This window comes from Terrapene carolina, unplaced genomic scaffold (genome assembly GCF_002925995.2).
Source record: "Terrapene carolina triunguis isolate 2854851 unplaced genomic scaffold, T_m_triunguis-2.0 Scaffold234, whole genome shotgun sequence".
NCBI lineage: Eukaryota > Metazoa > Chordata > Testudines > Emydidae > Terrapene > Terrapene triunguis.
Window position 1 is genome coordinate 3,711,799 of NW_020664585.1, and position 72,089 is coordinate 3,783,887.

Sequence of the window (72,089 nt, forward strand, 5' to 3'; positions counted from 1 at the left end):
TTTCTATAAACACCACCTTTCCCCAGCCCTTTTTAATCAGACTAAAAGGTGGCATTTCCCCCTCCTAAAGAGCTGTTCAGTTATACTAACACAGCTCAAGCAAAGGAGCAGGGTTTTTTAAAAGCTATGTTAGTCAGAAGGAAGGATTGAGTTACTGTGACAGCAGTTCAGTACATTCTTGGTTTAGCTCTCTAATTGCCTTAGTTATGCAATACAAGTGTACCATTGTCTTGTCTGTTAGAAAATAATGTGCAGTGTGTGATCTGATCCGACTGTAGTTATGGATGGGACCACAACTCATTGCCTGTATGGAGGCCATGACCTCAGAGGGCCTCCCTCATGCAGCAGCAGGGAACAAAGCATCCTCTATAGTACAAAGATTATTAAATAGGGTAGAAGTTTCAACAAAGCCTTAATTATGCTGCAGAATATTAAAACCACCAGCCAGGGCCTGAAGACCAGCAGAAAGGTGGCTTTTAGATTGTATTGGAAGCCTTGAATACAACCCCTTAGCTGTTAGCACACAGCTTTCATCTGCATACTTTACAGACACTGGCAAGTCAATCTTAGTGCAAGCCTCACTGTGCTTTAAAATAGATCTCCCCTGACACAACAGCTGGCTTGGGATCCTTTCACTAACTTACAGGCTTTCAATACCATCCTAAGAGTACCATTTTCTTTTCAAGGGTGAGCTGTTCTTTGAGCAGCAGCAGCAAGGCCAAGAGATCATCTAGAAAACCTTTGCCTCTACAACTTTCATGAGATGAAAAGAGATGCAGTGTTTATGCAACTAAGGTCACCCCCAGTTGGTAACAAGCAATATCTTATCAACCAGCAGCTGTGAGAGATCAAGTCGAAGTGCATAACTGTTTCAGGCTCTTGCCCATGTGTCATGGTTTCCAGCATGCACTACAAGCAGTAATACTGACAACGCAGAGTGCAGCTGATCAAGTTTATTCATGGAAATATCTTGTCCTTTAAGGTAAAGCAGCAAAGCTCAAAGCTGCCCCTTGTTTAAGGCTTGGTTCACTGAGTGTTCTCCACGCCCTGGGTGACACTGAACGTGTGGCACTAGTAAGCTCGTCTGCTTTGTACAGTCACCAACTTTAGCTATGCACAAAAAGCTTAAGCTGGATTCCTACGTATGGTTGTGTATGCAGTATGTACTATATTTTGGTTTGATTATATGCAAAATAAATTAGAAATGTTTCATATTTACATCCCTATTGATTGTTGTTTCTCTTTAAAACCATCCCTCGTCTTATCCGGCTGGCTCCCATAGCAAGTGCTTTTTTAGGGGAAGCTAAAAATCACATTCTAGTCTCCCCCTAGGTTGATTGTTTTACCTTCCGAGATGGATTGTAGCTGAATAGCTGGTTAATCCAGACTCTTCCCCCTTCATCAGTACAGTAGCAGGATTTAGAGGCAGCAAGTCAAGGATATGCAGTCTGTGGCTTCAGCCCATCCCAAGCAGATCTTGGCATTCTCTGCTTTGATGGAGCAAGTGGAGGACTACCTGCCTCATACTTTGCAGCATAGGGAGCGCTGAGCTAGCAAGAACTATCTTTAATACATCTGCAGAGCCTGGGGAAGAGGGAAAGGAAGAAAAATACTTTGCCCCCACCCCCATAGCTGCCACCACACACATACCTGAGCTAGAAGAGGGGCCAATCAGCATCTGCATTCATTCCCTCTAGAACAGTGTTCAACTTGTTTTCATTTATGGACCCCTAAACATTTTTCAAATTGAGGTATAGACCCTTTTGGAAATCTTAATCTGCTGTGCCCCCCACCCCCCAGGCGTCTGCAGACAACTGGATGCAACCCACTGCTCTACCAGATTCACTTTCTAAGCAGCTAGAGAAGGTAGTTTTGTCTCAGTGAGAGGAGACAGTTGAAGACTCTGCAAGTCAAGAGATTGCGCTTTGTTCAGAAACCGATTGGAATTGGAAAAGGTTCAGAAAAGGGCAACAGAACTGATTAGGGGCATGGAACGGCTTCTGTATGAGGAGAGATTAATAAGACTGGGACTTTTCAGCCTAGAAAAAGAGATGACTAAGGGGGGGGGATATGATATGATAGAGGTCTATAAAAACATCACTGGTGTGGAGAAAGTAAATAAAGTGTTATTTACTCTCTCATAACAAGAGCTAGGGATCACCAAATAAAATTAAGAGGCAGCAGGTTTAAAACAAAAGGAAGTATTTTTCCCCACACATCACACAGTCAACCTGTGGAACTCCTTGCCAGAGGATGTTGTGAAGACTAACAGTTAAAAAAAAACAAACAAACCACCAGCTAAGTTCATGGAGGATAGGTCCATCAATGGCTATTAGCCAGGATGGGCAGGGATGGTGTCCCTAGCCTCTGTTTGCCAGAAGTTGGGAATGGGCAACAGAAGATGGATCACTGATTCCCTGTTCTGTTCATTCCCTCTGGGGCACCTGGCATTGGCCACTGTGGGAAGACCGGATACTGGGCTAGATGGACCTTTGGTCTGACCCAGTACGGCCATTCTTACATTCTATTGTTTCAGCTCAATTAAATTTAAAGTCAAAGAATGTTTTTCCCCCCATCTTTTATTTTCATTTCATTACTATTTTCAGTGCCTTGTACTCATACAGTGCACTGTGTATAGCCATCAATATACCAAACATGAAGAATGACTCGAAGACTTCTGTCTACTATAGGCACTAACTGGCCAGAAAGAAAGCTGGGTGAATGAGGTTTCCAGCTAAGCAACCTCATCTAGTACTATGTTGAGTCAAGTAAAGAGAATGTTCAGAGCGCACACTCACTCTGCCCACTTAGTCTCTGGTGCATCAGGGTGAAGTCTAGGCTGTCTCTCATGGGGGCAGAGATGGTTCCAGATCATACTGCCACATTTGCCTGCAGTTTGTGAATTACTCCTGGTTAGTGCCATGAATTGCTCATTGATCCCTACTCAACCCCTTTTGTTTTTGCTCAAAGTCTTTCCTGGATGGGTTAAGATCTTAACTTTACTTACCCAGTAAGTTAAGACAGCTACTTTGCATATCAGAGAATTTCATCGTTTGGGTTAAACAGATTTATGAAATTTAGTAACTAGAATCTACATCAATTGGAATGTTACAGCAACATAATGGAATCTAGAATATTAACTTTAGTTTAAAAAAACCCCCAAAGAGCTGAAATGATGCAGGTGAACTCAAATCACAACAGTCTTATGGCAGCAGAAAGCTTTCAGCTGGAAGATGTCAGTGCTGATCTCATCCAGTGGGTTCCTTTCTGTTATGAGCAAAGATAGTGATAAGCAAAGCAGGAATTCCTGTTCACCATCAGGACTTTGTTCTGGTTGACACCTGTGATAAAAGGAAGGCGTTATTAGCTATTTTATTCCAGTGCAGACATTCCAGCTTTGGGGAGAATGGTGTGGAAGAACTACTCCAGTGCCAGGAAGCACATTATGCTACATGCACCTCTGGGTATCAGCAAGGACAGCAAAGTGATGCACCCAGGTGCTTTAGTTATGGCTAAAAACCCATTGGTACCCAGAGACAGTGGAGAAAAGACATGGACATACCAACTGCCAGCTTTAAATTAAGTTGAAGTGTTCCTTAACATGCTGGCATAGTTGCCTGTGAAACAGCTTCTGAGAGACACTCCTACCTTTCACTATATGGTGTTAATTTGCTACCTGGTGCCCATGAGACATTTGGGCTGGTGGAGGAAGAGTTCCCTTTACTCTGGCTTGTTAGTCAGTCTTCCTGCTCTTCTCTACCCAAATGCTAGCAAGAGGGTAGAAGCAAGTCCCTAGTACCAGACAGAGTGAGGCAGGATTTATCCACCAGTCTCTAGAGACTTGATAGTGCCTTAAAGACATGGTTGTGCTCTGGAAAGTAACTGCCAATGGAACTGTGAGGTTCTTGCTTTCTCAGGGAAAGCATGTAAAGTTTGCTTATTTCTTCCTAACCACCAAACTCTGCCCGGGACCTGAAAGTCCAGCTGTGTTTGTAGGCTCACACATTGCCACCATAGAGGAAGATTCTGCAGTTGAGTCTGATGAACAAGTCTGTTGCTGCAGAAGCCAGAAGAGAATCTAGCTCCCCCTCCATTGCCAGGCTGGCTCTGCAGGGCTAACAGGAGGAAGCAACCGTAAGAATGTGTAACTGAGGCCTGGTCTACACTACGACTTTAATTCGGATTTAGCTGCGTTAATCCGAATTAATCCTTAACCCGTCCACACAACGGAGCCAGTTACTTCGAATTAAAGGGTGCTTAAAATCGATTTCTGTACTCCACCCCGACGAGCGGAGTAGCACCAAAATCGATTTTGTAAATTCGAATTAGGGGTAGTGTGGCCGCACACCACCGAATTAATGTGGTTAAAAACCGAATTAATGTGCTTAGTGTGGCCGCGCACAATCGAATTTATACAATCTGTTTCCCAAATTCGAATTATCTAAATTCGAATTAATCTCGTAGTGTAGACGTACCCTAAGGTGAGTAGGCAGGACTCAGGATACACAGAGTGGAGATCTATTGAGTAAGATGAAGCATAGTCATTTATCTGACCCCAACACTGTAATGCACAGACAACGAGAGGAAGTGATCGGTCCCGTTTTCTAAATGAACAGAGCAGTCTCTGCTCACTTACGTCACCCACGTGAAGAGCGTTCGTGTCAGATGTAACTTAGAATTCTAGTTCTTAAATCAGGTCTTACCACTGTTAGGCGTCCATTTTTGGCTTTATAGATCTGAGGCTCCTGCCCAGTTGTGAAAGCTATCATCCCTTCTTTCCCAGAACTGATGTGAAACTGGAGGCTGCAAGTACACAAATGTATATTACTTGTTACGTGCTTTCCTTACTTTACTCTAAGGCTTTACTCTAAGATCCTCTTTGGTTCTGTTCCCCAGGCAGATCTCATTAAGTTAAAGTTCAAAACTCCTCAGACAGATAAATTCTCTAAACAATTGCACACGTGCAACCAAGCCAGAACAGCCGTTTGATTACTAGAACACACTAATGAAGGGGGGGGGGGAAATAAGCAAGCTAAATTAGGCAGCATGCCTGGCCTGGCCGGACTGAACAAGCGTAAATGCTGTATTACAGTAACCGAATCAGAAGGAAGATAAAGAGCAGGAAAACGTATCTTTTGCAGTCCATGTGTATCGATCCTAGACTGAAACCAATCACCTCCCTGTCTCCTGAAAGCCCACAAGGCCTAAATACATACTGCGCTGGTAGCGTTAGTCAGATGTTATCTGCAAGAAACTGCCTCTTCTCAGTGTTTAGTGTCTCCAGACCCTGCTCCTCTCTAGTTGAGAGCAGCATTTTTCTGGAGTGATCTGGCTGGCATCCTGTCTATCCATTGGGTCAGCACAGCTCAGTTTAAAGAAAACCCAACCATTAAGCTGCTGGCAGTTTAAGGCTCCTCCATGATCTTGTCTTTGCAGTATGTTCAATCAAAATGAACAGGGTATCACCCAGATGACTACACGACAGTCAAATAATTCAGACTTGTTCCCATTGCAGGAAGCAGTTGTTTGAAAAATATTGCATTTAAAAAGTTATGCAATTAAAAGCTCTTTTATAAGTAAAACTGACACAGCTGATTATCCAGCTACACAGACATGCTGGAACCCATATTTACTACGGAGCCATATCATTCACACCAGCACTAATACACTATAGTCCACTTGTTGAACAGATGCAGCACTATACCTGGTTCACCTACATTAACTAAGCCTGCAAAGAAGTCACTACCACAGCTGCTGCTGGGGAAATGTTCTGTGAAACAATTACCTGAAAACTACCTCCAAGCTCCGGATTACTCTCCTAATGAGCTTAAGGGCCAAATCCTGCCCTTTGACCACGTAAGGACATTGCATTATTAGGTAGGTGTGGACTGCTGGGTCAAAAGATTTTTGGCTGACTAAATGGGAGAGCTCAGTGCCACATAATCCCTTTATAAGATGTAGCATGAATGGCAACACAGGTGCTTACCTTCCCTGAACAACTTGGACAGTGTTTTGCTTATTGGCCAGCATGCTGAGCTTTGTGACGGTCTCAAAGATGTGCTCGCACTGAAGGATCACGTCTCCCTAAAAGCAGAAATGGCGACAAAAATAATTCAACATTCTTAGGCACAAGGGCAAAGAGCTTTTCGTCTCAGACCAGCAGTTAAGCTAGACAACGTTTGTAAATGTAGGGAAATACTTTCACAATGGCCTAGCAGTGGCATCAGAGAAATGTCCGACACATTTTCTAATGATAGGTAACAGTTTATGGTTATTTTTTCCCCCTCTCAAACCAGTGATCCTGTATAAGGAGGTTTGTAAAATGCTGCCCCTAGTGTATTTGGTATTTATAGTGACTTGGTTGTTTCATGTGAAGATGTTCCACATTCGTCTGGCTCACTAGGAGCTTTCTGGTAGTTTACCTTCTGTTTGTTGTCCTCAGGAACATGGATGACCAAGAGCCCATCACTCAGATTGCTGGTAGAAATACCTTAAAAAAGAACCCAAAAATTAGAGCAAGAGAAACAGCCACTTTCAGAGATAACCGTAAAACGCAATCCTCATCCTGGGTGAAGGTTGGTGGTTTTGTTTACAATATCAGGGCCCTCAAGCTGTGGCTTGTGTGGAGAAAAGGATAGTACACTGAATTTGTACCTTTTCAAGTATGAGGAAAAGGTTCTCTCCTGCTTACCAGCTCCCAGAAACCTTTGCTCCAACAGCAGCTGAGAAACAAGCATCAATGCCAATTCCTGGGCATTATTCTTACATTGCTTCCTATTTTTTTCCCCTATTTTAAATTCCTAACATATTGAAACAGCTAATTTTGAAAATATTCTGTTATCTAGCGATAATCAAGGATTTTTTGATGTGTAACCCTCATCCCCTCCAACAAGTTCTACTATCTTGCCAGAATGGGGTATTTAAAAAAAAAAAAAAGCGCACACACTTTGAATGTGCAGCCATGCCTTTCCAAATTATGCCAGTTTCATGGACATGTGCATAAACTGCTCTTTAGTGATGTTTGGAAATTCTTATTTCCTCTGAAGAATCTAGTACGCTAATCCCTTTTGCCTTGTGTACTGTTTGCTGTAACAAACAGAGATATAGTTCCCCAACCTTGAATAAAAATGTGCATGCAGCACATATATGGGTACAGACTACTACTCTACTACAGAGATTAGTGGTTTTTATAAATAGAAAGGATCTGTGCAATCAGTGGAGTGACCTGACATTTGTTCCCCAGATGAGGTCTGGTTTCTCAGGTCATTTAATAAGATTCCTCTCCAAGAGATGCTTGTTAGTTACAGTAATGGAGAATCAAGGGTGTTCTCTCAAACAAGAGTAGCGATATATAGTTACTAACCCCCCTGAGTAATTCAGCCCAGAACTGAATGAACCCTTTAGACAATAGTAAGACTTAAAGGAAAAATACCTGTAGAGTAGGGTTGTTTAGAAAAGTGTCTAGTTTCTGATACTCAGGCACATGGTCACATGCGGTCACACTGCATTAGCTGATGAATTGTGGTCATCCTTCAGCGAGTCAGCAGGAAACAAGTGAAGCAATAACCCTCCGTGCTTGAGAACATCTTTTTACAAACCACCAAGAAGTGTAAAGGATTTAATCACTAAGCTAAATAGCAGGTGAGGGGGTTGGAAACCTGGAGGGGAGGAGGAATTAGCAAGGGGGTAAGCCCTCTTTCTCTTCACATTCTGCCCCTTTGCCAAGACCTTGATGACCTCTGCAAGAGAAGAAGAACTAGCACTGACTTACACGGTTACCTTTCAGAGTCGCATAGTCTATTTTCTGTTTGATCTTGGCCATTTCCACCACATAAGCTGCGGACTGGGTCAGAAGAAGTTGCCGTTCTCGTGCTTTAAACCCGTTCCTGTCGTATTTTACAACTGGCGTCACATACTGAAACAACATGTGAATGTTAGCAGCTCCCACTGAGGTTAGGTTCCGATGGAGACAACTCAGGAAGCAGGCAACATTGGCCTGAAATTCTGGGAACTATAGCATAAGACAAGATTTAGGGTGTTATTGCCTTCTCCTGCTTAGAATTCACTTGAAATAGATAGTACTGGTTTTGTTAAGCTATGAAATTGGGGGTGGGAGGTTTTGCTGTGAGTGGGGGCAGATCACAGTCAGTTATGTGCTGGCAGAGGCACAACAATAATGGGGCATTAAGTTGTTGGGTTTCCATCCTTCAGCCGTCCCAGAAAAGGAAAGCAGCACTGAATTCCCTACCAACCACTCACTCCATCTACAGGATTCTCAAAACAGAATCAATCAGAGCCTGAAGATGCTGTTAATGTGTTAGGTCAATACGCCCCATAAGAACTCCCCAGACACATGATCAGATCAATGAACTCTCTCCCCCCCCCCCCCGCCCCAATGAAGGCTTAAAAAGAACCTTTACACTATAAATAATTTCATGTTTCATCAGCTTCCTAGGTACATACTTACTCAAAAGCAGCACCAGGATGAACTTTAAAGTTAACTCCTATAACCCAGAGATAGGTCTGGCCAGTGTGGAAATATTTGGCTACATTGGTTATTGGATTGCATAGACCATCCTTTAGAACTGGCTGTGATTTTGAAGTCACAAGGTTAACCTTGGCACATTTACAAGTCTTGGCAGTGACCTGGTTAAGAGGGAGGGTGACGACAGTGAGATGTTGCTGATAAGCTGTTCAATCGCAGATTTCTCCTCCTTACCTTGACCTTCTCACCACGAATTAGTTGCAGTACTTTGGGGTTTATTTCTTTCTCACCTAAGGAGCAAACCAGAAACACGTACCACACGGTATGTAAGTGTGTGCAGTGCCACCATGTCCATCAGAATTGATCCAGCCTCTGCAGTCACTGTTTTAATCTCATTAAGCTTCATCCACCTTCTAACGCTGAACATTCCATGATTTTATGGCCTCACTTAGAGGGACCCCTGAAAGGGTTCCTGTGAAATATTTGTCCCACAATGTTAAGATTCATTTACTGAGTAAGGACATTTTATAGTAATCTACCTGTCTCTTGCCCCATTGATCTCATAGGGGTACAGCCTCAGCTTGGACTGGACTAGCTCCCACGGATACTTCTTCAGTAACCAGCTCTCCTTTCTCGACAGAGATCTAGGGGGGCTCCTTCTCAGAAAGCATCCCACCATTCATCCAAACCTTCGTCTCCCAACGCAACCGAAACACACTACAACTGTGTGTATTTGAAAGGTCTCCTCTAACAGATGGTCTTTAGGCGTCAGTCCATAATAAGCAACAGGACGCTGGAATCCAGAGCTGAGTCAGCAGAAACCACCACTACCACTTCCTACAGGAAGTAACTGGATAGCCCTCACTCAGGCAAAACTTCCACAGACCGGAGGATCTGTTGCCCAGTATATTAAATGGGACCACATTGAGTAAGGCGCACAGGAGTGAAGTGGTTTGTTGTATACTCACTTAGCCTGGTGTCTGCAAAGGGCTGGCTTACGCTCTGCAGGTAGCCATCCTTCTTCCCTCTGAAAAGGGCACTCGCTACTACTTTTTGCTGCAACTATTAAAAAGAAACAAAAAAAAACAAACCAACAAACCAACCACCTGTTTCTATTCCCAGTCGAGTTTCCCACTAGCCAGACTAGAGCCTGAGCGAAGGACATCACTCTTAGTGCAGGGTTCCTGCGACTTGCTGCGTTTCTCCCACCCAGTTTACTTTATTCCTGTGCTGCTACTGCAAGGATTTAGTAAACAACCAGCCTGACTTTTTTATTAAAACAAAAAACACCACACACTGTTCCTCTGAAAAGTGATGGGCAATAGTCCCATTCCTATTACACAGGTCTCCGCTCAGGCAATGGGGAAGAACAGTACTGTGTATTTAAAATACCCCACAACGGAAGGTCAGGGCCATCACCCTCAAAGAAAAGCACGAATATTTATTTTCCTACTGCAAAGGGGAGAAGGCATCATTGTTTGGGCTAGCATAAAATGTAAAGTTAATTACCTTTTATAGCTTTTGCTTTGTACCACTCGCTAAAGAAAAGGACTTATCTGATGGAATGTCCTCTACCACGTCCCTTCATGAGCACACACATACTCCATATATTACCTGGGCCTTCTTCTCAGCTGTAATCCCTTGACAATATTGTCGCACGAGGTTCCTCATGCAGATTTTCTTCAGCATCTCAGAGGTCTACCGAAAATAATAGAATGTATTTCCAATGTAAACATGCACCAGGTGTCCAGACGTAACTGGTGTGGAGCTAAACAGGCAGCATGGACTGAATTTGTGAAATTTAGTCTCAGCTCGGACACCAATTCCATGTCTGACTTTGGTACAAGTCAACCTGTCCCTCAGGTTCCCTCCCCTCCCCCCCCCCCCGCCCAATAAAATGGGTTTACTCTAGGGAGAGATGGTTCGTGTTTGTGCAGTGCTTTGAAGATGCAGTACATTAGGTGAATGCAGAGTTGTATTTCTGAAGCTGAAGTGATCAAGGAAATGGGAGTTTCATACAAGAACAGATGCGGTTTCTGTAAAAATGACAGTTCAGAATCCCAGACAGATGGTTCAAGAATCTGATGTATTCTGACATCCCTGTACCAAGGATTAGAAGGCCAATAAAAAGGTAAACAACTGTTTTAAATTTAGTATTCTCTTGGGGATCATCTGAACTGTTCATCCAGTTCTTACACCAAGCGAGGCCATACCTCTCAGCCTGCCAAGCCCCAGCTGTGGGATATAATGTGTGACAGAGATCCAAGAGGACACACAAATTATTCATGCTGCAAGTTTAAAATGCTGTGGGGTTCGTTCTTCTACTGCAACATAGGGTTGCCAACAGTCCCTTATTACATCTCTCTACAACAAGATCAGATTTGCTGAGTGCTACAAAAAAAGAAATACCCCTGGCAAATGTAGGTGTATAGTGCTTAGTATTAATAATGTCAGGAGGGGGTGGATGCGGGTCCTAAGAAATGTCCCTTATTTTTGTAATACATCGTTGGCAACCCTAAGTAAGTAACTGATCTCAGTGTAATGAGTGTGAATTTCTGATGTTAATTTTCCACAATAAAATTAGTGGGGACGGCGGCAACACTGGAAGCGAAGTGAGCAGCTTCTCTCGGGACACTTGAGCGCGATTCGCTGCAGGCTGAGCGCAGAGCTGGAGGGAGTCACTTCACTGGGTTATAAGGGAAGTTTACACAAACAAGCAGTGCCTTGAAACTGTATCACTATCTCGCAAACCCTGTCCTCACCTCTTCCAAGATAGCAGGAGGCTTGAGCCAGTTCTTGTCCAAGACATTTTTGGGAACGTGGTCTCTGAGCTTCGTGAGATAGGTGTACTGCACAAAGCTTATAAACTCATTGTTTTCTGGGCAAAGAGGATTTTTTCGATTGATGAAGCCTTTTATAAACCTACAGGAAAGATCCTAATCAGAACTCTTGCTTACAAATGGAATTCAGAAAGTAATGGGAGCAGAAGGTAAGTCAAGTTAGAAAATTCATGCCAACCATTGCTTAGTACAAGTCAGAGAAAGCATTGCAACCAATCTCCTTAGCAGAGAACCTCAAGTTTACAATATGCTAAACACAAAGTACTATTTCACTCAATACCCAAACCCCATTTTATGGAAGCCATTAATTTTTAATGCACTAATAAATTGTGCTTGCAAGTTTAAGAGAAGATCTATTTCTATTACCTTCTGCTCTTAGATTCCAAAGCACTATTTTAAAAGGTCAGGCAAGAGTCAGGTTTAAAGACATGGAGAGTGGGCAACTTCTAGAGATTTGGTTTGAGGATCACCCATGAAGTCTGGACACTCATTCAAAACACAAGAATCTACCTGGGCTGTGAAAGCGGACCACAAAGTTCATGAGAAGGGGCTTGAGATTTCTGGTCAAGCCAGAAATAACCATGTGAAGATGGTCCAGGTAAGAGCAACATTTTCAAAGGGGTAACGAGTGGCAGATGAGAAACGGACATGAAGTAGGTATTCTGCCATAGGCACCTACAGGCTGGACAAGCGTAGACTTATACTTGCTAGGTACCACTCTGGGATCACCCCACCTGTGCCCCAGTACGTACGTACGCGCACACACACACACACACACACACACACACTCCCCCTCCCTCCCTCCCTCCCCCTCACCTTTTACCTTCCCATGGTTAAACCTACCTTTTGATGGTCTCAACAGCCCAAATTCTTCTCTTGGCCTCTTTGCGTGCCAGCGCCCCTCTCCAGCAGGCCTCGAGCTTAATAGCTGCAAGAGTCAGCCATACGGATAGGTTACACTTAGAAATATTTATAGTCCCTTTGCTGTCGAATCCTGCTAATCCCCTGCTGATTTGGAAGCCAGGAAGAGTTTCCTTAGTAAAGGGCATGAATGCTTCAGGCCTCTCCTAGAGTACCATACATCTCCCTGGATCCAGCACTGTGTGTTACAGTGGCTCTGTTGAAGAGGATGTGGGGATATTGGGGTCCTAAACTTCAGAGCAACACCAGGCCCAATGTCCTCAATGACAATAAGGCCAGCATGATGCTTGATGTATGCAGTTAAACCAATGTTTAGACCTGCTCTTATTGTTAGTGTCCTTTGGAGAGTACAGCTGTCCTTTTAACATACTTGGATAGAAACAGGACAAGCCAGCGAGCTAGTTAGAACAGAGCTGCTTGGTTTGACTAACAAACCAAGCAAAAACTTCTCTCCTGAAGCATTCAGACATTCCCAGTGCTGTAGCATCCAGTTACGATCCCTCCATAGAGCAGAGGGTACTACACTTACGCAGCATTGATCGCCTCTCCGGTACTGGGATGGGACGCGCACGCACACACACACACACACACACACACACACACACACACACACACACAGTAGGAAACAGGGTCACACAAGCTAGTGGAGTAACAAAGCAACTGGCTGACTCTCTCTAACGCTGCTGTCAGCCATGGTTATTTGGCAGCTAAAGACAAGTCACACATCCCTAGCTGGGGTGAGTATAGTGCAGGTGCAGTTGCTGGCAGGGAAGTCGTATCCTCAACCTCCAGACTTACAAACTCCTGTTGGGAAACTCAGCACTAAGGAATGATCAAAACTTACCTGCTTCCTTCTGTTTCTTGTATTCTCTCTTCCCTAAGCAGCCTTTGTATCTGGCCTGTATTCTCGTAACTGAAAATAAAACACATGTCTTGGTACTATGGAGTCTCAGCCGTTGGAGAGATGCCCTTCCAATTTCACAAGGAAAAGGCATCCAATTCAAATCAGCCTTAAAATATCCTGTGATAGGGTCACTCTAAGAAGGAATGGGTGGGGAGTTTATCTGAGAACAATTAAAGCATGCAGGTTCTGCACAGGGCACAAGGTCATTGGCAAAAAGAGGAACACAAGAACAGCCATGTCGGAAGAAGTGGGGTCCACCTACTCCATTAACCGGTCTCCAACAGCAGCTAGTACCAGATGTCTCACAGGCAGGTGCAAGAAACCCTATAACTGCCAATTAAGAGATAACCTACCTAGAAGGGAAGTTGTTTCTTGCCCTCAGGCAGATAGTGCTTGGCACAGACGGATGTCTCCCCAGCATCCCCATGGGGTGCAACTCCTCCAGGAGAGGGGGTGAAGCATCCACAGGTGCTCTGAGTGAATTCCACAGGGCTGATGTAACAGAACGCATGTAATGTGAATTTTGTTCTGACCCTGCAGTGTCTGCTTATTTCTAGTCTTCTTCAACAATCTCTTCAACCCCCACAGGGCCCTGCAGACTACGAATCTCACCTCACCTCTTGGACTATAGCTTCAGGTAACAGATGCACCAATAACTGTTCCTATCTATGCAGGCTTGGTCTGCTCTTTGTTCGGTCCATCTCCGAATGCTTTGTTATACGCCATTGCCGTGCATGGTAAGCTTCCTTTAAATGACTGGTTCTTGTAGGTGGCACTATTCAGAAGTGTTAGTGTGTGCTTGTGAACGGTTGCATTTCAGTGCCGGCAAAGCAATTCCCATTATGCATTTAAGATCTTCCTGGATGAACATTCCATGTAAATGACATTAGACTGGGTCCTTTTTATACGTGTATTAGAGCACTGCACTAATCATGACAAATCTTCGTTTTGTGGCACTCTCCAGAAGTTGGAAGTAGTAAGCCATGTTTAAGCAGCAGAGGTTTCCCAGCACATGCATTTTAGCATCTACATTTACACAGACAGTTAACCCAGCTGTTAGTCACAGTTGTGGTGCTGCACCCACAGAAGCTAAAGAGGTGCCCAACTAGCTATTTGTGTGTGCAAACTCAGTATTGTATGTGCAATCATGGTACCTGCACACACAAATACCAAAGACCTCAAGCTTCCCTGGAATCAGTCAGACCTGAAGTCCTTACCCCGTTCCTGTAACTTCCATCTCCCGAAAGCCCAGTAATTGCCTCCGGGGATGTTGTGTTTCTGGCATCTATTATTTTCTCACAAATGACTGAAGAATGCTCATAAAGGACAGACATTTTTCTTTTCATTATTCAGATGAAAAAGGGCTATTAGGCTCTGCATGATAAAAAGGCAATTGGAACTGTACCTAGCAGGTGTTTGCTGTATTCAAATGCATCTTCTGTGGCAAACAGAGTCCTTGGGAAACGAATGAATATTTTCGTTCTAAGAGAGAACACAGCCTATTAATCAAGATCCTCCATTGCAACAGTTTTAAAAGGAGCAGTATCCTGACCTGATTATCTGGTGTAACACACTGTGGCAAGAGAAAAGAGCATTTACCTTCCTAGTTTGTATTCTTCAGGTTTGTACCCAATGTGCTTTATGAGCCTCTCCACACCATCAGCTGCTGGTCCATGCCAATGAGGCCAAGTAGCCGGGCACAGGGACTTGTACCTAGAAAGCACATCAACAAGACTAGACTTAGTTTGAAAGAAAGAGCAAAGAGGCCAACAAGTAGATTAAAGTGGATGCAGATGATTACAGCAGATGAAGATTAGACATGTTCAGCACAACAGCAGTGGCTAAAACAGCTTCCTTCTTGCACTGATACCGCCTTAAATTCTGTAAATCCAAGACATTGAGCTAAAGTTTTTAGGTCTAGTCACCTAAATCCATACTGAGGGTCGCAAGAAGAATAGCCTAATTCTGAGGTGCTGAGCACAGCAGCATCTGAAAGCCCTTACACACAGAAAACGACCAGCAGTCTGCTGGCACCTGGGCATCCCTGCACACAGGAGACCTGAGCTTTATGTGACATTGGACTCCAAGAAACCTGACCTCACTGAGCCTTCACATTGTTAGGAGTAGCAACCTTTCGCGGGAACTCTGTTTACCTTTGCAAGAAGAGTTCATACTTTCGCCGGTATGCAAAGCCAGCTCGCCTCACTCGCAAGTGCTCCATCAACCCCAAGTACTTCACCTGGTGTCTTATCAGGACGTCATCAAACTTTCCTGCAGTGATTACAGAGTGAACAGGAATCACTTGTAAGTTCTCTCAGTGGCGCCACTCACTCACTATTCCATATACCACGAAAGGCAGCACTTCAGCAGGCAGGTGAAGTGTGATCACAGCATGGTAAGCTCCACTGAGTGTCTGCTGAACAAGTCAGTCTGTGTTTTACAGCCCCCATTACTATTTACTCTGAGCGGCTCGCAAGCTTTCACTGTAGTTCTGCTCACAACCCCCTTGTGTGACAGGCTGTGACTCCCCCACTTTGCAGATTGTGAGCTGAAGCAGAGAGGCCAAGGGTAAAATTTTCATCAGTGCTTAAGTCACACTTTCAAAGGTGATTTGGAATAAAATTGTAAAATGCACCTAAGTGAGCTGTCCAAGATCACACAGGAAGTCTGTGGAGAATGAAGGAAGTGAACCCTGCCCTTAGCTACCACCCTAACCACTGAACAATCCTCTCTGATCCTTGCACTCTGGCACCAGCCTGGCCCTGTGTGCTCCCTCCTCAGCAGCAAGCCTTTGTTCTGGGCCCCACTACCATTGCTACCCACCTTTCATTCAGCTGCGTGCACTTGGCAGCCCATGCTCCATGGTAGGCTAGTGACATGCTTCTCAGGGTACCCAGGACTGGGAATCACCTTGTTACCCCTCACCCCACCTCCAGCAATAAGGAGACTTGCTTGGGCTTACCTGGGTGTCAGCTCCCTGATACCACCAGCCTGTTAGCCACCCAAACCATCTCCTCAGGCCCCCTTTAACCCTGCAGGTTAATAGGTGCACCCCACTCCTTGAGCCCCTTTGAAGCATTCCCCAGTAATATTTAGCTCCTTGTCCACTGACCACTCACAGAAATACCAGGTTTGCTATCCCCAAGGGGACAGTGCACACACCAACCCATAGGATCAAATTCAGGATCAGCTCCTGGTAGAATACTACAGCACCGAGTTATATTAATAGTGAAAACAGCTGTAAGTTTGTCAACACAAAATTAAGATTTAAGAGACAGTGAATAAGGAGAACAGAAACAGCAAGGTGACGTACAAAACAAAATCAGAAATTGATGCTCTAGAAAGCATGTTAAGACAGGAGGTTGATCTCCAAGGAAGCCTGTCTAACTCAGATGTCCCTTACAGTGCCTCCAACCACAGTAGGTAGGGATCCTGTTTTCATGAATGGAAATCGCACTGCCTGATTACTTCCTCAGGTGCAGGAGAACCTACTCCTTATATTCCCCAAAGTTCGTCTGCCCCCAGAGACAGGGCAACCCGCTGTAGCTCATTCTCCAGTGTGCCCCTTTCTGGCTGACTCAGGATGTAAATGGGGCTTCCATTATGTTGCCTTACAACGCTTAAATTTACATTTCGACAGATGCCCATCTTACCTCCCGCCTTCTTTGATTGGAACGGACTTTAAAAACATATTTTTGGTACATATAAACAACTCCTTAAATATTGTCTGCACACACATTTCAAATGGATATTAATAACCAGCATGACTCACATGGATTTTAATAACCAGCAGCCCTCACATGATAGTCTTTATGGATAAAGACCATGAAAGCGGTGTGCTAGGTGTAAGGAGCTTGTCAGGGGCTGCTGTTACAGAGAAGTCGACCCCTTGGCAGCTGGCACCAGTGGGCCTCTGTGTCAACTAGTCATTAGACCAGGGCTTGAAACAAGGACACACAGTTGAACATGGAGGTGGTGGATGGGCCCTGGCTTGTACAGGCAAGGTCTTAGTCTGGTAAACTGGTACAGCTGCCCGAAGCGTTTGAGAAGCACCAGATGTGCTACAGTCTATTACTTCAAGTGAAGGTGCTTCAGCAGGGAGTGCTGGCTTTTTGAAACATTAAGTGGATAATGAATGGTCTTCCCCTCACACAACTTCAAGAATATTTGCTTTCTCTTGCCGTGTAAGAGTTTCATGCTGTAGCTCTTTGCACTTCTCCAAAGTGCCTAAATGTTAATTAAGCCTCACTATACTAGTGTGAGATAAGCGTGTCCATTTTGTAGGTCAGGAAGCAGGCACACAAAGTGACTTAGCTCAAAGCTATGTCATGGAGGGTGGGACCAAGACTAGAAGCAGAAATCATGACTCCCATTGCCCCATCACCACACCACCTCCCCTCCAAAAGCTAGAGCCTGACTCCAGGTCTCCCGCTCTAACCAGTGGCACACCCCCCCCCTCCTGCTCGCTGCTGGTTAGAAATTAGGCAGATTGATAAATGTACCATGTCAAGGCATTAAGCAGACCAGGAAGCAGCTATGGCCTGAAAGCGTTGAGGAGAATGGGTCTATTCGGAGAGGTGCAGTATATGGGTGATGGGGTTTTCTGCTAGTAAGAAGCACAAATGTTCTCCTGCATTCCCTGTCACCAGGAAAGAGGGTTCTTGCAGTATGCTGGGGGTACTTAAACCATGTTTGAAGATCAGTCTACAAAGTGCTGGCTGCATAGGGGTGACTGCCCGGCAACCCGCATGGCATGCCTTGAGGAATTCTAAGGGCTGTCTAGCACAGTAGTCTCCAAAGTGGGGTGTGCGCACCCCAGGGAGTGTGCAAGAGGATCCTTGGGGGTGTGCGGCAGGAGGAGCGCTTTTGGGGGGGGCGCGCTTCGGCAGTTCGGGCGGGAGTCTGAGCGGGTTTGGGTTTTTTTGGCGCGCTTTGGCACGGCAGGGGTGCATGCTCAAAAAAATTTTTACTGATAGGGGTGCGCGATCAAAAAAGTTTGGAGATCACTGCTCTAGCAGAAGAAAAAGCACAAACTAAGTAGCAGCTGTGTGTGATATAGGAAGTACGTGTAGCTAGGTAGTGTATAAGCAGCGCTAAAGTTCAGCGGCCAGACCCAGGGGGACCCACTTTCATTGAAGTTTGGCCTTTCATTGTGAAGTGTTCCAGGGCTGCTCCCTTACTGCATCTGGCCAGGTGTTGGACTTTGTGGGTTTTTTAAGGAGTTACACCATAGCTGAGGGTCTGCCTCTTCACCCCACTAATACCATGATAACAAAGACATCCCTTACCAGGCTCTTTGCCCTCGTTGGGTTTAATACACCGGATGTAAGAAGGCTCCTTGGACATCAGGATTTCGATTAGGCTAGCCAGGCTGTTTTTGAACTGGGTTGCAACCTGTACCAAAAACGAAGATCTCTATTAATGATACAGCTAAGACAGTGCAGTTACTGAAGTCAACAGTGAAGCCCTACTCCAGTCCTTGAGTTGTAGGTTGAATTAAAACACGTGTTTCCAAAATCCTTCAGTGAGGTGGGAAAACATTTGAATATGAAAATTCTGGAGGGTTTTGCTTAAACCAACCACCCTCAGAATCTGCCAAGCAGAGAGGTGTGTCAGGCAACCCTTAGGAATTGAAGGATCTTTATTTACCATGGAAAGCATCCAGCACAGTTTCAGGTGCTGAATAAATAATCAGTACCACTGAGGAGATGTATCACACTCCTTACTGAGATCTAAGCAGCAGTATTGGATTTTTTCCCTCCCCTTCAAGACTGCCTCAGTGTTGCTCAATTGAGGAATTCCACTGAAGTCAAGAATAAGCTCAGGAAGAGGGATTAGGCCTCCGGAAGCCAAGTTATTTTGGAAGTTAGTTTGCTCCTCCTTATAGGTTTGTATGTAAGGGATGAAACTCACAGTCTCAGGCCGTCTCCTGTTGTCTAGCTCAGATGGAAGAAAGCATTCTTTAATTATGGCATTTTTAGACTTGCACAGTACCTGAAACAGAGGAGTGCAAGGGTAAAGTAAATGGGCACAATACTCCTACAGGCTGCTGCTGAAGCGAACAAATGAGGCTGCATAGACAAGAGCTTTCCAGAACACCACGACCTGTAATGGCCATTGAAATGCTTGAAACTGTGTAAAAGCCTCTCAGATACTTAACCAAACTAAAGATCAATCACAAAAAATCCTTCTGAAAAGCCAATTCCGGTGATTCAATAGCCTCTTACCTCTTTTAGGTTTCTGTACAGGAGATCGTTATTCTTCTCTAGGAATCCTGAAAAGAAAGTTTTAAGAAACAATGTTGTTTTGAAGAAAATTAAAGGAGAATGATTAGGAGGTTCTTCATGAATTTGCTGCTTTTGCCACTCACACATTACATCTTAAGAGAGCTGCTCAGAACATTTTCAGCAAAATTTCATTTCAAAGCCAAAGACGGAGGCACACTCTATAGCCTGCTGGTTGGGGTACCTGCCTGCGATGCGGAAGACCCTAAATTCAAGTCCCAGCTCTGCCTGATCCAGAGTGATCTGGGATGAAAAACTCTGCTCTGAATCAACCAGAGCAAGGCCTTGGACCTACATGTCCCACCTCCCAGACCACTGCCCTAACCAGCAGGTTGTAAAGTGAAAGTCTCTCACCCACCACATCCCCAAGCTCAGGTATGGATCCAAAGTGAACCAATGTGTGCTAAAATGTCCAAAGGGTTTTGTTTTAGTGAAGAACGAAAAATGTTGACGCTTCGGAAGTTGCCACAAAATAGAACGGTCATCCTCCAGATGCTCTAAATCCAAATGGTCACTACCCAAATCAGCCATGAGCAGGGAAGTCTTCATCTTGCAAGGACAGTTCAACTTATTAGGCATTACCAAGGCAGACCAGCCAAGCTAAGTGGCTATTTGACGAGATACGATCTTTGCCCGCAACTGTTACGCAGCTGTGTGCTACATGTAAATCTGAAATAAAGTATTCATTCTTTGATCTGACCCTTCTGTGTGAAAGTCTCACTGCTCATTGTAACCAGGAGCAGAAAAAGACCACCACCTTTAAGAACTGGTCTTTAGAACAGACATTTGATCCATAGATTGTAACATTCACTGCGCATGGGAACCAACATATGGAAGTGCCACTGCAACCATTAGTGATGCAAGATTCTACATGAGGAACAAGCATTGTGCTCAAGTTAAAGAAACCCAGAGTGCACACAGAGGCCAGTGAAAGCTATTTGTATTGTTTAGAAGATGCAATTGTCTGAAGCAGCTTAGTGACTGAAGCTCTAGAACTATAATTTCGCTGTACTCAGACCTTGCAGCTGAACCAGAAGATAGGACAGATTCTCAGCTGTTGTGATTGGTTTCAAGAGCTGTCTCATTTACATCAGCTAAGAATCTGGCCCAGAATATTCACCCAACAATTTCCTATTAGCAACTAGCAATCAAGGCCCTGATCTTACGAATACCTATGCAGACAGCTTTGTTTGCATGAGTAATCCTATTGGCTTATGTGTGAGTGAAGTTACTCATGTGTGAAAGTGAAATTACTCACACAGCTTGACCCAAAGCGTTCAATTTAGCCTCTCCCTGGATATGCTTTCATGTCAGCAGAGCTGTCCCAGGGGTGGGGCGAATCGGGGTGACCGTTCCGGGCCCTGCGCTTTGGGGGGCCCCATGCTTGGACATCACAGGGTCAGATGCAATACTTCGCATGCACCCATCACAGCACGCGTGTGTTGCTCCGGAGGGTTCAGGGATCCCGGGAGCTGACCAGGGCTGGAGGATCCCGGTGGCGATCTGTGGGAGGATCCTGGCAGCGGTTCTTGGGTATGCCCCGCCGTGCTGGAGGCAGCAACAATTATCCCTGCGCAGGTCCCGTGCAGGCATTCCACAGGCCGGGACCTCCCAGCCCCATCTAGCAGGGGTCAGTGCTGCCCTCCCGGGGTCCCCAGCCCAGCCTGCTGGCAGCAGGGTCATGGGAAGGCCCTGGGAGCCTGTGAGAGGCCCCTTAGCGGCCCTGGCCCATGAGCTCCCTGTGGTGGGTGCAGAGCGGCTCAGAGACTGGCCCCCAGCTAGAGGGTCCATGCACAGGTCAGTTCTGGGGCAGGGCTGCCTCACGGTGAGTTTTTTTTTTTTAATTATATGAACTTCATTATAATTGTACACAAGAATGACAATATAATAACTACCTTTTAATTATACAGCTGGGTGCTATCAATATTTAACATGCAGCTGCCCTTGAAGTTCACTGTAACCAGATTTCACCTGTATAAAAAAAAAATGCTACGGGGGGGGGGGGAGAGGCATACAGGCTGATTTGTCCCCGGCCCCGCGCCTCCCTAGGGACAGCCCTGCATGTCAGTTTCGACCATATCTATATAGATTTTCCCATATTTTTGAAAAGTGAGTTGCATGAATTAAATCTTCAAACAACTGAATTTTTCTATCAAAAATTTAGACTTGGGGATTTGAGATAGTCCAAAGAAGGAAAGGCAGAGTGCCCCTGAAGGGCAAGTCTATTTCAGAATCGTTTTCTAATCAGGTGCTGGAGGTGGAGGATTTGCCACCACCCGCTTAAGTGCTGCAAGTTAAAGCACATGTCACAGGGAGACCCGTTAGAATGTCCTTCAAGAATGCAGGCTTGTCTAGTCCACACTCACCTACTACGCAGTAAGTGACCTCCCCTGCATAGTGAAGGAGACGGAAATCCACCCAGTCAATTGATTTTCGTGTCTTTTGATCTGCAAGCTTGCGGCTACAGAAAGAAAGAAACCAGAGAGAAAAGCAAGAAGCCAAATAGTTTCTTCAGCTCATGGGAATGGTGGAATCAACCATACTAAGAACAGTTTTTTGCAAAATCAGAAACAGACATCAAGTTAGGCTCTTATTAGCATGAATCTGATTGTAGGGTTGGGGCCCATATAGACATTTCTTTGATAAGTTCCTTCTGAAAGAGATTTTGCAAATTGGTCAGAAGCCATCTAATAACGAAGAGCCTATTTCAACAGAAATGGTTCATGTACTGTCCTGGTAGTTCCCATAATCTTATGTGGCCTGCTATATGCTAGTTAGAAAAAGCCATTCATTCAGGATACACTTTACACCTTGCAGAAGACATTTAAATGTTCAGACATTTTTATTAGCTTTGTCTATGTGGCCGGGATAAGGATGGCAGCTTGCTTCTGCCTGATTTCAGTTTGAAAAGACATCCCCAAATTTTACACTAAACAGGCAAAAAACACAGTTAATGGTGTTTCATGAATAGCAGATACCTAATGCAAAGAGGACACCACTGAAACTTTGAAACAGTGAATGCTTAGTATTTCTGGGAACTACTGTAATAAACATTTACTAATGGCAAGATTCCATTTGTGACTGAACTGCGTTCACACTGATGTTGCCCTCCAACATGTATTGCCTTTTTTTTAAAAATGGAGTAGTTCTAGCAATTATCTCTGAAGATCTTTGTCTGAAAGAGAGTAGGATATTAAGGAACAGATAGGTAGCGGGCAGACTGGTTACTGACTCTCCACAAGGAATTGTCCGGAGCGTCACACAGCCAGAAGTAACATTTCAGAATCTTGATTCTGTGAACTGCTGGCTACTCGTTGGTTTTTAGTTAGCCTTCTCTTATGGACACCCAGGTAGGGACCCTGTCTTCACCTGCATTTGTACAGCACCTACCACACAGAGCCCTGGCACTAGGCACTGCAGCAATAGGAATAATTTACTGAAGTGGTACTTGTTGGGAAGAATCTAGCAGGGGCACACACATCTCCTGGAGATGGCCTCTTTGGAGAAGTTTGTATCTGGCTCCAAAGCCAAGCTCTGCAGGCTCGGCTCATCACCAGGGCTCAGTTCTGCCTAGTGCCGAGTACCTTCAACTCTCACGGACTTCAATGCAAGTTGAAGCTATTTGTCACCTCACAGGATTGGTCCCTGATTTGGATATAAAATACACATAGAAGGATGGATAAACTGGGGCCCGACTTAAATATTGGCAAGCTAATGATACAGGGAAGACAGGAATTTCCCCCTCCCCCCCTCACATACCACAGATTATATTCTAACAACGTCGTTTATCATAGTGGTAGATTGCAGGCAGCCTGCTAGAATGGAACTTTTCTTTGGTATAAAACAGGACCTCGGAACAGAACACTGGAAACCCTAGGGAAAGTTTCCTCTACAGTAGGTTACAGAGCGTAAGTGCATACGTCAGGAAGTGGGCATGATCTCCTACTTTCTCTTCCAACTTTTCCAGGAAGCTTAAATCAGTTGCTTCACCAGGCCGTAAACATTCTTCATCCTTAAAGAAGAAACATTGCAGCATCTTAATCTGACCTTACTCCCTGCTGATGGCAGATTTGAACATGATTTACTGACCCAAGATTTGCCAAAATCATTTTCTGTAATCTGTATAAAGTGTATAAGTCCCCTCAGAGACCACAACACTGTTTAGAGAGTGGTCATTTGGGATTTGGGGTTACCTACTGATTTTAGGGTTTTCTAATAGCATCCATCACTGTAGTTACCTGAGTGCTGCTGCATAGAGAAGCTGGCCTAGTTTTCAGAAGTTTTATGAACCCACAATCCCATTAATTTCAACGAAAGTGGCAGATTCTCAGCCCCTAGGAGCATTCTCAGCATATAATATCAAAGTATAGAGAAACATTTGCAACAAAATGCTTTGTTTCAGCAAGGTAAGTCTGGGGAGGTGGGGTGTATTAAAAATGTGTTTCTCTCTATCATGATTTAATTAAATGTACCATATTAATGCACATTTAACTTTGAATGCCACTAAAATCTGGGCAGTGGACACACCTACCCTTGTTCAAATAAAAGTGCAGCTGTTAAAGAAATGCCAAGTAACTTTTTTCAGAACACAAACTGTCATCTCATGACTGTAACTTAGTACAGTCTGGTTACAAGATAACATGTCATAGTAATTACTTGCAACTTAACTACAGCATTACCATGAGAAACTATAATTAAGGTTTTCAGTTTATAAACTATTCAGTTTCAGACAAAACACCTATATGCTTCCTTGTAAAATTCATAACTCAGTTTTACAAGACTATTGTTATGCACAGAATTTTACATTCTCTGCAAGTGTATGCCTCTCTCCTGGTCTGTCTCCGTGCTTATAGTCAGTTTCACATGAAGATGGCAGGGTGGAAGAAGTTGATATCACTAGGCACGGAGACCCAGGAATACATAGATAAAGGCTAGAGATTCTTGGTCAACATTGATTACAGTTTCTAAGAGTCCAAAAGCCTCCAAACCTACTGGATTCTCATCTTTTCTACCCGAGAACCACCCCCCGACCCACACAATTATGATATGTACAGAAGAGTTCTCCTTGCACATGTACTTAATGCTAGTATTCCTATTCTAATTAAGCTTCAATACTCATGATACTCCTGCCCTGGGTTTCAGTGCATTAGTCACCCGGCTTCTGTATCCATGTGATAAACTCTCCACTCCTCAGTCTACAAGTCAGCAAGCCATGGGGGTCAAAGCACAACGCATCACTGTTGAATTACATGCATCTTTACAGAAAGAATCTCTATAAATCTTACCTTTCTTGTTTTTTGCATTTAAGAACCGATTGCCGTACAGTAATTGTATTACCAAGTTTAAAGCAATTTGATTTTCTCGTAGGGCTCCCACCCCATTTATCCCAAAGGAGGAGGAGAAGGCTGCTCTGCACTCTAGGAGTCCTCTTGCAGACAGTGCCCTTCCAACATCACTAAGGCTAAAAAGCTTCATTCAAGCAGCCCCTGCATACAATGCAGGATGGTGACGGCTGTAATTTGGGGCTTTTGAGGATAGAGACAAGTAAACAGGAGAAAATCTCAGAGCACAGCTCAGAAAAAAGTACAAGTTGCTCAAACTTTACTTTGGTGTTCTGTGGTGTCTTCAGACTCTGTAACCTAGTATTCTACCCAACCCTTTTCATAGGGGAACTTGAGCATCCATATATTTACATCCTGGGTACCGTCGAGTTCTTAACATATTGAGAGAGTAATAATAGTATGGGATTACTGCACAATAAGGCACAAATTTTGTTCTTACCAGGATGGAGATTATTCCTTTGTGTTTCTCTTCAACCAAGTCACAGATGATCTTGTTGTTGAAATATGGAATTGGCTCCCACTGGGATTAGAAAGGAAAAAAGTGATTTTTAAAGATTTCAGAGAACTTTACCTACTCCAATCTGAAATAATTCCAAGTTAGGATTTAAGGTTTTATTGGAGAGGTTATTGACCCAGCCACTCCTCAATATCTTCCCCCTTTAAGCAGCATGGGCAGAATTATCTTAATCTCTACATTACTACACTGCAATCCTTCAGTCTCTTCCATTGAAAGACACTCAGCTGCATCTTTTGTTGTTAGTATGTCTTTATCCAATGCACAGTTAACCTGTGGAATTTGTTGCCAGAGGATGTTGTGAAGGCCAAAAGTATAACTGGGCTTAAAAAAAAAAAAAAAAAAAGTTTAGAGGATAGGTCCTTCAATGGCTATTAGCCAACATGGTCAGGGATGCAACCCATGCCCCATGTGTCCCTAATCCTCTGACTACCAGAAGCTGGGACTGGGTGACAGGGAACAGATCACTTGATAATTGTTCTGTTCATTCCCTCTGAAGCATCTGGTGCCTGACACTGTTGGAATACAGTACACCAGACTAGATGGACCAATGGTTGGACCCTGCATGGCCATTCTTATCTTACAAGGATCTTCTTGATTTCTACAAAGGCATTTCATTGCAGAGTCTGTGTTTCTAGCCAAGAGTCCTAATTCTGCCACATTCTCCTTCAAAGCATACAAATTAACTCAACCAGAACGACTGAACGCGATAGGAAGGGTACAACTAGGAGTAGTGGGATCAAAGTAGGGAAAGGGAAAAGTTAGGCCAAGTACAGCGAGAGCTTCCTGTGAGTTCTATTACATAGCACAGGGGTTCTCAACTGGAAGCTGGGGGTCAGACAGGCATTCGGGGGTCATGACTATCCCACACATCCCATGTTACCAAATGGGAGGAGGGTCTGTGGGAGAGAGCCCCCAGGACAAAAGAGGTTGGAGACTGTGCTCTCTATAGCTCTCAAAGGGAAGCATTCTTTAAAAAAAGATGACAATATGAAAATATACCATCAATGATAATCCTGCACTAACTGAAGGGAACGGAATGGGTGGGACCACTATGCCTTTTCCATCTCAAATGTCAAGGGTATTCCAACTGTAATTGAAAGTTTTAAAAAGCACTATTAATGCCTTGGTGAATAAGAATAAGTTTGCTGTGCAGTGATGTTCCCAAGAGAACAAGACAGGGAAAAGCAATGAGAGTTACCTCTATGCCTTCCATCTCATATTCCTCCTGCTCTGCCTTCAGAGTCATTTCGATTAACAGCTGCTGGAGCTTTTCGTTGCAGTAATTAATGCAGAACTGTTCAAAACTTTTGAAAAATCAAATAAGCAAGAATAATGATATGCATTAAAGGAAAACTTTCTAGCTGCCTTCTTGGTTTGTAGGGAAACAAGTGTAAAAAGAGAATTCCTATTATAACCCTTCTCCCCATGACAGAAGATGAGCCCATGAAATAGCTGAGACAGCTGTAGTTTTGCTTTCCCACTAGAACTATATTTGAATAGAAAAAGCCCATATCCCATTTCAAGAGTGGCTACCTACCAGTGTAGATGTTGAATAAGAACTGGAGAATCAGTCCGGATAAAATATGCCACTCCTCCCTCCCCACCCACCGCCCCTAAAACTTCTGCTTGAAATTCAAACCAAATTAGAGAGCTTTGATAAAGTTCAGCTAACTCCACCCTCTACCTTCCCCAAACAAATATGCACACTGTCATCGGAGCTGCAATTCCAGAAGGAAGTACCAACATTCTTCCCAGAAGGGCTGTTTTTGAGAGACTCCCGGCCCATTTTTGCTGACACAGCAAGCTCAGAGCAGCAGACTAACAGTTGAATGTTTCTGAACTAAACTGCCACATTGTCACCCATCACTAACTTCCTTCCCAACAGCCTTATAATTGAACATATGATGACAGAATAAGTGTTACAGGGCAATGAGTTTTGTTTGGCTAGAAGAAGGTAGTGGTCACATCCTTCTGTCTCTCTAGAGGCTTTGAAAGCTGCCCCACACAAGAAGATGGCCCACTCCAATATTACATGCACAAGTTCTTCCATATGATTCTGGATTTTTAACGCAATCAGCCAACTAGAGCAAAGAAATGAGTCGAGACCTTCACTGTGCTTCACTTAGCCAGTTACGCCTACATACTGCAACACATGTCACAGATTAGGTACAGCTCAAAGCTGATGAAGAGAGCTGGGACTCAACTTCCTTGCCTTTCTGGGGTAAGCCAAAGCCTGAGCCCTAATGGCCATGCATTGCTTTGGAAGCAGACCCACATTAGTGCACGCACAGTTTGAGCCAGCTTCAGTGGCACTTACCTGTTTGTATCAAACACTTCAAACCCATAGATGTCAAGCAGCCCAATCACCGTTTTCCTGGTGAGGTCCTGCCAAAGATACCATTAAATGCTCCATGAGGAAAAGATGATTTCTGTAACTGATGCGATTGCTCTGTATCATTGATGTGGTTCCCTTCACCTAGATTTTAATCTCTCTCATTTGTTCCCACTCTGCCACTGACCAGGGAGACTCATTACAGGGACAGTGTCATTAACGCATGGGTCCCTCTAGCAGGCAATTCTGCAGCTGAACTGACCAGATATTTTGGTGAGCAAGCCAAGATAGGTCTAAATATTCTTTGTGGAGGTTGGGCGTAGAGGTAGGAGAGACTGTGGAATAAATCCCCTTTATCTTCCAATGGCTTCACCCTCTTATAGACACTGGCAGGATGGCCGTCACATATATTTGTTCCAGACAACCATTGCCTTCTATATTTGGGTATGACACAGGATCCCAAGCTGGGGACTCCTGGTTGTTCCTAGCTCTGTGAATGTTTGTAGTCTCTCCAACTCAAAGCCTAATGTTAACTCTCAGACCTGGGTTTCTTAGCTGATAGTACAACACACATCCTGGTGCACAGCTATTAAATCATTAACGGGGGAAATCTAGCCAACTCCCATTTTCCATCTTTCAAAACTACGTATCTGGGATAATAAAAACGGCTCCATGCATGGCTGCCTGGTGGCTTACCAACCCAAAAGCAAAGACCTCCTTCAACTAGTCTGGAAGGTCACTTCTCTCTCCTAAGCACAGATATCAAGGCTACTTCCCATACAAGTTTTGTCACCATTTGGAAAATATTTTTCTTGTCTTCTAGAAAGCTTAGTTTTATGCTAAACTCCCCTTGTTTTTGCACCAGCATTACAGACCAGCAAATAGCATGTTAGTTTGCTGCCACATGTCCAACAGGAGAAGCACATACCATAGTTTGGATGAGTCCTACAAAAGCAGTGATTTTTTTTTCTTATCAGCTATAAAGTGATCATGTATAGATCTGTATTTACTTCCAATCAGGATGGACAATTTTAAAGCAGGTCATGCATTAGCCAAACTACTTGACAATGTATCTTTAGTATTCGATACCAAAAAACATCAAGCAGAACATGAATCTCCAGCTCACAGTGGTTTGAATCCCTGAACTCAACTAGCAGACTTGAGACGTCTGGTGGAAACCACCACATTACTGACTCATTCTGGAAGTGCTGTCCATTCACTGAATGAGACAGTACTTGTTTGTAGAGCACAGTATTAGCTAGAAGGGAACCAACCTTGTTGGCTAAAGATCCATTAATTTTGTTGACTAGCCAAGTAAAAGTCCGTCCATAAATTGCCTTAGCTGCTGCATCCCGAGCACAGAATGCCAAGTCTATGTTCAGGGGACTTAGGACCTGAAAGAAAAAAAAAAGGGCCGGTAAAAATACTCAAGGATAGTAACTAAGGTAACTCAAAGTCAGTAATTTCTAACTCATTTCATGCTCATGGATTAGAGAGCAGGCTACCATCTGACAGTCTCCATTTCACACTGAAGCATGAGCAAGCATTCTGCCTTCAGATCAAAACTGAAGCCAACCACAGCTCCAGGTACCGGTCCATAGCTAGCACCTCAGGCTGGTGTGACTACTGCTCTAGCGCCCCAGCTAGGAGACCGCATGTTGGGTCCTAGTGCCCTACTTCCACACATCTCCCACCCAGCTGCACACATTCTAACCTGTAGCAGAGTTTAGACTGGTCCAGTCTCACAATGAGGAGATGGATTTGAAGTCAAAGAGGTTTTGGATCACGGTTTTGAAATAAAGTGAGATATTCCATATATCATCTTTTTGGTCAGAAGGTGCAAGACAATAGCTACGAATCTCCTAGCATTAACATTCAGGCTACAGGAGAGGAGTCACTGACAGCGAAGTAGATGAATAAAAATAAGGATTGAACCCCATTTTACTCCCTAATTTGGGGGCAAACATTCATCTATATAAGAGCTAAATGATGTACGCCAGATATAAGGGGGAAATGGGTATACACTATCAGTATTGATTAGGAGGCTGCATTTTGGGACTGCCAAATTTCAAGGGATTCTGCAATTCTGATGGCTTTCAAACACCACAAAATGTTACAAGCAGACATTTTATACAAATACTCTCATCTGCATATGAAGCCAAATTTCTCAAGAAGCACTTTACAGACTACACAAAGGAAGATAATTTGGCTCAGACGTGTGGCTGCGTGTAAACCTTCGTCGCTCCTGGCTTTTTTCAATCACTTGTGTCACTCAGCAGGAAGGCAGCCTCACACCAAACACTTCTCAGCTTAATATCTCAGAAATTTACAAAGGAAGGTAACTATTCTTACCACAATTATTTTACAGATGGGAAAAGAGTCAGAGATTCAGTAAACTTGGTGAAGTTTCCTTAGAGAATCTGTGAGTGTGTCAAGAACAAAACACAGGGTATCCTGGCTCCTTATCCCAGGGTTTTACCACTAGACTGCGTTGACTTAATAGACTATGAGGAATCGGACACTGGCTTAATTTATACCTCTTCTGATCTGGCTTCTATCTTTCTGTGCGTAAGAGCTTCCTGTAGAATGGATAAGTGAACGCCCAATAACTGCCAAAGAAGAGAGCCACAGTTAGAGTACAAAGGGGAATTTCATGAATACAGTCAATTTGGAGTGAAATGTCCAGGCTGTTGCCTTTTACTGTTAATTACTCTTGAAAACCCAAAATGTAACGGGGCAATCAACATTTGCATTTCTCTGCGCCCACAGATAAGTAGTGGAATCCATGATATTAAGATTTAAAGGAAAAGGAACCAGACACCTTTGCTATCTCAGTTATCTCTGGTCATATTGGGATTTTAACTACAGCATTTTTCTTACTTGCAGTGGTTTAACATGATTGCCATGATTAGAGGTCGGTCAAGAATTTTCTCCCATAGTGTATTGGCAGACTGCACAGGCACCTTGTAGGGGTTTGCTCCCTTGTGGAGTACTGAGCTGCTGCTTCTCTATTAGGCTGTAGCCCACACAACCCATTTCTGGTTGTTAGGGGGTGGCAGTATTGGCAGATTAAGTCACTCAGATCTCCTTTGTTATATTTAAAACAACGTTAAGCAGTTGATTTCTACTGACAACAGGAAATTCCAAATGGATGCTGCTGCCACTCCAGTCTGAACATGCAGCTTGACCCTTTTGTGCATTGGATTGAAGGAGCCACATAAGCCAAAACATTACGTGCCACCACAGCGACAACTGTGCCCCCCTGTCAGCAGCCACCCTGCAAGCAATGCAAAGTCACTTATGCAGGTCTGGGAAGTGACCATGTGTATCTTTATGCCAACTGGGGACAAAAACACTATTAAAAACAATGAGAGAGGATATTCTAGTAATGCCTTAATACACCACACCCATAATGAAAAGCATGGATCAGTTACACAGGAAGCATAATGTACTGTAAATACCCTTGATGGCTAAAGTTGAATTAAAATGCTAAGGAGCCTATTCTACATTACAGATTTCAACTTTTCCATCTTTATGCTGACAGCAAGAGTTGTTTAAAACTTTTAAACTTCAGAATTCTGCATCTGGCAGCTCAGTACAGAGTTCACAGGGGTGCTATAAAGAGGACAGTGGAGAATAATTGATCTAGTCCACTGAATGCAGGACAAGAAGTAATGGGCTTAATCTGCGGCAAAGTTAGATATTAGGAAAAACTAAGGGTAGTTAAGCTCTGGAATAGGCTCCTGAGGGAGGTTGTGGAGTCCCCATCACTGGAGGTTTTTAAAAACAGGTTGGACAAACCTCTGGAAGGGATGGGCTAGATTTTTTGGTCCTGCCTCAGTGCAGGGGGCTTGACTAGTTGACTTCTCAAAGTCCCTTCCAGTCCTACATTTCTAGGATCCCGATTAGCACAGGGACGGTTTGAGCCGGACTCGACGCACAGAGCCAAGGTGAGCCCCTCAGAGCAGAGGCTGTCCTTCTAGAGAATTTGGACGCTTCCTAGGACAGTACGTGCTACCATCCACAAGTCAAAAACATAGCAAGGAAGGGAAGCAGCCCCTCAAACCTAGTGCCTTGGGCCCCTGCTTCCAAATCTGTATGGAAGCTTCCTGTCTCCCCATAGATGATACCTTTGAGATCCATTTGATCTGGCTGCCGTTGGTGATGATGGCATGACCGTTACTATCTTCTTCATACTGAATATTCCCCAGGTGCAGGACACTGGCAATGACCCCAAAGAGATGCTGAGGCCAAAGTGACAAAGACTGTTAAAAGCCAAGTTCATATGGTTACATGGTCATTACTCTTAAGCAGAATATGCTCTTGTTTGGCTCAGTGGTAGTGCAATCTGTTGATCTGAAAATCAACTACTGCTGAGAAAGACAGAGAGAGATTATCAGCTATTTCTCTAGACCTGGTACAGAAGGACACTCCAACCTGGCCACCTCCTTCCAGTCTGACTCCCTGGGATATGCACATCATCGGACACTTCAAAATTAAGCCAGCTGCTCAACCTTAGAAGTAGATGGATGGTGGGAATCACCAAAGTCCACGGGAGAGGCAAAGACGAGGTCACCAGGCATGCATATAACAGGGCCTGTATCTCAGGCCATCTTGGTGCTGGGACCATCACTTTTATAGACCCTTCTTCCCAGGGCCGGTGCAAGGAAGTTTCACGCCCTAGGCAAAACTTCCACCTTGCGCCCTCCCCCCCAGCCCTGCGGCAGCTCCCCACCCCCCCTCCGCCCTGAGGCGCCCCCCCTCCCTGCGGCAACTTCCCCCCTAGGGAGCCGTGCAGCAGCTCCCCACCCCAGCTCACCTCTGCTCCGCCTCCTCCCTGAGCACACCACCCCCGCTCTAGTTCTCCTCCCCTCCCAGCCTTGCGGCGCCAAACAGGTGATTGGCGCCGCAAGCCTGGGAGGTGGAAGAAGTGGAGAGCCTGCTGCGCTGGGAGAGGGAGTCTGAGCCACACGTGTCAGCACGCCACCGGCAGCCCAGCCCAGGAATGCTGTAAAAAAATAAATATTGGGGGCACCGCTTTTTGGCACCCCCAAATCTTGGCACCCTAGGCAACCGCCTAGTTTGCCTTAATGGTAGCACTGGCCCTGCTTCTTCCCTTACTCCTGAGAAGTTCACAAAAACACAGGCAGCAGAAAAAGGGCACTTGACTATATGATGCAGTTAAGACAAAAGCAATCCTTGCATTTGCAAAATGGAGTTAGAGAGCCATTTCAGAGAGGCATAGATGATACTCCAATGAACTCTGGACCCAACTTACTTAAGTGATATAAAAAAAAAAAAAATCAACAGTTAGGAACTGCAGAGAGGGAGAATGTTTTAATTTGTACCATGAAAGAGAATTGGTCATTTGACAAAGCCACAACCATATCCCCCAAACTCCTAATTCTGCGTCCTGTATTATATAGGAGATCAAATTAATTCCCTTCTGGTTTTTTTTTTAATTTATTAAATCTATCAAGCAAATGTTTAATGATATGAAGAGTAATAACAGCCCCTGGTTTTTATAGGTGACATGAAGTTCTGATACCAATCTCTACCTATATACACATGACATTTTTCGCTAGAGTGGTAGCAATATAGACTTCCTTTAGCAACACACTTCGGACCAGAAAACACAGGGTGGGGAGGGGATCAGAAAGTTTGCCACTGGCCCAGTAATACTGTTTGTAAAGCATTTTCCTCCTGGTGGGTACAGGCATTAGTTATTGCATCCCATTTTTCTATCCATTATGGAATATCAGAAGCCAGTAAGGTATTCAGACAATTCCTGCTCTCAGGTTATCTTGTCCACGTCTTAGTCAGTGCAAGATTGTTCCCCACAACATATACTTCAGCACTGTATCCAGTCCAGTTTTAGGTGTCACAAGGGAAGAGACTTCCACCACTTCCTTAGAAAGAGCAGTACAGCCCTTATTTGGAAATTTCCCCAGATATCCATCCTGAACCAGGATGGAATCAGCAGTTACCCCCTTTCATAAACGCACATCACTTCTCTTGCCTCTATACCTCAATATCTGTTTCAGTGAAGTCAATGACAGAGAAGGCTTTGCGGACTGTTTTCCAGTCACTCTTGTCATTAATGGAAGACACTTTGGCACATCGACCCTATTGAGGAGAAGAAAGAGCATGAAAACTTTGCATCCATCACTACAGTTCTATGATCAGGTGATCTGTGTACCACTAGCCAATCACACCTGGGCTTGGCATTTTTGATTCCCAGTTCTCTCAGCTCTTTACCACCTTGTTTGTAGATATACACACACAGAAGGTTATTCCACTCTTGTCCATTCAGCCCATGGCTCTACTGGTCAGTCCTTTCTGTAACTGTTACTTAAGAGCATGATGTGTGTTGAGTTTGGGTACTAGGTACTCAGTGCATTTATGGTGAAGTTTGGGCTCTAGCCATCTATTATGTTTATAGTAACGTAGCCTTTGTTACTCAATGGTGTCTATACCGGGAGAAGGGCAAATTGTCTGCATATTATACTCCATCAAAAACAGCAGTTTGCGCACATGATTCTGCATTTTATGAACAAGCGTAGGGAACACTTTTCTTCATATTATATATAACAGCTGCTTAAGTCCTCAAGCTTACTTATTTTACGCCAAATTAATAAAGAAAGCCTTAAAGAGAGACCTTTACACCAAGTGTAACTTGCAGATAATAATCATTTTACTAGTTAATAGTTTAGGCCATGCTTTCCAGTGAACCAAAGGGGTATTTTTATACACCACCAGCCAGCTCTTCCACCTAGTGACATCTGCCATTAAGTCACAATGCTTCCTCTACGATATAGCACTCATTTGCCTGGCAACAGTTTAATGTTTATCACAGTCTATCACAGACAGATTAAGAACTTCACTGTCATGGACTGGGCAAAAGCTCTGAAGTGGAATAAGCTGTTACCCATGCACAAATATCCTCACTAAGAGCACGGAGAATACAAAGTGATTGTATTGTTAAATTCCTTATGGAATAAGATTTCTCGTTTCAGTTTGCTTCATTGTGAAATCCATCTCTAAATTAATGGAGGAGAGGCAAGGATAGGTTGGATTCATAACTAGAGGGTAGAAACTAATTCAGGACCAAGTTTTAGTCTGGTACTCTCATGCAGCTTCTAGTGATTTCACAGCCTAAGAGCAGAATTTGGGCAAGCCATAGTGTTGTCTCATTCTAATGTGCTTTATCCATTAATACTGCAGAAGTTAGTGTCTCAACTTCCTTTTTTTCTCATATTGCTGCAGCTCTGGACCCAGGGCAAATCAGTGTCAAAAGGTGAAACAAGGGTAGAAAACCATACACCGACAGCTGTTCTACAGTATTATAATCACTTAGAAAATCATTAGATATAGTCATGACTTCTACCATAATGGAGTACATGAATGGTGAAGAAAACCCATCAAGTCATAGGTGATCATAATACATAACCTTTACAGAACAAGGTAACAGGTACTGCAGATCTATGCTGCCAAATGCAGCCTATGGAACCCCACAGGTCGTTCCATGCTGGGGGCCTAGTTATCCCAACCTGTATAAGATACATGTACTTCTGCGGGTTGCGCTCCAGTCCTAGCCAGCGAAGCAGGTCATCTTCCCCGCACTCCAGCATCTGGTAGAAGATATGGAAATTCCGTTCCCCATTGTTTTGATGAACGACTCGGGATTTCTCAATCAGGTAACTGAGGATATGCCCTCCTACTGGAGCTCCCTGGGGAGGAGTGGGAGGGGAACAAAACAAAAAGCCACATGAGCTTAAACTGCTAAGCCTTCAACACCCAACAGCCCAAGTGACAGGAAGCCAGCAGAAGTGTTGTGACTGCTGTATTCTTATTAACACACACACATACTGTGACAAGTAACGATGACACCAGAAGCCTATCTGCTCTTCTTACACTTCATTAGTTTCTCTATTAAAATATCACTTACAAGTAGACACGTACTGTCTGAGGAGTAACGGTCTTTTCAACTAGCTCCTGCCCTGTAGTGAAATATTGCCTTTTCCACTGGGCAGTTGGCTGTGTTGCCAATAATGCTGGAAACTTCCAAGATACAAGACTTCAGACACCTCAGTCAAAAAACGCAAGAGCTATAAAAATGAGGTCAGAAGGTAGCCTGCGAGGTAAATAATTTTGCAGGGCAGTATAAGGTTTACTGACTAAGTATTCCATGCTGGTGCCAGATAGGTACATAGTTATGCTTGTTTTGGGAATGCGCCAACACATTTGTTTTTACCTTAAAATCAAATTGGATATCCATGTATTTTCCAAATCTACTTGAGTTGTCATTACGCAGAGTTTTTGCGTTTCCAAAAGCCTGCAGAGAAACAAGCAAAACCAAGTCACTCCTCTTGCTGCTGAGAGCTCTGCGTCTAGAACTGGGGTCATGAGGAACTGAGGGAGAAACATCAGAATGTACAGCTTTAGATAGCCTATGCACTTTCCCCTCTCTTTTCACGCTTGGTAAGTCAATGGGCAGCTAAATCCCATGAAACTCTGAAAAATTAGGTTTGTATTTACCTGAGACTGGACATATTTGCTTCCCTCCTTCCCCACCCCCTGCTGACACAGAGCATTCCATAAGAGTAGAATCCATCTGCCCAGACACACCATTAGTTACACTCAACATACATTCAGTTCTCTGATTCTCTTCAGTTGGTTCTTCATGTAGGGTTAAGTATCAATGGCTCACATTTACTTACTGCCATTGTTTAGTCACGAAGACTTAGACAAGCTTTCCTAAAATTTCTGATTAGATGAGCATGTGTCATCTAAAGTTCACGGAATGTGTGCTCCCACCACATGAATCTATATCCAGCTCTCCGCTCATCTCATTTTTGGGAGAGCTCTGAAAACCTGCCCTGAATAGTAGTATCCACAGTTACCTTCCTGCACATTAGGCAACTAGAGGGATAGGTGACATGCTCTGAGAGGCTTGTTCATTCATTGATATGGTTCAGCATTTATTAAATGGTCTCCAAATATTTTCTCCTTTCCTTATGGAGCACTACTGACAAAAATCCCCTCTTCACACAGCATTTATATTGAGCGGGAGACTAGGTGTTTTGATTATAGATGAAGAAATACTGTAAGCTGAAAACTACAAGTGGGAAAAAATTTAAATCCCTGGACAACGAATTGGCCTACATCAATTCCTTCACATTTTCCAAGTCAGAAAGGACGTGCTTGCAAAGGGGCTGAAATTACTTTCATTAGAATGCAACCAGAGATCAAGTATCCCTGCAAACGGGAGGCCATTCTCCTGATTAGATCTCCTCTCCTTCCATACATTCAAAACATTTCAGTTCTATATACAGAGAAATCTTGCAGCCAATCTCCTCTGCATGGTACCCCTTTAGGGGTTTATTATTTTTTTGTTTTACCTCCAGAACTGGATTGGAGAGCAGCAAGCGATCACGGACTATTTGCAGCTGTTCCGTAGTCGGGCAGGTCACTGCAAAGTACTGCAATATCTTCTTGGAGGCTTCTGTTTTCCCAGCGCCACTCTCCCCAGAGATGAGGATGAAGTGGTTATTGTATTCAGCACACATTACCCGGTAGGCATTGTCCGCTATGGCATATCTGAATAAGAGTCACACACACCAAAAAAAAATAAATAAATAAATAAAAATAATCAGCTTTAAGAATTACTCAATATGAAACAGCCATACAAAAGGATGGCAGAAAGCTCTGACAGGAGTAAATGTTCCATAGGCTCCTTAACACTGGAGACAGCTAAAATTTACAGACCTTGGACTGGACAGGCAAGCAATGTTCCCAGCAGAAAATTTGCAGATTCACAACTTCAGAGTGGAAACATTAATTCAAATTGAGAGATTGGCACATGGAGGAAAAGAGCTTTATCAACAGAACCCATTTGGACTGTGCATGCTGCTATGGACACAGGTTAGCACACTGCAGGTCCGTGACCCAAAGGCAGAGACTGACCAACCTCAAATTTTCATTTATTTTTTTTTAAAAGCAGCCTGCTGGTGAGCCCCAACTTCTCCCCATGAAGATATTTTAAAAGGTAACAATTAGTGCAACCACTTTCCCACTTTCCTCCCCCCCACATTTGGGAAGAAAATCCAAAAATCAACATCCAGCTTTGAAATTTGACCTCAACCCACTTCCTGCTCCCAGAACTGGCTGGAGGCAGAATTATGAGCACTGAGAATAGGTGGAGCCCACGGAGCCAGGAGGAAGGTCAGAGACTGTGAAAGGGAATGTTTCAGAAACTGACGAAAGGATATACTCAGTCCTGGAATTATGCAAGGGCACATCCTGGCTGAACCCTGATGGTCTGACATCCCATCATCAGGTAAGGCATCATGAGGAAGGCATGCACTGAGCTCTGACTTACTAGAAAAATTCCTTAATTCTAGCCCTGTCTGACACACATTCTTCCCTCTGGCCAGGGGTGGCTCTATGTATTTTGCCACCCCAAGCATGGCAGTCAGGAGGCTTTCAGCGGCGCACCTGCGGGAGGTTCAGCTGGTAACGCAGATTCGGTGGCAGGCCTGCAGGAGGTCCGCTGGTCCCACGGCTTCGGCGGCGGGACCGGTGGACCTCCCGCAGGCATGCCGCCGAAGGCTCCCTGATTGCCACCCCCAGAGCGACCGGCAGGCTGCCCCCCACGGCTTGCCGCCCCAGGGACGCGCTTGGTGCACTGGTGCCTGGAGCCGCCCCTGCCTGTAGCTTTCAACAAATTGGCCCCTCAATTTCGCCCTCTTTAAAATGGAGATAAATACTTACATGCCCTCACAGGGAAGTTGTGAAGAGTGATTAACATTCACAAAACATTTGAATTTTCAAAGCTGTGTCAATATTAAGTTGAAATTACCCTCCTTCCAAGTTCTGACATCCAAATGCCAACTCTGCAGAGACATATACTAGACTAGATAATACTCAGTCCTGCCATGAGGCAGGGGACTGGACTAGATGACCTCTCAAGGTCCCTTCCAGTCTTATGATATTGTCTAATTGAAGTTATTTGATAAATAACCCCGCAAGTGTATCAAGTTACCTGCTAAGATTGCTATTATGAAAAGTTCCCCCTCTCCCACCAATTACGTTTGAAAGTGTTTGTAATATTAAAAACCACAACAGAAACAGTGCTAGACCTGACCTTATGAAAGTCAAAAAGTGTTTATGTGAACTGAAAGCAGGGGAATTTAGTGCTACTTACATATGTGGTGGCAGTTCAAAAAAGTTGACCCCTTGATAAATCTCCATCTGTTTAACTGAGTAGAAATCCAACTCTTTGTAGGGATTCACAGATACTAGAAGGGTACCAATATAGGTCTACAGGGAAGAACAGAGCGTAGACAAACGGAATGACTTCTCCTGAAGGGCAACCTCAAGCATACCATGTGAAAACTGACAAGATAGAAAATGTGGAACTTTTCTGTAATGAAGATTTCAAAGACTTCAGTATTTCTGTGTTCCATTTCTAACACCCCATACACTTAAACCCTTATTTAAAGGTTGGCTGGTAATTACATTGGTTTAGTCCTTTAATTGTCTTAATAATTGAGACTTTTGATACTTCTGTCCCTTGATGCTTCTGGGATTTGGTTCATATTTATATCCCAGTTAACATAGGAACATATTTGCCCATAACTAACACTGTTTTGTTAAATCATTGAAAGTCTGTTATTCTCCAGATGTGATGCTGATGTTTCATAGGAAAGCTAAATTCATAAGCCATCTGGTGGTTACTTAAAACTGTGCATGTCTGCAGTGTAGTAGCTGTGTTGGTCCCAGGATATGAAAGCGTCAAGGTGGGTGAGGTAATATCTTTTGTTGGACCAACTTCTGTTGGTGGAAGGTACAAGCTTGCAGGCTACACAGAGCTCTTCTTTCTACTCTGCTTCCTTCCCCAGACCCGAAGAAGAGCTCTATGTAGCTCAAAAGCCTGTACATTTCCCCAACCAAAGTTGGTCCAATTCTTTCATAAGACTGTATATGGAAAGAAATAATTCCTTCCTGAGCCCTGCAGATGAACAAATCTCAGGTTTCAAGATGCAAGTCTAATTGCCTTAATTTTAAGTATCAGAGGGTAGCCGTGTTAGTCTGTATCTACAAAAACAACAAGGAGTCTGTTAGTCTTTAAGGTGCCACCAGACTTATTTGGGCATAAGCTTTCGTGGGTAAAAACCTCACTTCTTCAGATGAGGTTTTTACCCACGAAAGCTTATGCCCAAATAAGTCTGTTAGTCTTTAAGGTGCCACCAGACTCCTTGTTGCCTTAATTTTAGAATATTTCAGTGAGCCAAAGTTACACAACACTTTAGAACCTAGTAACAACTGACACTCCACATTCCACCAAGTCCTTTCATTTTTCCCCCCCCACTTGCCTCATCAAAATATTGAGCTTCATCTAACAGAAGAGAGGTTTGGTAAGATTCTCTACCATTTAAGTTCCGCACAGCAAAAACATTGCATTGTGGGTGCTCAGCACCTTTGAAAAAACAAGGCCATTAAGAACTAGCAAATTTTCATCCTGCAGTTCAGAGCATTCTTTGTGCTGGCTTGGCTTTTCGTGTTCCTTTGTTATTTATTACACACCACTCGGACACCTTGAACATAAACCATACCATCCACAGAAGTTACACGTTTTGGTTTTTTTATCTAAAGGGCAAATGGGGCAGTCAGCCTGCCAGATACTGCAAACATCTTTCAACCCCTCCCTGTATAGCAGACCACAAGCATTAGAAAGCCATATTCTTGGAGAGATAATTCACTCTGTACCAACAAGTCAACACTGCAGTGACAAGAGAAGTTAAGTCCACCTGGAATTCTGATCATCCCAATACAATAGTTCCACAGAGATGCCCCGTTTGGCCTTATTCTTAGACCTGACTTGTAAGCAGGTTGTAGTCTGAGGCATGTCACCTTCCCACAATTACATGTTAGTTCACACTATCGTCTAGACACAAGTACCAGCATTGCCATGAAAGATGAAGTCATAAAAGCATGCAGATTTACGTAGATGAGGTTCTCTCTGTATCGCTTGCGAAGGTTGTCCAAGAAAGCAGCCTCACTGGTGTGGGAATCCAAAAGAACGAAGTCCTGTACCCCAACTCTGTCCCGGGCAATCAGAGCCCCTTCCATGTTCAGCTGGCTGTGGTTATCACCCACCTCTTCTTTCTACAATGCAAAGAAAGTAGCTCAGTTATACATGTGTGATCCTTTCCTTTTTCTGAAGGGGGAGCTTTCACACTGGAACAAACAAAAAAAAATCCACCTCTTTTGAAAGCTCTGGACCCTTTTATTATTTCAGCAATTAATGACTTAATAAAGACTTCCTTCCTTCCCAGCCGAATAGCCTGCTTGGTGCTGTCAGAACCCTGTGTTTTGACATCCCACTCTGTAGCCATGGTCCAGTGGCTAAGGCATTAGCCTGGGATGCAAGAGATCTGAGTTCAAGTCTCCCAACGTGACCTTGGGCAAATCTCCCACTATGTGTGCCGCAGTTCTCCATCTGCACAATGGAGCTAACAGCACTGTCCTGTCTCAGCATTATTGTGAAGAGAATTTCAATAAAGACTGGTGGTGCTCAGGTAGGATAGTGTAACGGGAGCCGAAAGTACCCAAGATAGATACAGATGGCAGCAATGCTGCCAATTCAGCATTAAAATTTGCTAACTGATCCTACAGTGAAGCAGACGGAAGCAGCCTTAATTTCAGCACAAACCCAGCTTTGGTAATTAGCAAGAGAAGAATGAGGACAATCATGTAGAAGGTAAAGGATGCATATTTATATCTGATTGACAGACAGTCCTCAGGTATGAAATATTCACCTAGGTTGTTTGTACCTGAATAGGCTGCAGTAAGGCAAGCTGCCCTACAGTTGGAACAGTCATCAAAATAGACTAGTAGGAAGATCCTCAAACTGGAGTTTAAAAACACTGCATTTTTCTAACCAGTGGGAAATTCAATCCTGACGTGGGCTTATCAGCACAGTGACAATTAGCTTCCCATTACTGTAAACTCAGAGCCTACTCACGATTTGACAGTTAGAATGAAGATCTGAGCTTCAATAACGGATTAATTTTTCTGGACAACAAAGATCAGATAGAAAGGGGAAAAAAAAAGCGCTCAGTTTTCCACATAGGGTTCTCTAGAACTTAACACAATTGCCTAGAAGCTAGACAAACCTGGTTTCTAAACCCAGATGAGCCACTAAAGATTAATTTAAACAAGCCACTATCACTGTGCCTGAGTCAGCTTAACTGTTTCCAGTTGAGTTGGTTTCGTTTAGATACAAGATCAGGTGAGCTGCTCAAGCTACAACAGCTGGGACTACTTTAAAAAAATAAAAAAAAGGATCTTCCTAAAAACAGGTGCTGCATCTGACCTTAGTTTTTCCAAGGAAATAAAAATTAACTTGCATCTGCTGCATTGAGTAAGATGACTTTTTTTAAGCCTCGTACAAGCAGATGAGGAACAACCTTTTTAAATCTGGACAGCAGATGTCTCCACACACCAAGGAAAGCGTTCTGGACGTAATGATGCAAAGATTATTAGATACAATGGAGTTGTCATGCTGGAGACACTGCACTTTTGGAATGATATGGAGATAACAATGCTGTCTTGGCTAGCGTTCTCCTCTCAAAAACAGACGGAGACTGTGCCAGGGCTACAGCTGAGCAAACGGCCTCTCCATTTCCCTGCACTATTCATTTTTGACTTATTACCTTGGAAAATACTTGTAGAATAAAAGGTATTTCCCATGACTGGGATACAGATATTCTGTTCTGATTTACAGATTGCATTAGGTTTCTTACCCTTCAATTTTTAATGATGTGCCCAGTGAACATATTGAACACTAGCAAGTTGACAAGTAGGATATTCTTTATAATTTCTATAGCACTTACATTTCAAAAGTCCTGAACCAACATTACACATTTCCAAGAACTCATTTCTCACTCTGTGCATGATTTATTTTATATTGGGCCAAAATATTTTTAAAAAATAAAGTTAAGGTGAGATTAAAATGTTTTAAGCAGTTCTGGAACTTGAATTAGACTAGAGAAATAAATTTGGCTGAAGATCACTAAACTTATGTGAAGGTTTATCAGATATGGGAATTGTAATGCAAATCTCATGTTTGGTATTATTGTGTTGGCCTTTATGATGGGTTCTTGATATTTTTCTACTCTGTCTCAAAAAAAAGATGCACAAAAGATTTGGAACTGGCATTGAAAGGATGTTGTGAGAGGCTATTTATATAGCTGTTGTGATGCTATTTTAGTTTTTAAACCAGAAACTGTGCAGGAAAACAAATCAGAATAAAATGCTATTTCTGCTTTTGTTTCCAGTTTCTACTGATTTTTGGCAAACCTTGACTCTGGACTTGAGCTTTGGAGAAGGTCTGGATAACATGAGTGGAAGAAAGCAAGTCTTGCTGTCAGAAGTGCAGTTATCATGCAAGAAGAATTTCACCAAAAGGCATATCAAAGCACTGAACTCAAGTTCACATCTTGTTGTATGACTGGGATAAGGAGATTTAGTTGAGCTCAGAGAATAGTCATCCTTTCACAAGACATGCAGTATATTAGCCCTGTCTACAAAACACACCAAGTGCATTTACTTGTTTCATAAAAAAACCACACACACACACACACACACACACACACACACCATCTCAGCTTCAAACACCCCCCCCCCCATTTCAGAGGTAATCTTGCCACACGTTTCAGATATGCAAGGAGGTTTTGACCACTTATAAAAAGTACAATGAGATTTTTTTTTTTAATGAGTAGGAGCATCTGGACCAAAATTTTAACTCAAGTAATTACATTAGATAATTCTCTTTATCTTAAAGTCATTTTAACTTTAAGTGGAAGAAAGAAATACTACATCCTCTGAATTGCTTCATAGTATTGCTGGGCCCTTGTTAAGCAACTTGTGTTCCACCCCAGAGGTAGAAGTGGCGGCTGTATTTTTAGCCATGTGTGAAGTACTTGATCCTTGTGCATGAAACCTGCCCTTACTCAAACATTGTATCAGGAGGATCACCTTCAAAATTATTTTCAAGTTTTAACAGAATAGATATCTACAGGAAAATACCCGACTCTCTATAGTACATAGAAGACCAGGGTGTACAGGAAGAGAGAAAAATCACCATGAATTCCAGCATGCTTTTAACACACTGTGAACATTGAATTTGACTCTTTACAAAACTCGAAGGAGTATTAGTGCCCGAAACCCCTCTCAGCTTTTGATCTGCATGTCATCATGACTTTCATTCCACACATCTGCTTCAGTAAACTGATTCTCAAGTTTTATACGTTTAGTGCTGGCATTTTCTAAGCTGCTAGTGACAGGAACAGTTAGGACACATTTCTACAGTCTCTCAAGGGGTTACGAATTCACAAAAATTAGTTCATTCTGATCTCTTTCAATACTATATTAAGAATGATCATTCTGACTGGAACAAAGCAGCAACTTGATTCAGTCTGTTTGGAACATCTACAAAACACAGGAGAGCATTCATACCCAGTTTTGTATCACTTGGTTATAGATGTCACAGTAACATCCAATTTCAGTAAAAGCTTGTTCTGCAGGAATTTTCTTGTCAGGAAAGATATGAACTACAAGCTTCAGTATGCCAGAAAAAAAAAAACGACAAGACAAATATGTATTTATGATCTAGTCACAAGAACTATCCTCTTGATGTTCCCCTTCCTTTCAAATGCTATTCAACATTATCTGGGAATACAGTTGTCACGGAGGCAGCGGGCCAATGCTCTGGAACTACTCCGTATGAAGCCAGTCAGGACTCTGGGGTAGCATGCCTCCTCTCTCTGAGCATACTGTCACCAGGGCAAGAAGCTTACACAGATTCGACCTTCCTGGATCTGACCTCGGAGCATTCAGCATCCCTTTCCACACCATGTGCTTCCCACAGCAAGTCTGCCCGTGCGGGGCTCCTGGGGAAGCCGGAGGGCCCTGGACCCCAACTCCGCAGTCAGCAGTGACTCTCAACCAGCATAAAACGGAAGGTTTATTAGTCGACAGGAACATAGCATAGAACAGAACTTGTTAGCACAGAAATCAGCGACTTTCAGCCAAGTCCATCTTGGGGAAATCCTGGGCCAGATGCCCAGTCAGACTGCCCAGCTTCAAGCAACCCAACCTCAGACATTCCCCGTTGCTCCTCCTCCTGGTCTTTGTCTTGCCTCCCAGGCAAAGTGTCACCTGGTCATCACCTGCTCACATCCCCATCCTGGGTCTCAGGTTATGAAGGGCACTGGCCATAGCCTATGTGCAGGCAGCTGGAGCAGCCTCACCTGCCTCTGAAGGTCTCAGCTAAAGTCACACACCCTTATTCCCACCGCCTAGACATTGATGCAGCACACAGAGAAACTGAGGCATACACAGTATTCATGCAAAACAGTAAAACTCACATAAGCTCACATCCAACATAAGGGAAAGTCCCCAAGTTGTCACAACAGACTAATAATAAGTGACATCTTTCCACCATGAAACAAAGACTACAGTCTTTTTGGAAATACCATCCTACACTGTTTATCCGTATGAGTTGGCCTCTAAAGAGGTGATTAAGAATGTAAATATTAAATACACATTCTATATTCATGCCACAGAACATATAGGATAAAGATTTACCTGGTAGGTCTTGTTTTTCCCCCCTGCCTACTTTCCTCACCAATCAACAAAGGAATGCTTTCTAATTTTAATCATCTGGACTTTCTTAAAATCTTGCTGCAATTTCAATTCTGATTGGAACATGGTTCCACCAACAGGAATTCACAAATACAGCCGGGAAGGAGAACAACTTTTGTAAGACGTGACCAAATTATGCAAGAGTTTATCAGAGTTAACAGAGTCGCTGTTAGTAGCACAGGTCATTAACTGATCAGAAGTTACTTGTTCCAGGGTGATGACAATGAGAGGAAATGAATGCATCAAATAAAAAACACATTCATTCCGACTGTAGGATCTCATGAAAAAAGGATTTTGATGGGGGAGGGGGTGAGTGAACCTGAAGTTTAGGGTTTGCATCTAGCCACAAAGCTTAAACCCAAACTCTTCAGGTTGTATTTCCAGCTGAGAAAAAGACTTTGCAAGCCCATCTGTGCAACACTGAATGCGGAGGAATGGCCTAGTCCCACTAGCCATGGGCTAGAAAAAGTCTCTCTTTTGGGAAAAATTCTAATTGATCAGAGCAGTTTCTCTGCCAGGGCAAGAAGGTAAATGGAAACCAGTGAGCAGGCTACGGTGTGGAAGTTAAAGAAGCCTAGTCCTGGATTTCTCCATTCAGAAGCATTCAGCACCTTCTCAATACACACTTTAATACTGACCTTAACTGGAAGAAAATGGCATTGCACTACTCTTTTCCCTACACACATTCAGCCATGGCTGTGCTGGGATAGGCTGCACTGGTATCTCCCAATAAATAACAAACCACAATATTTTCCATTGAACTATTCCTGAATATCCTAATTCAGCTGTCACTAATTTTGGATTATCTTCAACTCACTTGAGCTGTTCAGTTCTGGGGTTTTAGAGATCTGTCTGGCGCTCAGCATGTATCCCATGTGTCACTGGTATCTGAGCACCAGTCTTTAAAGTCTCATACAGGTGACTATATGTATTACATTGCGATCGTTCTTTTTTGGATCCTCCACTCAGCAAAGTACAGCCTGTTCTCTTCCCAGAGCCCCACACCCCTTTCATCTTACTGTTTATTGTATGTGCACCAACACCCACCCCTAGCTTCCCTTTCACTGACCTCTTCTTGTTACCTGCATAAGACTTTCTATTTAAGCCTTTCCATTTTTGCTACTTAGGATAAGGAATGATCTCTTGTCTAACATTTCTCCCAGGGTAAAGTGATTCTTAAACGGGGGTTTAAGATGCAAATCATATTTTAGTTGTTTTGCTGCTTGATAAACATTGCATGTGTTTAGCTAACTAAAGAAGTGTCTTACAAGTCTGCTACTGACACCACTCTGCCAAACCAAACAGAACTGAAAACAGATACTGAAGGCCTTAACCCATGGCTGACCTAAGGAAGTTCAGACCCCAAACCATATCACAATATAAGCCATTTCCCCTTATTTTTCGCCCCTGAACTGCTGGTGACATTAATTTTTCATGCTACTTTTGTCAGGCAGCTACTGTACTGTAACCAGGTTAAGAGAGTTTATCATTTAATGAGATAATGTTTAAAATGACAAACACAGTCTGTCTGCACTTCCAAGAGGAATTTTGATAGTATTCTAGAACATCCGCTCAGTATGGAATGCAAAGAGCCAGTCTTCACTCCAAGCCCAGGAACACCAACACATGACTAATCTTGAAATCACAGTAGCTGCCTAGCTGATCAGGTTTCCTTAATTTATTTTGTTTACCAGTTAGCATATTGGCAATTGACACTCTGTTCCCCTTTGGACATAGATCCTGCACTCATTTCTGGGCTAGGCTGTGCTGAGATTCCTGCAGCATTGGCTCACCACTGTGTTTGGCTCAAATGATGGCAAACTCATTTCTTAATGATCATGTTAGTTAAGGTGGGATTTTTCCAAATCCAATGCTAATTATTCCGATGAAGTCCCACCTTCACCTAGTAAATGAGGGATACTCACTAACCTGTCATTCTGAAATCTCTCCTCACTGCTTACCTATGAGAATCAAGGATTCTTCTGATTTACTGAAATGTGACCTCTCTCGGGGAATCTATTCTTACTCATTTAACTGGCTAGTTTAGCCACAAAGCAATTTGTTTTATCCCCCACTGGGATTTATTTTTCCACATTTGAAGATAATGAGAAGCAAAGAGTTTAAAAAAAAAAACCAAACTCTGGAGAGGCTTAGATTCTTCATCCACCTCCAAGAAGAATAGTTTGATTTTGGTACAAACAGAAAAGTCCACAAGAAGTTTTGCTAAAATATTACCATTTTGTGTTAAAAGTTCGTGTATTTTTAATTTCCCAACCGGCTCTAAAGCGAAGTGCTGTGCTTTTTATGGCTGTTTCTTCTCTGTGGCAGTACAGTGTAGAGAGGGATGGTCACGTCTATTTTAGGGGAACACAGTGTTAGATCTGTTATTTTGAAAGCACTGGAAAGTGTGCTGGACATCATTCAGAACTGATGTGAAGAGAAGTTCTCTGCCCTAAACAGTGGGCTACAAGAAAACCCCACACCAAGTATCACTAACTTTAACAGGATGCCTTACGACATTGGGGCCTAGGTGCTATATATGACGGAGTGAGAGTAACAACAAGGATGGTATGGTTGAAGAAGAACAAGGGTTACTATAAGATCAGCTGGTTACTCACTTCAGGTCTGTATTCAGACCAGTATTTAGCTTTATTTTTAATATATGCAGGAATTAACATTGTTGAGCCATCACAAAAGTTTGTTCTACAGATTCACAAATAATTTTAGTGCCCATGAAAGTGAGGGCCTGAGAGCACAGGCTTGAGGCAGGAATAGCAGCACCAAACAACATGCTAGTTCCCACTACACAACGCTCCTAACTCACCTCCGTCTTGCTTTACCTACTTCAGTTTGAGGCTGAGGTTGCTAACAGGCCACTTCACCTTGATGGTCTCTTAGAATGTGTTAACTACTTATGCTAAACAATTTGTTCCACCTCCTATTTAGCTGTGACACTGAGTATCTTTCCCAGACCTGAAGAAGAGCTTTGTGTAGCTTGCTCTTTCACTAGCAGAAGTTGGTCCAATAAAAGATATTACTGCACCCACCTTGTCTCTAATATCCTGGGACCAACATGGCTACTACTTGACTGACTGTTCAGTTAATTTGTAATACTGATCACCTAGCTGATTTCACTACAACATCACAGTCTACATGGATAGCAGTCAGATTTCCTTAAATTACAGATCAATCCTATAAGACTTGATTTTAGGGAGTTTGATCTATGCAGTACAGCTCACACTTCCTGCCACTCCTTGATGAAGTTTTATCTGCTATACCCGCCCCTACCAAATTTACCAAGATAAAGTAGGCTAAAGCCACTGCAGTGCAGTTGACAGGCTGTACAAATTTCTGGCTTGCCAACCAGACCAGATTTAGTAAAGCATGTCACAATGCCACCTGTGCTGCTGCTGTTAATTATGTCCCTTGGGAACTAGCTATCACAATACCTTCTGAGTAAAAGCCAAATGTCAATGGTAGGTGCTGGAGGTGGGGAAAATATTCTCAGTAGTCCCTGGCTTGTCTGGTAAAGAGGAAGAAGAGCACCTTCACAATAGGACTGCCACCATAACAACAGGAGTGGATAAAATGTACTTTGCTGCAGGCGGGATTGGGTAGGCAAAAAACACTGAGGTAATTTGTGGGAAATCAGTTTATCATAAATAGAATTTTAAAAATGTAAAGCAAGTTTTTTTTTTTTTTTTAAAATAAAAGGTTTTAATACTTAAATTTAAGCAAGGGATAGAAAGATTTGATGTCTATTGTAAGCAGAGTTCAAGTATTTTTTTTACATGGTTTAAGCAAGATTTGTTTTATTCTTTTAGTGGTAAAAATTGTGTCTGAATTCTTTTATATAAAATGTATCAACTGACCATGTTTGTTCTAGTAGCATGGAGGAATCGGTCTCCTGTGGGATTTGTGGGATCTAAGGTTTTTGCAAGTAACAGTGGGATAAAGCAGCAAGAAACAAATAATGTGGGAGTGGATATTGCGGGGCAGGATTAAATAAGTAGTCCCAAGCAACACAGTAAGCACACACGCCCTGAATTTTTCTACCTTCTCCACTGTCTAAGATTTTTGGTGGCTACAAACTAGCTTTTTGTCTCAGCAAAAGGCCCTCTTCTACTTTTGCCAGCTTAAAATAAAATTCACTCACTGGCTGAAACACTTCTTCATGATGGATAGAAGCAAGGTCTCCTGATCTTATAGAAATAGTGGGATTCCCTAGGCCAATAAGATGTGTTAATATCTGAGTAACAAGCTTTACACTGAGCTAGAATGTCCTATTTCAGGTTTGAGACACAAATTTGGCAGAGCCCAATTACTGATGGTTTTGCACATCTCCATGACTGGCTGCCATCCTGAGAAACTGGTCATGATACCAAACATTTAAGACCCCTTTCCAGCTCTTTCACCAGTCTACCCTTGAGATGTAAACAAATAGAAAGGCTAGTGGCACAGTGATTTAGTACAGTTAGCCTTCTGGGGCTTCTGGTTTAAATCACAAGTGAAAATAAGGTCAAGCCCCTTGGTTATTGCTCAGGACAGGATCTCACAGCTCCTCTCATTAGCAGTGCTGCTTCCTGACACTAAGTCTGCTTAGTCTTGGACATGAGAAGTATGCATCTTCATTGCAACAGGTGGTGTTGCCATAGATCGCGCTCCTGCTCCCATTGAGCTCAGTGGGTGTTTTCCCATTGACTTTAATGAGAACAGCCTCAGATCCTCAGTTGCATGGATCGCTCCTGTGTTAGAGATGCACCAGGAAAGTTTCCCAGATTATATACCTGCCTCCTTCGCTTAAGCCTCAGGAAAGAGGCTGACTAGGGAGGCAGTGACAGAGCTTAACCAGAGAGTGGAACACTTTTATTCATTATTAATTATTAATTATTATTATTATTATTATTAAAGGTGACAGAATGAAAAAAAGTCTTGTGAGCACACTAGCCAGTCTCCCTGGCTGTAGGGCCTGCAGACTCACTAAGGACTGAATAGGCTTTGGCAAGTGTACTCTCCCCTTCACCCCCCTAGCAGTTACCTCAAGGTCAGGGCTGAGGCACACTGGAGGGTTAGTCTAGAGAAGCTCACAGTGCGACTGCCTGTGTAGTCCCTGTTCTGGAGTTAGATGGGGCCGTCCCCTTCCCTCTCCCCAGGGCTGTAAAAATCTATCCTCTTCCATGAGCATATCCATTGTCATGTGCTTGAAGGGAGCTCTTGAAGCCCCAGGTTAAAACTCGAATGCTGAACTGATGGCAAGTGTAGGATGGTTTCCTCCTCTGGTAGAGACACCTCCCCTCTGGATACTCTGGACACAGCCTTGTGGCTCAAAAACGTATCTGCAGGCTACTTTTCTTTTTAAACAGGTGGAGGGGACCACACTGCACCAAATGGCAGAATTATAAAAATGTTCCTCCTTAAAGATTAACCCCTAAGCTCTTAAATAAGGTCTTCACTATATTGCAAGTGACACACAGTGAATAAATGTGCTATAATATTACTCACACTCTCACCTTTCCTCTGCCAACACATGCATCCCTGGTTCACAGGATTTATCAGAGACTAAGAAGGAGACAGAACTTGGAAGCCCCTTGTTAAATATTGGCAGCGCTCTACTGGTCAATATAAAAACTGCAACAAAGAGCCCCAAAATCTTAGCGATCCCTCTCTCCACAATAAGCACTGAAGGCCTTCTACCCTCCTTCTCAAGATAGTTTCTATGACAAAATTCTTCCAAGGATTATTTAGAAATCCTTATATACCCTTGGCACTATCAGTCATGTTAAAGACTTCTAAAATTTACCCACCAAATCAAAACCTCAACTCTCGTGCCTGTTTGAGACAAGTTAGAATCTTCGCTAGAAGGTAAGACTACACTGAAAATCCTGGGAAAGGGAAATAATTCTTAATACTTTATGTAGCTTTCCTAATGAACTTCTGATTGTAACATGAACAATGCAGACTTTACAAATACAAGCAACAATTGTGCATTTTCAACTTCAATGAGTCTGTGGCCCATACAAGATATCCCCATAACATTTTTCACATTTAAACTACATTTCAGTTTTCTTCTACAACTGCTGAGCAGTTCAACAACACTGCAAGAAGCTTACATCTTAGCCCTGGAACAAGCGACTAGAATATCTGAACTACAGTACACAGTTTTCAAGGAACAGAATTCATAAATACAATTATATTGTGGAAAACATGTACACATTGTAACCTAATTTCTTTTCAAAAGAATACAGAATAAGAAGGTTTTCAGGTTAATCAACAGCCCAGAGAAATGCCAACAATTCTTGAGGCCTCTTGTCTGTATCTAGGGAATAGTCTACTATAGACTTGTTAAAGGGTGACTGTCTGTCCTTCTGAATAGAAGGGAGGTCGAGGTGAACTACTTCACTTTCAAAAATCAAAAGAAAGAAAAAAGTGAGAAAATCTCCAGAGTTCAAACATTTCTTTAAAACCCAAACTTTAAATACTAAATGGGCTTCATGGCTGCCATTTTGAAAAACATTAGTTTGCCAAAGGACCCTTTTGATTTCTATTCGAAATGTAAGAGCTCACAGATAATCCATTGAGAATCAAACCCACACAAAAGGCTTTTTGAAACAATCGTGGTGCTTGTGAAGGACAACATTTTTGTGCGCAAAATAAAACATTTTAATGCCCTACAATCCATTACACATATATTCTTACATTTCCTTTCAGTAATTATTCATTAGAAAACATTTAACGTCACTGCAGATTTCACACTGGGCAGTCTGCACACAAAGGAGAAGAGTTGGCCCATTTATAAGGGACTGAGGCCTTCTTTTCTAATCTGAGAAACTCCAAGGAGGTGGGGCCTACCGGACACAACAGGCAAGCTAAATTGTGCGGTTAACGGTCAAAGCCCCCCTGCCTACTTTGACACTCATTTAAAGATGACAGGGAACAATAGAGATTTGTTCTTAGCAACTCTTTCTTGTTATGCGGTCTACATCAGCTAAGCTGGGCGGTTCAATACATGAAACCAGTACAGATATTCTGTTCCACCTGCCATCTCTCACCCTCACTCAGTCCCGTCTCTCTTCGGCCCCCTTTTCCTTTCCCCACTTTAACACAATGAGACAGGTAAAGAATATCTTTAGAGAGTCCCATTCAACATGTCAGCTTTAATAAAACAATTGCCTGTCAGGTTTATATGAGGAGCTCAAATTTTGGGTTAATGCCAGTAATCCCGCTCCTCAGACACAGGTTAGTAACTCAGCCCTGTCCTATCCCAGTATAATGAAAAAGCATCTCAAGAATGCTGTCAAATATCTAAATGACTTCAGATTGCAATACTGTTAGTATGCAAAAATACATTAAAATTATTGATAAGTTATGAGTAACTGTTTTACACTAAAATTATACAAATTTACCGAGTCCAACAATCATTTTGCTGCCCTAGTGCAAGTTATCTGTCTAGACACTGCTGCAGCCTGATGCCCACCTGCTAACTCCTCCACAGGGAGGTAACAGGCTAGCAAACTAAAAGGAGGTTATGCCTCACTTGGGAACTTATAACATGGTACATAGTTCATAAGATTTAAAACTTGAGCATGAAGAATTAGAGTCCTACTCTTCATAAATCGTTGCTTTCTAATGCAGCTACTATCACTTTCTTCAACAGTGACGTGCTCAGGTTTACTACCACTAGACCAAAGACAGCTGCTGAATCTTCATTATTTGCAGAACATCATGTCTTGCTAGAAACCATGTAACTGCTGATCAGCTCCATAAAAAAAAAAAAAAAAAAACCCCACACACCACACACACCACCACTAGATAATAAGCTGGTATCTTCAACCGGAAAGAAGAAATTCAGGGTTGCAACTTCTGGAAGGCAAGAACTATAGATTTATGCCAGGGGTTCTCAAACTGGGGGTTGTGACCCCTCAGGGGGTCGCAAGGTTATTACATGGGGTGTCATGCTGCTTATCTACCAGCATTTATAATAGAGTTAAATATAAAAAAAGTGTTTTTAATTTATGGGGGGGGGGGAACCGCACTTAGAGGCTTGCTGTGTGAAAGGGGTCACTAATGCAAAAGTTTGAGAACCGCTGATTTATGCAACCCTGCAGCTAGAAACAGAACAGTCCTTGACCTATAATACACGTTATCATTAAGCACTGATAAGTTAATGGAATGGGGTTTCCCCCACCCCTGGGTAACAAAATTTATAGCATGACTAGTATCCTTTCCCCTTTGGCTAAAATGTAGGGCCAGACATCCATTTAGCGCTGATGACTAGAGATGAATACACAGGGTAGCAGGGCCATTTACCCCCATTTACTTGAAAAGATGTTTATGTTTAGAAGAAATGTTTATTCAATTTCCAAAACCAAACTGCAGGATATTTAGTTTGATCTTATTTACCATAGCCTCCAGTCTTTGCACACACCATATCTTCCTCTCAGGTTATAGTACTATATTGTTTTTATTACAGTAATCCAACCAAGATTAGGCTCGGTCATGTATGTAAACGTAAATAAGAGGCAGTCCCTGTCCTGAAAAGTTCACAAACTAAACAAACGAGAGAGTAGGAGAAAGGAAGTATTATTCCCATTTTATAGAGGAGGACACAGAGATTAAGTAACTAGCCCAAGGTCACATGGACTCTGGGGTAGACACAGGAACTGAACTCAGATTTCCCAAGTCCCATTCCTCTGCTAGAATGACAAGATCTAGGTATTCTACAAAACAGACCAATGCACTTTTAAAGGATGGAACCTCCCCATTTGGAAAATTCCTCCTTTTTATACAAGTTCAACTCTAAAAACATGGAGCAAGCAAATGCTCTTTGACATTCTTTTCACCTGCTAAGAAACTACAGGAGAAAGGCATGTAATTTGAACTGGTAAACAGAAGAGGTAATCCGGTGAGAAATGTTTATTTTTGCAGATTAAGCAGTAAGTGAACAAAATAAAAAGTAACACCAAAGTAATATTCTTTAAGTACATCTTGAAGAGACAGTGGGGGAGGGAAGACATATGAAGCATGACAAGTCTTAAAAAAAAAAAAAAAAAATCACTAGACCAAATTTAAATTTACTGAAACCGGTGACAACAGCTGTTATAGTATCCAAGTTTCGTGCAATGGATATAAGCACAACACTGTATTGCCTGGAGTGTTACAAATATGATGGAATACTTACTGGAGAATTAACTTACATTTATGGTGGTACTATTATGCTCATGTGTTACTGTATTTACTAGAGTACAACATTAGTTTAACTAGATAAAGATTTGTGTAGCTGCTGGATCAGGCAAAGTATCTTCTGTGGGAATTCTCCCTGCACAGCTGCATTCTCTATCACCAGCAAGTGTCATTGTGGATAACACCACACAGCATGTAATAACACTGGTGACTATAGATGTAGAGAGTGAATCACGGTCTCAAATTACCCTGGAGTTTGGTCAGCCTCTTGGTAAAAATTAGCAAATGTACTTCAGTTTTATTAGAAAGGGAAACCACATCTAATCAGTCTCTTATAGATATGGACAAGGTGGCTGTTTCGGGCAGTCTCCTTGCCAGTTCATTACACTGTAATTAAGACTTCTGATATTTGAGTAACAGGATCTTCCATGCATGTTGTATTGCTAGTCAGTAAGCACTTATACACTTGGCCTCGGATAGTGAGGCACAGGGAATGCTCTGCTGGGGCAGAGGTGAATCCCAGACAAAATTTCTGTGCTTATCTGACAACAGTTTCAGCAAATTCTACATCTCATTTATCCCATCTGCCCAAAGCTTCTAGAATGAAATGCCTTTTGTTTTCAAAAAGGTAAATGAACCAGCCCACCCCACCTCGTTTCCCACCTCCAGCAACGGCCATCTTTGATGCTTCAGAGAATGAAGACCAAAAACTAAACAAAAACAAACAAAAAGCACCTCAAATCTTGAATACATTGGGGTGGGGGAAAAAACAACCACCTTTCTTGAGCCCCTACAGGTGACCAGCTGAAGCCTGAAATTTTAGGAACATAAGACACAAACCAGCCCTGCAGATAGCTTAAGACGCAGATATTATACCCAAAGACTGAACTATATGTGTTTACAAAACTGCCTTAACCAGCCGATAAAGGATGGATTGAAGCTTCACAGCATAATGTAAAGGAGTACCTATCCCCAGCCCTTTTATTGCCCTTCTGATGTTTGGTGTTGGGCAAACCTGTTCTTTCAGTGAAAAGAGAACTGGCCACTGTTCCCACCAGGCACTGTCATCTCCAGTTGAGACGCACATGGTGGAGGCCACTCAGCTGGAGAAAGAATGGGAGGTGCCTTGTAACAGACTTTCTGTCCCCACTGTGGGTAGGGAGTAGTGGATGAAGGAAGAGGGCTCTAGGGGAGAGCATTCTAATTTTCTGAAAGAAGAAAAAAGAAATGTTTATTGTCCCCTCATGTGGGTCAGGACCCTAAAGTGGGGGGAGGGGCAGGCTTTTCCTCCCTCTAGAGATTTTTTTTTTTAAATCAATATGGCCTTTTATATATCTATCAGATATATCCCTAAATGCTTTATTTTTAAAAATCTGTTCTTCTCCACTGGCCAGAAAATCTCTCCCCTCTTTTCCTTCTAGGCTCCTCACACTAACTTACTACTTTCTTTCACATCTCCTATCCTTTGGCATTCTACAGACCATCAATCCAAGCACTAAGGGGCTGGTTGGGCTCTTAATTTTGTAGTGATAAAAGAACTGTTATAATAAAGCACATGTTTGCATAAAAACCTAAAAGATTTGCAGCTTACCATCTCCTCCTCCATGTTGTTACTGAGCAGAACAACTAACCCCACTCCCACCTAGACAACAAGCTGCCCTTTATGAGCACTTTATATGTTGATGTTGTACTACCTCATGGAGGTGGTGGTGACTCAGCTGTTTGAGCTTATGGTTAGAAGGCTACTTAATCACCAGAGCTCATATGACACAGGGAAATCCTGTTAACAATTAGGAGAAAGCAGGTGCACATAACACATCACTTAAGGACATGGTTAAAAAAATAAGGTGGCTGTCAGTGAATGGATGTCATTTGGTGGCTGCAATGAGCTGTTATTAAAGACACTTTAGGCTTAGTAATTATGTAATAAGTAGGGTACTGTAGTATGGTAGTTGTAACTCTCCCCTCCTCTGGAAAAGAGGACTCTGGTTTAATAGCTTATCTACTAAATGGCTTCTGGAGTAGAGAAGAAAATATACTGCTGTCTATGAGGGATAATTTTGTTTGTGTTCTAAGGTAGGGAAAGGGAAGATGTAGGAAAGAATATTTGGCTGTAATATCTTCACAGAAATATAGTAACTAGTCAGCTTTATTATTATCAATAAGTTCTTAAGTCATTAGATGTTGTAATGCCTCCATCTTTTAAAACTTCCCCCTAAACTACATGGGTGACTGCTTCAGGAAATTAGATTTTGTAATGCAATTGTAGGCTGACAAATCTTAAAATCAATAGATGGGCTGACCCTTATAAATTTACTATAGTGCTATAAAACTTTTAGAGTTCTAAGCCTATTTGAGTTAGATCATGTCACTATCAAAATGTCTATTTCCAAGGGACTTGAAAACAAAATGCAATTCAAATGAAGTAACTTTATATTGAGATACCACATGATAGGGGGTTATACATTACTTAGCTTTGATAATTACTAATCCTGGAGACGAAGGATGGTCTGGGAGTTAAGGCACTGGCCTACGGCAGGGAGATGTGGGTTCAAGTCCCTACACCAGCACAGGATTCCTGTCTGACTTTGGGCTAATCACTTAACCTCTCTATGCCTCAGTTTCCCATCTGCAAAAGAGGCCTACACTGGAGGAGGTTGGCAGCCTAAGACAAGAAACCAACAGAAGTCAGCCCTATCCAACCTTGGTATGGGAAACAGGTGGAGGAGGTGATGATAATTACCCTTAGCTCTGAATGTTCCCCGTGAAGCTAAACCTGCAGTTTGTCTGACTGGCAACTGATGTAGTGGGGAAGTCCTGAGTGTGTAACCAGGGTAAGTGGATTTTTCCAAGGAAAAGGGAAGGCTGTTTAGTCCTTATGAGTCTGTAATTCTTTCTTGCAATGACCCTTCTTGTTACTGAGGGTTATTACTGAATCCAAGTCTTCCTGGAGTTAGAGAAGTTTCATTTTGGGGAGGTAGTGAAATAGGAAAGAAAGTGAAGAGAGAGAGAGAGAGAGCGAGCAACAGAACCTGTTCTATCCTGTACACATAGGAAGCTTTCTCACAAACGTTGCAGCTACAGTATTCTACCTGAAAGTGCTGTTCTGTTCAAGTGTATTGTCTTATACAGTGTTCAGACGTCTCATATTAAGTTGAGACAGTGACAACATTTACTGGTACAATAAATGCACTGAGAATGTTCGCTGAAACCTCCTTTAAAAGGGAAACTAACCAGATAGGCACTCTGAGTAAGAAGAGAAATAAAGACAAAGCTAGGCCTAAGCCACTGTTAGGTGGGCACAGCTCACTCCAGGCATAACATTTTCTTTCTTTTGCCCTAATGTTCTTGTAAAATCTCCCATTTTCATGGCTGGTGGCCACCTTTCTCCTCCCAGGATTAGAGTCCTGCTACCACCACCCACTTCTCAGCTGGCCCTGCCCTGGGCTGTGACTTGCTATTTGCTGAGCCAGGCCCCCCCGAGGGCAATGCGCTTGGCCCATGAAATAGAGACAGTAGGGTGAAGCTTGATTTATTTTTGAACACAAGTTTACAAAGTTCTTCCACTCCTTTAGACTCCTTTGCAAATCCCAAACTCAGTGCTTAACAAACAGGAAGAAACTGTTCCTGCATCTAGGAGATTACAATCTAGTTCAGATATTAACAAGACATTTCAGAAACAACTAGTAGGTGGCATGCCATCACGAGCTGGAAGCACTGCAACAATCTTCACAATATTACATCTAGTCTGTGATTCACCAGGTGACTTTGCCTGGAGAACTACTACTTGGTGTCAGCATGATTACTGTGCTAGTTGGACAGTATCTTTAAACCTGACCATCAAAGGGGAAAAATTAGGTATTTGATGTGGGATTCTGCTCTGTTTTTTTTTACCTTAAAAATCGAGGTCTTGTTTACTCTGTTTTTCCTGGAAGGATGAATGGAGAACTAGTTGTTTGCCATATAAGGCACACCTGGTTAACAGACAAGGAGAAGTGATTTTTATTCTGTTTGTTTTTGTTTGACTCTGCTTTAACTCAAATTCCTAACAAACATTTGGAAAGCGGGAAGAAAAGGTCTAATAACAAAGTTACAACACCCCCAGCCTTCAATAACCAAATCCCCGGATCCTTTAAAGAGACCGCCAATAAAACAGGGAGAGACAAGAGTTGAAATGCCTGATATTTCTAACATAAAAGCAAAAAACAAAACAATTTTTTTTCCCAGGGAGGAATGCTTTTCTGGCCTTCTAGATACATCACGAAGAGGAAGAAGGAAAAAAAGACCACAAACAATTCTCCATCTTTAAAGCCCTGATTTAGCAAGGTACTTAAGCATGTCCTATGGACTACCGATGTGCTTAAAGTTAGGCAGGTGTGTAAGTATCTCACAGAACTGGGGTGTAAAATGGTGTCAGTTCCTGGCTAACCCAGCATAGGCTGTCCAACACAGAAACTGGATGATAATTGCTTTGAAAGTGTATTGCTATATTTCAAATATTCAGACCAACATGTTCTATACGTTTAAATACCCTTGGTGGGTTAAAGTAAGCTCTGTCTCAGAGTAGCAGCTTTGGAAATAACATGCACACTAGAATAAAAATAAAAAAAATAGTGTCGCTGGTGCACAGTGGTCCAGCAAACCCCAACAGAATCATCAGAGTCAAACACTCAAATCTTCTCACAATAAGTTTAACTATCAACACTCCAACTGACTAGAAAATGCAAACCTTAGTCATTCTCTCAGATCAAGTGGTGATACGGAAGTTAAAGACCACATTATTTCCTTTAACCTCATCCCCTCATGCAGAGGAATTGAAAGGGGGGGAAAAGGAATATAGTTAATTAAAAATTAAATGCAACTGATCTAAAAAAAAATCATCTTTTGACTTGAGTATGGTGACCTTCTTCCAGGGCTCCCTCCATCTGATTCAGAACACTGCAGCTAAAGTAATCTTTCATGCTCTTCCCTTGGCCACTTCTTATTCTGGAATCAATTTGCTTGCTTACTTCTTGGCTTCCACATCAAGTTCTTTTGTCTTGTCTTCACTGTGTGCAAACTGCACAGCTCCAGTCCTGCTTACACTTGTACTATCCCTGTGCCACTCTCCCCAGTGCTTACCTTCTTCTCCTGAGCGTCTCCTCTACACTGGAAAGTACCTCCCTCTTCTTATGTGCCAAACTGATTCCCTCTCTATTTAAATCACTCCTTGAAACACCTCTTCTGCAAAGCCTTTCAACCCTGAGCCCACATTGGACATCTAATTCATGTCATGAATGATCTTCATGATGTGTGTTGTGAGCGCAAACTGTATTGCCTCTAATATACATTATAATTTCCTTTGTAGGTGGAAAGGGGAGATGGGAACAATTTTTTCCACATCTGAATGGGGCTGAGCACACTGATTTTCAATAAATAATAGGCTGGATAAAGAAACTTCTTTTGCTGCAGAAGAAGTGCTTAATGAATAGGAAGGCAATGGCTCTGCCTCAAGGAGATTACAGCCTAGTCCAGACATTAACAAGACAGTTCTGGAATAAGTAATAGGTGGTGTGACAGGATAAGATGCAGATGCTGTAGGAATTTCACATTGATCAGACATTGAAAAGCTTCATGAAAGAAGTTAGTTTTGAGGTAGGATTTGAAGGAAGTTGTGCGGGGCCAGAGGTAAACTATCAAAGCCATTGATGCTTGTCCAAATAGGCCAATTTTCAGAGCTTTCCAAACTCTTCCAAATCAAGTTCAATTCAATTCTAGTTTGTATCCAGAAATCAGTTTGCATTAGTGATACGGCGTGGCTAATACTGCCTTGCACAGATTTTTAATTCCATTGCCTGCTATTAAATTATACCAAGTAAAGAAATTCCTTTGTAAGCTTTTCTGCAGTCTATGGCAAAGCGAAAATCATCAGCAAAAACCTGACAACATGCATCTTGATTACAAGAAGCTGTTACAACCCTCCACATTTTAATCTGCTGTTGGAAAAGGTAGCTGGCTTGACACTGGAGTTGTATCTGCTGTCTCCATTGTTAATCCCTCATTTGTATAACAGTGAAGTTGTTGGCTCAGCTGTAGCATCTTTAAAAGTTTCTTTATCTAAATCCACTTGAAATTAAATTAAATTACATTTCTGAGTATGCAAATATCAAATATAAAAATAGCGCTTACTGCTTAGGAGTATGGTCCAAAAGAATCTTAACAACTACTGATTATGCACCATGACCTTTTTGAAACGAGTCTACAATCAATAGTTACTTATGACTGCATTACGTCAATTACGTGCTTTCTAAGAATATTCATTCAAAATCACTACACCATAATCTAATCTATTCTAATGCAATCTCCACACGTTCGCTGAAGCACTTAATGTCATCTAGAGCTGCATCTTCATCTACTAACTAATATATCCATGACTACATCCACTAATAATTAACATTACCTGGCTGTCCATCCTGTATGCTGTTAAAGCCAGTTGTTAACAATTATTCCAGCTAAACCATTGGTCCAGTGTAACACACCACTGTGCAGCTAGGTCTGACAGGCTACTTCCTCACCTGAGTGGAGCACGGTTAATAATTTACAGTGTGAGTCAGTGACTGTGTCCTATGGATACTTGTATACCCATATTGGCTGCAGCTCAAAGATAAGAACTAGAAACCGTAGCTTCTTTGAGATTATATTGCAGCCACTGCTGATCTTTGATTAGTCAGTTACATTACATGCTAATCACTAATTACTGAAATAAGTAAAAGAGCATAAGTGTCTCATATTAAAATTCCCACTGGAGCCAGCTGAACCTAGAATAGTCCAGCATAGCAGACACAACGATAGGATGTTCAACTGCCTTTTCAGAACCCTAAACTTTAGAAGATGAAGGAACTGAGTCGAGCTGGGAGCTCTACGGTTAATAATGTATATTCCCTGGGTTACGGTATCTCTTTTCCCAGGCTTGGTCTAGGTGCTGCTTAAAAATTAAAAATGCAGATACCCTGCAAAGGAAGAACTGATGCTAAGCTGGCATGTTAATCTTTAATGTGCTTCCAATTCAAATAATAAATTTTACCAACTTCTTGGACTCATTACAACCCCTGGAAGCTCGTCACCTGAATGCGCAAAATGCCTGCTCAGTACAGCAGGCTGCACAGTCTGGGATTCAGATATAAAATGCCAAAATACAGCACAATTATCAAACATCAAAAACGTGCTTTTACCGACTCACACCTTCACGTATTCTGTTCTCCTTCTTTCTTCTACAGGATTCTTACCTGCAGTGACCAGACCTCAGGAGAAGCCATTGTACCTCTGCAGACATCCTCATGGAGCATCCTGATGTTTAGTCCATATCCGCCTATGCTAAAATAGAAGACAAACTACTAGCTAATTCCACAAATTGCTTACATCAAATAAAAGAGAACTCTTATTGGATGTTTACAACTTTACACAGCAGTTCATTCGCTTGTCTTGTTTTATACAATGATACATATGCAGAGATGAAGCGTACATATGTGTGTACACACACACACACACACACACACACACACACACACACACACACACACAGAATTACCAGCTATTTGCCCCAGCTGTAATTTCTGCATACCTCCAGTATAACTTTGCAATGCTATGCCTACTACATGATGGGCTGGGACAGAGAGGCACATAGGTACTAAAGTGATGGTTGCCAATGTTAGAACCTAGGTAGATAGAAAACATGTATCTTGATATTATCATTACACGTTTCTATAGCTCCCATGACTGCCCTTATCACCACAAAAAGCCCACCATTAATGCAAAACAAAGTTATTTTAGATTTTCAGATCTCAAATACAACCCTGAAGAGGAAGGTGGGAGAGAGGACAAAAATAAATATAATACGTAGATGTAAAGTGTGTGAACACTAGTTATTAGGCTCCCTGAAGAAATTACTGAGTGACATTCTCTGGCCTACATTATGCAGGAGTCAGACTAGATGATCATAATGGTGCTTTCTGGCTTTAAAATCTATTAATCTAATTTTAAGCGTTTAATCCAAAGTATTAGCCATACAGGGGCACTATAGATGTATCTTTACATATCTTTCATTATTCGTCCATGTGCAAGTTATTAATTCTGTTCACCCACAGATGACGACAGGGGAAGTTTGTAGTTCCAAGATATAATACAACCTTCCAAAAGAAACTTCACTTGCTATGGAGGAAACTGGAAGGTATGGGAGTCAGGTCTCTGTAAGCAGGAAACTTACATCAAATTAATGCTAACCAGAAAAAGCCCTGAGCATCATTCCCCAATCCATCAAAACAAAAGAAGAGTTGGCTAAATTAATTAAATACTGTATGGCGAGGGGGGATGATACTTTTTAGTGGTCTACTTAAAAATCACCCGAAACACTCAGAGGTTAGAGTCCAGTAAGTATTCATCTCCATCACCCACCTATTTTGTTCAGTAGGGTAATTGTATCATCTGAAAAGAAATAAACCTCAAACCAAAGTCAGTATCTTTGCACAGATACAGCACATGGATTCCAAAGCTCTCCGATTATCTGCTCTGTGTTGCTCATTCACACATAGGCACCCAAGCACTTAGGGTGAAATCCCAGCTCCACTGAAGTCAATGGGAGTTTTGCCTGTGACTTCAGTGGCGCCCAGATTTCACCCTTAGAGTCCTCTTCATATCAGGAAAAAACTACAGAACTAACTGCAGACAGTTCCGGAGGCACTGAGGGTTTCATATTTGTGTGCTATCAAATTCTCAGGGCTGCATTCAGCCCCATCTCTGATTTTTCGCCATGCAATTTGGGAGTCAACTAAAATGATCATTTTAAGGAGTTCAGAATCAGTATCTCAAGCTATTCTATTTGTAACAGATCCTTGAGATGATCACACATGGTACAGCTCTCTAAAACCTCCTATTCAAGAATCTCAAAGGGCTTTACAAATATTAAAGCCTGCCTACAGCTGGGAGGTTGCTATTATCATCCTGAATTATCAAGGAGGAAATGGAGGTAAAGGAACCCTGGGCAAGTCACAGAGGAAATCTGCAGAAGAGGCTGGAACAGAACCCAGATCTCCTGACTCAATGAGACTTTAAACCAAAGCCATTCTTTTGGCTCAGTAAATTGCTCTAGACTAGAATTATTTGAAGAGGCTCTGACAAGATTCCCCTGAACCACTAGAAGGATTGTACCTCTTTCAGATGGTTAGAATTTTGAAGTCCCCGATATGTCTGATACAAAACTGACCATTTCACAGTAAGGAAGGCTGAAGAATGGACTGAGAAGGAGGAGAAGAAATAGAGGTGGAATCAAGGAGTAGTGGAAAGTAATATTCTATGCTGACAAATTTAAAGTGAACCTTCATTATGAACCTAGATACCATGATGAGGAGCACATTCGAAATATCGAATAGCTCACTGGAGGGCAGATAGCATAAAGAGGAGAAACATGGTCTTGTATTTTGAGCACAGGCCTGGGAATCATCAGGATAACTTACTTCTGTTCCTAGCTCTACTCCAGATTCCTTATGACTTCCCCTTTCTGTGCCTCAGTTTCCACATCTGTAAAATGGAGATAATGCTGACTTATCTCACTGGGGTATTGCGAGGCTTTGTTCGGGAATACTCATAAAACAATTTACAATTCTTGAACAGAAACATGACAGATGCTATGGATTCATGGACTATTCAGAGACTGTTGTATCAACTTTATGAGGCAGGCATATGTACAAGCTGCTTACTGTTTTTATTATATGTTTCTGGTTCTGAATAAGTAGCACTTTGCTAATCAGGGCTGGCTAACACTGTCACTGGCTAACACTGTCATTGCCTCTAAAAGAACAGGACTGCAGGTGCTGAACTAAACTCAGACCTGCTGAAGTAATCATAGTGAACTGCAGGAGTCGGTAGCCTAATACCCCGTCTGGAGGGAGTGGATTGTGGATCCTGCCCTGAGAAAGGTGACAGCTAGGGGCCCAAGACTTAAGTTTGGTGCTCTCGAGGAGGCCAGAAAGAGGTCAGAGGTGCAATTTACCTTGGGAACTGAGACAAAAAATGCAAAGCAGTATTAAAGAGTTGTGTTTCCCTTTTCAGTAACACAAATAAAAGGGACTTATCACTTTATTCATGGAGACATATAAAGTATCCTACCATTTTAACTGGCTGGGGTTTTTTTGCATGCACAAAATTTTCTTGGTGACTGGCCTAATTAGTCAAGTAATATTTTACAGTCTGGAACCAGCTTCATGCTATAGTACCTTTGTGTGGAGAGACAGCCTTCAGTGATTATCTATTTCAGGAGGTCAGATTCCTGCGACATGATGAATGACTTTTAAGTAACATAATATCTGGTTTCCTACTCCTTCACACACCCATTTCATTGCCAATTGTCTTCAGTGACCAACTCTGAAGGGATTATTTGCAGTTGAAACAGAAAGAGGAATTCTTTATCGCATGCCTGGGCTTCTCTTGTTCAAATTTAATTGAATTCTTGCTTGTGTTAAAATGATCATCAATTATTCAACCATGCATTCATTAATGCTAAATATTACAAGCCAAAAGTAGGGCTCTCCTCTTCTGTTAAGGATTTATCCCCATAAATATTTTCTCTTTGCATTTCAACCCTGATTTCTTGCTCTAACAGCAAGTTAGGGAGTGAATCATACAGTATGAGTAGGTACTCATTAAGTTGAGTCACTAAATATATTTTAAAAGCAGAGCAGGCTCCAGTCATGTTACGGCATGTTGCACTACTATAGAAGGTTGCTGGGGAGCAGGATTTTAATCTGTTTTGATCCTGAACCTGATTCATCATTCCCTGTTGGGGGAGGAACCTTGAGAAAGAGTGCTTGTCTTTTCTTCTTTTCTTCTAAACTTTCTGTTTTAAAATATGGTGGGCTGGACAGCAGCCTTTTTTATTCTCCATCCAGGGCACCAAAAAGGTTTAATGTATTACTACTTGGAATATCCTACCAATGCCCAGAAATTCACCATTCTCCTCCCCAGAGAAATTCAGTATATTTAAATAATGTTACAGTTGTGACATAAACCAATGTAACCAACAAATGAAGGCTAACATTCTGTCTTCAGCTGACAAAAAGTACCATTGTTTGAATTAGTGATGGGATTGTGGGGTAACCTTAACTTAGAAATCCTTGCAGGATTCTGTACTATCATAATTATACATACACCATTTACCCTCTTGTTGGCATATCCACTTGCAGGTTAAATATCTCTTACAATATGAAATACTAAAAGTGCTAAGACCACATGTCCTACTCATGAGAGCTGACCAGCTTTGTTAAATACATATGAAAAATATTTGTCATACATGGCATGAAACATGACACACACGGAACAACATTTTCATTTGCTTTACGGTCCTGATTCTTTTACTTCCTTCTGAAAGCTACCTACTCCCTCTTCCTTCCCTGTATAAGATGAAAGCCAATATGGTACTTGCTGTTGGAGTAATGATGTTCTGGATCGTTTAAGTGAGACACACGTGGCTTTCTCACTAAAATAGCAGGACAATATTAAAAAAGCGCCTTTCCAGTAGGTCAATGTCCTTTGGTATCTATAAAAGGTTCCAAATAACTTGACAAAGTCAACCAAAAAAAGGCAAAACCAGACCTCTCTCCAGCCACTGATCCCAGACGCACTATAAACTTCCCACCATAGAGCTCTGCATGTGCAACCTCACTGACATAAAACCATGGCTGTGCTCTCTCTCTTGAGGACACTGGGGTTGCCTAGATGTAAACTAGGATTGAATTTGGCTGCATGTGCCACAGTAAATAGGTCTTTGCAATGCACTTTACCAAAGCAGTTACCCAAAAGAGCAAAATTACTCTGAAAAAAAAATGCCTGTTAGCTATAAAATTCAGGTTAGGAGATGATGAGATAAGAAATGAATATGGATCTACTTTTCGCAAAGCAAAAGCTGGAGGATTCCATTGACTCAGAGAATTGGTAACTGGATACAGCTTTGCATCTCTAGGTCAACATTAGAATCCAGCTGTTTTTATAGGATTTTTTAAAAATAAGTTAGTAGTTTTCTGTTCGTCAGAAACTGTGAATGGGTGACAGGGGATGGATCACTGGATGGTTACCAGTTCTGTTCATTCCCTCTGAAGCACCTGGCATTTGCCACTGTTGGAAGACAGGATACTGGGGTAGATGGACCTTTGGTCATTCTTATGTCTCTGTCCCGTGGTTTCCGAACAAGAGTCCACTTTTCAGCTGGCAGTCCCCACAGAAGGGCCAAGGACTGAAGGAGGTTGAACTCTCATCTCGCCCTAAAGTAAATTTGGGCACACAGGCAGGGAGCAATGTGGGGGAAGTTTGCTTTGCCACTGCCTTGCCTGTAGGTGTTCTGTGTTTAGTTTTGACGGCTGTCAATGCAACACCTTTCCCCAGCATTAATGCCTCTTACTAAAAAGTGATAGTAGTGATCCAAGAACAATAGAACAGCATTGTACAACAGCCCTCCCATTCTGCCTCAGTTACATTTATGTTTTCTCACTGTCCGAGTGTCTTGATTAGCTAAATCAAAATCCTGGATGTGCTTCATTTGTAAACCAGACGCTTACTCCTGTCAGTTGAAGAGGATACCCAAAAAATTCGGAAATGTGAGAGAATCTGATCCTGATAAGATATGACAAAGCTGAAATCCTATCCTTCGCTAAAGGCCTTAGAGCGGTACTACAGCCCATTCTGAAAGTAATACTATGATTACACAAGATCAAATATTTCAAGAGGTCAAAACACTTCATTTATCATGGTAACTGGAACTAAGGAAAGAACACATGATCTACTCATCATATCTAGGGCCAGGATAGTAAATTTGACAGTGTTGCACAGGGGAAGTATCATCAATATACATTACTATTTGATGTTGCTCTGTACAGGCACTTACTAATACTGAGTACTTTAACCTTTAAAAGTCCACCAAAAGGTGCTTTTTAAAAATCTAGATATTAGAAATGGGATTGTGATAACCACATAGACGCTACACTGTAAAAAGTCATGATGGAGGCATGTAATGGGTCCACTTCCTGTTTTTTTAAAGTCTTTCATTCATATTCACAAGTGATAAAGCAGAGATTGTGGTTGAATGATGGTGCATAGAATTCAACATGGGAATGGAGAAATGCTCCCAATGTCCCCAATTTGGCATGCTGTCCTGGGATATTCTAGGAGTCTAGATTCTTGTGTTCTGTTTCCAACTCAGCAGATGAGTCACTATCTGATCTTCAGCAATTCATTGAATCTCTCTGTCCCTCTGTTTTACTGCGTAAAATGAAATTAATTCTACCCTTCAGTTGCCTCTCCTATTGCCAGTGTTTAGAGCAGCTTTTGTGAGCTTTGACGCAAGACAAGTCTTGACCACTGAATCTCCACAACAAGGGACCTTTGACAGCAAAAGGCATGAAATGTCCCCAAAATAATTCCAACAGCAGATCCTTTAGAAAAACACCCAGTCTTGATTTAATAATTGCCTGTGATGGAGAATCCACCACAACCCTTGTAAACTGTTCCAATGGTTAATTACCCTCACTGTTAAACATTTTTGCCTTATTTCCATCCTGAATTTGTCTAGCTTCAATTTCCAGCCATTGGATCATGTTATACCTTTCTCTGCTAGATGAAAGTGGGGCGGCTCCAGGCACCAGCGCAGCAAGCGCGTGCCTGGGGCGGCAAGCCGCGGGGGGCGGCGTGCCAGTCGCCGTGAGGGTGGCGTGCCAGTCGCCGTGAGGGCGGCAGTCATGCCTGCGGGAGGTCTGCCAGTCCTGCGACTTCGGCGGCGGGTACGCCAAAGGTGCGGGACCGGCAGATCACCCGCAGAAACGCTGCCGAATCTGCGTGACCAGTGGACCGCCCGCAGGCATGCCGCCGAAAGCCGCCTGACGGCCGTGCTTGAGCCAACAAAAAACATAGAGCCGCCCCTGGATGGAAGAGCCCATTATTAAATATTTGTTCCCCATGTCGGTACATATACACTGTAATCAATCAATCCTTAACCTTCCTTTTATTAAGCTAAATAGATTCAGCTCTTTGAGACTATCACTATAAGGAAGGCTAATTAATCCTTTCATCATTCTTGTGGTTCTTCCCTGAACCCTCTCCAATTTAGAAACATCCTTCTTGAATTGTGGACACCAGAACTGAACACAGTGGTCACACCTGGGCCAAATACAGAGGTAAAATAATCGCTCTGCTCCTTATCAAGATTTCCCTGTTTATGTTTCCAGGGATGGTATCAGCCCTTTTGGCCATCGCATCACACTGGAAGCTCATGTTCAGCTGATTATCCATTATCAGAGTCACTGCTTTCCAGGATTGAGTCCCCCAACCTGTAAGTGTGGCCTATATTCTTTGTTCCCAGATGTGTACATTAATATTTAGCTGCATTCAAACACATATTGTTTGCTTGCATCCAGTTTACCTAGCAATCTAGATCAAAATGTCATGCGGAGTAATACCAAGTCAAATTCCTTACAGAAGTCTAAGTATATTATGTCAACACTATTACCTTTATCAACCAAACTTATAATATCATCATAAAAAGATATCAAATTAGCGTGACAGGAGCTATTTTCCATAACACCATGTCGATTGGCATTAATTTATATCACCCTCCTTTCATTCTTTATTAATTGAGTTCCATATCAGCCACTTCATTATCTTACTTTGGATTGATGAGGCTCAAAGGCTTGTAATTACCCATTTACCCTTTTTAAATATTGGTTCAACATTAGCTTTCTTCCAGTCTTCTGGAACTTCCCCAGTGTTCCAAGACTTATTGAAAAGCAACATTAATGGTCCAGCCAGCCCTTCGGCCAGCTCTTTTAAAACTCTTGGATGCAAGTTATCTGGCCTGCTGATTTAAAAATGTCCAATCTCAGATCAGCGGGCAGTGATTGATCCAGCGGGGATCGATTTATCGCTTCTAGTCTAGATGCGATAAATCGATCTGCGAGCGCTCTCCCGTCGACTCCTGTACTCCACCGCCACAAGAGGCGCAGGCGGAGTCGACGGGGGAGTGGCAGCAGTCGACTCACCATGGTAAGTCGATCTAAGTATGTCGACTTCAGCTACGTTATTCATGTAGCTGAAATTGTGTAACTTAGATCGATTCCCCCTCCCCCCTAGTGTAGACTAGGCCTTAGTAGCTGTTGTTTAACATCCTCCAGAGAGACTAGTGGAATGGAAGAAGTGTTACCATCATATGAGAAGATTATACCTTCTGTTTTTCCCCCCAAATACAGAACAGAAATATTTATTGAACAGTTCTGCCTTTTCTGAATTATTATTGATAATTCTACCATTTCTATTTAGTAATGGGCTAATACCATTGTCAGGATTTCCTTTTTCCAATATACTTTAAAAACTTATTGTCCACACTTTTCTCCTTGTGTCCCTTGGCTTCCCTCATCATTTTTCTACAATTTCTAACTTCTGATTTATATTCATTACTATCAACTTCCCCTTTCTTCTATTTGTTAGGGAGAGAGAAACAGAGAGAGCTGCCTTCACTGCCATGCTAAACTAGATCAGTTTTTTAACCAATATGGCCTTCTTCCCTGATGTTGGATTGTGGCTTTTTGGGCATTTACCAAAATGTTCTTAAACAATTCCCAATTATCATTCACATTTTTCTGACTTAATTCTTCCTCCCAGGTAATTTGGCTCATAAATGTTTTCAGCTTTGTGAAATTGGCCCCACCAAGTATATATATATTAGTGTTCATTCAGTATGCACATTATAAATGTGATCAAGTCATGATCACTTGTACCTAAGATACCATTAATTTTTAGTTCTGTTATCAGTTCCTCTTTATCTGTCAAGACAAGGTCTAATATAGAATTCCCACATGTTGGTGACAACATTTTTTAAGTTAGGAAACGGTCATCTACGTTATTTAGAAATTTCAAGGATGCTTTAGTACTGGCAGTGTTAGGCCTCCAGCACATGGAACTCACATTTCAATTTATCACATAAATCCTGTAGATTTTCTTTAGTGGGTAGATAGCTATATAAAAAGTAAATCTGTGCTATGTGAGCAGTGTAAATATTGAAAAACTGAAACACTGAAAACCTGATTTCAGAGAGAACTATTAGATTCATCTGCAGTCTGCTGTTTTGAATAAAAAAATCTATTAATTTCTATAACATATGTGACAGTAACAACTTCCTTACGTACAAGAAACCCTATTAGTTACAGTGCTCTTTTGCCACTGCAATAAAAATACATTGGTTGGAATAAATTAAACTATCATCCCTCCTTTCTTATCTCTACAGGATTGGCCTTAAAAACAGAATAAAAATTAAATTAAAAAACCCAATTAAAATGCCAAATGGATTCTAACAATTTAAAATGATAGTCATTCACAACAAGAGGAGTGAAGGTATAGCAGTCCTTTAGAGGCCTTAAACTGTGATGTCACCTTTGTTCCCAAAAAGCACTGCAGGGGAAAAAAAGCTAGAGATTATGTCCAGTATAATACACAACAAAGGACTCATTCAGACATTAATCTATGCTGTGAGTCTAACATACTTAAGAAGAAACATATTAGAGGCAGCTAAGAGAGGGTATGATGGAGATTTGGTCTGTAATGGATGCCTATACACAGGCCAAAGAAACCAGTTAGAAAGATATATGGAGTGTATAAATACTACATACCCCTGTTCTTTTTCTTTAACACATTAACCTATAGTTTTGATGACAAATCCTGTGTATGATGAAAGTGTCACTTAAACATAACAGATAGAAGAAGCTACAACTTGTGATATAAATATTTGACACAATATAAGTTGTGTAATATTTTAAGAGGGCTACAATTTCTTTTCTCCTGAGCCAAAAGGAAAAACATTGCTTTGGGTTTCAATATTCCTGGGCTCACACTTAGTTGTGAGAAATGTCTTGTTTAATTTAGTTTGTCACATCCCAAAACAAAGATACAATGTTTAACTTCTTTTTTCCCCCCTTCAAAGCATTTGATCTGGGGACAAAAGCAGGTAGAGGTAACAAGACTTCTACCCATTAATAAGAAAAACTGTCAGAAAACCAATTTTTTTTCTTTTAGTATGTTGTGTTGAGTCTTCTTACTTCTTTTTAAGTAAAAGGCCTGATTGTGTAAAGTTTACTCGCATGATTATATCTTCTGCAAGTTGTCCCATTGAGCTCACTAGGATTACCTGCATGAGTAAAGTACACTAACGTGAGTAAAGACTTCAGGACTGAGCATCACAATAGGTCCAGTGTTCATCAGCTGCATGCTGCAAATAAAAGGCATGGAGCCTGCATTTGCAAACCCCTACTTGCATGACTAAAGACTACTAGAGTGAGTAAGGGTTGCAGGACTGGGCTTATTGGGCTGCACTGGTATGGCTTTCTCAACAGCACCTGCACGAGAGGATGGCTTGATTCCTTCTCTGTACCTTGGCATGATTACAGCAAACCAGTACTTGTTAATCACAGACACTCTGGCTTCCTCACTGAAAGTACCAAGGAGTCACGAAGTGACAAGGTCACCTTTGGAGATCAGGAGCAGGGTTATTGCTCTTCTGGTAAGTCTG

The 72,089-nt window shown here is 42.4% G+C and overlaps 1 protein-coding gene across 3 annotated transcripts; it reads right to left on the reverse strand.

Annotated features, from left to right (window-relative positions):
* Positions 1-2,476: 2,476 nt before the first annotated feature.
* On the reverse strand, positions 2,477-45,318 carry MYO1H (myosin IH). 3 transcript variants are annotated; one of them, XM_024215076.1, is made up of 32 exons: positions 45,281-45,318; positions 40,634-40,795; positions 38,832-38,947; positions 37,027-37,225; positions 35,880-35,960; positions 35,176-35,355; positions 33,653-33,751; positions 31,756-31,869; positions 30,163-30,234; positions 28,900-29,019; positions 27,611-27,678; positions 26,492-26,597; positions 25,216-25,296; positions 23,355-23,446; positions 21,801-21,895; positions 19,378-19,424; positions 19,064-19,144; positions 18,439-18,544; positions 15,304-15,421; positions 14,750-14,863; positions 14,556-14,632; positions 13,091-13,159; positions 12,169-12,253; positions 11,248-11,407; positions 10,100-10,183; positions 9,454-9,547; positions 8,720-8,775; positions 7,780-7,915; positions 6,423-6,490; positions 5,987-6,084; positions 4,704-4,803; positions 2,477-3,341 (listed from the first exon to the last, which is right to left on the reverse strand). In XM_024215076.1, exons 2-32 carry the CDS (start codon positions 40,757-40,759, stop codon positions 3,318-3,320), a joined length of 3,066 nt encoding a protein of 1,021 aa, XP_024070844.1. In that variant the 5' UTR covers positions 40,760-40,795; positions 45,281-45,318; the 3' UTR covers positions 2,477-3,317. The 3 variants fall into 3 exon arrangements, with proteins under 3 accessions (XP_024070844.1, XP_024070843.1, XP_024070845.1); XM_024215075.1 differs by having other exon boundaries at positions 7,780-8,011; XM_024215077.1 differs by lacking the exons at positions 2,477-3,341; positions 4,704-4,803 and having other exon boundaries at positions 5,993-6,084; positions 7,772-8,011.
* Between the last annotated feature and the right edge of the window lie 26,771 nt (positions 45,319-72,089).

Coding starts and splice junctions, on each gene's coding strand:
- MYO1H (XM_024215075.1), bottom strand. CDS start 40,759: ATGGAAGGGGCTCTGATTGCCCGGGACAGAGTTGGGGTACAGGACTTC. Junction 25,297..26,491: donor ATGAGATGGAAGGCATAGAG/GTAACTCTCATT, acceptor TTCTAATCCCAG/TGGGAGCCAATTCCATATTT. Junction 19,145..19,377: donor TGTACAGAAACCTAAAAGAG/GTAAGAGGCTAT, acceptor CCTCTGTTTCAG/GTACTGTGCAAGTCTAAAAA.